Source organism: Solanum stenotomum, chromosome 12 (assembly GCF_019186545.1).
Source record: "Solanum stenotomum isolate F172 chromosome 12, ASM1918654v1, whole genome shotgun sequence".
NCBI classification, from domain to species: Eukaryota; Viridiplantae; Streptophyta; class Magnoliopsida; order Solanales; family Solanaceae; genus Solanum; species Solanum stenotomum.
This window is the reverse complement of record NC_064293.1, coordinates 36,094,609-36,155,556: the sequence shown is the minus strand read 5'-3', so window position 1 is coordinate 36,155,556 and position 60,948 is coordinate 36,094,609. Positions and strand designations below refer to the sequence as shown.

General features: G+C 33.0%; 6 protein-coding genes across 11 annotated transcripts; 3 read left to right on the top strand and 3 right to left on the bottom strand.

Moving 5' to 3' along the window:
* The first annotated feature begins 721 nt into the window (after positions 1 to 721).
* LOC125846641 (squamosa promoter-binding protein 1) lies at positions 722 to 3,586 on the top strand. Of its 3 annotated transcripts, none has more exons than XM_049526199.1 (3): positions 722 to 1,417; positions 1,512 to 1,806; positions 3,048 to 3,586. In XM_049526199.1, exons 1-3 carry the CDS (start codon positions 1,396 to 1,398, stop codon positions 3,139 to 3,141), a joined length of 411 nt encoding a protein of 136 aa, XP_049382156.1. In that variant the 5' UTR covers positions 722 to 1,395; the 3' UTR covers positions 3,142 to 3,586. The 3 variants fall into 3 exon arrangements, with proteins under 3 accessions (XP_049382156.1, XP_049382155.1, XP_049382154.1); XM_049526198.1 differs by having other exon boundaries at positions 725 to 1,417; positions 3,058 to 3,586; XM_049526197.1 differs by having other exon boundaries at positions 744 to 1,417; positions 3,152 to 3,586.
* A 1,791-nt stretch (positions 3,587 to 5,377) lies between these two features.
* On the bottom strand, positions 5,378 to 8,269 carry LOC125846630 (mitochondrial arginine transporter BAC1-like). 4 transcript variants are annotated; one of them, XR_007444378.1, is made up of 8 exons: positions 7,984 to 8,269; positions 7,366 to 7,455; positions 6,852 to 6,953; positions 6,397 to 6,669; positions 6,134 to 6,322; positions 5,907 to 6,005; positions 5,627 to 5,831; positions 5,378 to 5,505 (listed from the first exon to the last, which is right to left on the bottom strand). XR_007444378.1 is itself a non-coding variant. In XM_049526185.1 (8 exons), the coding sequence occupies exons 1-8, from the start codon at positions 8,074 to 8,076 to the stop codon at positions 5,694 to 5,696; spliced, it is 915 nt and encodes a 304-aa protein (XP_049382142.1). In that variant the 5' UTR covers positions 8,077 to 8,269; the 3' UTR covers positions 5,378 to 5,693. The 4 variants fall into 4 exon arrangements, 3 of the variants coding, with proteins under 3 accessions (XP_049382142.1, XP_049382141.1, XP_049382143.1); XM_049526185.1 differs by having other exon boundaries at positions 5,378 to 5,831; positions 6,397 to 6,495; positions 6,565 to 6,669; XM_049526184.1 differs by having other exon boundaries at positions 5,378 to 5,831.
* An 861-nt stretch (positions 8,270 to 9,130) lies between these two features.
* LOC125846622 (glyoxysomal processing protease, glyoxysomal) lies at positions 9,131 to 16,751 on the bottom strand. Its single transcript, XM_049526176.1, has 14 exons — positions 16,506 to 16,751; positions 16,350 to 16,396; positions 16,080 to 16,266; positions 15,704 to 15,751; positions 15,521 to 15,601; positions 14,810 to 14,953; positions 14,011 to 14,133; positions 13,752 to 13,855; positions 13,316 to 13,401; positions 13,139 to 13,233; positions 12,307 to 13,048; positions 10,454 to 10,640; positions 9,961 to 10,052; positions 9,131 to 9,777 (listed from the first exon to the last, which is right to left on the bottom strand). The coding sequence occupies exons 1-14, from the start codon at positions 16,569 to 16,571 to the stop codon at positions 9,512 to 9,514; spliced, it is 2,268 nt and encodes a 755-aa protein (XP_049382133.1). The 5' UTR covers positions 16,572 to 16,751; the 3' UTR covers positions 9,131 to 9,511.
* A 4,510-nt stretch (positions 16,752 to 21,261) lies between these two features.
* Positions 21,262 to 28,793, top strand: LOC125846628 (putative E3 ubiquitin-protein ligase RING1a). The gene is made up of 10 exons (XM_049526182.1): positions 21,262 to 21,505; positions 21,659 to 21,701; positions 25,515 to 25,573; positions 26,435 to 26,516; positions 26,605 to 26,725; positions 26,820 to 26,861; positions 27,195 to 27,695; positions 27,873 to 27,980; positions 28,084 to 28,296; positions 28,489 to 28,793. Exons 1-10 carry the CDS (start codon positions 21,382 to 21,384, stop codon positions 28,552 to 28,554), a joined length of 1,359 nt encoding a protein of 452 aa, XP_049382139.1. The 5' UTR covers positions 21,262 to 21,381; the 3' UTR covers positions 28,555 to 28,793.
* Positions 28,794 to 30,694: 1,901 nt separating this feature from the next.
* Positions 30,695 to 31,706, bottom strand: LOC125846643 (auxin-repressed 12.5 kDa protein-like). Its single transcript, XM_049526200.1, has 3 exons — positions 31,517 to 31,706; positions 31,110 to 31,338; positions 30,695 to 30,945 (listed from the first exon to the last, which is right to left on the bottom strand). Exons 1-3 carry the CDS (start codon positions 31,611 to 31,613, stop codon positions 30,900 to 30,902), a joined length of 372 nt encoding a protein of 123 aa, XP_049382157.1. The 5' UTR covers positions 31,614 to 31,706; the 3' UTR covers positions 30,695 to 30,899.
* Positions 31,707 to 41,264: 9,558 nt separating this feature from the next.
* On the top strand, positions 41,265 to 48,560 carry LOC125847804 (receptor-like protein 4). Its single transcript, XM_049527504.1, has 9 exons — positions 41,265 to 41,494; positions 42,825 to 43,883; positions 44,168 to 44,315; positions 45,910 to 45,981; positions 46,219 to 46,290; positions 46,941 to 47,012; positions 47,416 to 47,493; positions 47,887 to 48,068; positions 48,179 to 48,560. The coding sequence occupies exons 1-9, from the start codon at positions 41,422 to 41,424 to the stop codon at positions 48,298 to 48,300; spliced, it is 1,878 nt and encodes a 625-aa protein (XP_049383461.1). The 5' UTR covers positions 41,265 to 41,421; the 3' UTR covers positions 48,301 to 48,560.
* The last annotated feature ends 12,388 nt before the right edge of the window (positions 48,561 to 60,948 follow it).

Sequence of the window (60,948 nt, the reverse complement as noted above, 5' to 3'; positions counted from 1 at the left end):
ATACTAAACCATTAAGCTATAAAACAATACTACACACTTATGATTACCGACATATAATCATCAATTGCACTCAGGCTTTAGCTTCAATAATTGAATTTGGTACTTAATAATTCATATGGTTAATAGCTACAGAGTTGTCCTTGTATTAGTGCACTATCAATTTAATACCTAGGGCCTATAGCTATGATATCAAAAAGCTAGGTGCCCACAATTATTAAGACAAAAGTATATCCACCTCAAGAAGAAGAAAAAAAGGGAAATATGATATAAAACCATTTAACAAAGTCCATATCACAAAAATTAGACGGCAAAATCATACACGACTAGTTCATTGATTCACTGGACCATGCAATTCTTTACCGTTCATATTCAATAAATAAAAAATAATACACTATGTTTAGAGTACAAGACTCTCCTTGCTTGAAAAAGACTACCAAATAGGGGTTACTGAAGGCATTTGTTAATTCATTTTGAGTAATGTAACTGTGCAAGATAATGATGTTTTTTTTTTCCTTTTTGGTAACTAAGATAATGATGGGTTTAGTAGATGAATTTAGATATCTAGTGATAATGGAGCGCCAGTGCAACAATTGAGCACTCAAGAAGTGCAGCAAGCACTCTACTAGGCCGACATTGACAGCTGAGAGACCAACTTGCATCATAATAGTGCAAATTATTGCTTAGTTGGCTCCCTTCAGAATTTACTACATAAAGAACTACGGTAAACTATGTTAGATGGCTATTATGGGTATTAAACTCGAAATTTCCAGAAAAAGAAGTAACTACAACCAATTACAATGCATACCCTTATCGCAAGGGCAACAGAATAAACATGCCACTGTTTGACACCAACTCTTTTGATCCCCTCCAAAGCTAGAGGAAAAGAGTGAGTGAGTTCACCACAAACCACTGGCTTTGGTCTACGGTTGACACAACTCCTTGACTAATTGGTCAAAATATCTTGTGACCACCAACTAGCAAGCACCAAATTGGATGTTCTATCAGCTTCTCCACATCCTAAAACAGTGAATACTGAATGCTGAGAGGCTTGCTGACTGCCCAAAAAAAAACCTTGACAAAAAGTTAGTGGGGTAACTAACTAGGAGTAAATTCAATAGTAGACCTTGAAAGAAACTTTAGCAAAGTCATCATAAATGCTCTTCACGTCTCATGTACTATGTTATGGAATGGTCACATTTCTCTTTACATTAAAGCTAGTTCATGTTAAAAAGTTGAGGCCAGTAAGAGTAGTTTCAACTTTCAATATAATTCCACCTTCCCCCACACCCTTGCTGGCCCACTTCTGTACGGAACACCAATCAGAATCTTTAGTTCATCTCAACACCAAAGCATCTCCACTTAGTCACTTACTAGACTTCACATAGGAGGAAAAGTATGGAACTGGTGGTCCTCACACGTACTTACCTTTCTTTTCTTACCTTGGTTCAAGTTTCATACTCTTTCATCTGGCTTCCTCACTCTATTTTGGCCCAACTAGTTTCTCCTCACAGGGATGGAAACTAACAAATGGGAAGGGAAGAGAAGCATTAATGAAGCTGAAGAGGAAGAGGATGACCATGAAAGTGTTGAAGAGGACAGCAAAAGGAAAAGGGTATTGACTCTCTCTGGTAGGAAGCTAGCTGGTGAAGGGTCGGCACATCCTTCTTGCCAAGTCGATCAGTGCACTGCAAATATGGCAGATGCCAAGCCATACCATCGCCGCCACAAGGTGTGTGAGTTCCATTCAAAGTCTCCAATAGTACTTATTAGTGAACTCCAGCAGCGATTCTGTCAGCAATGTAGCAGGTAAGTAACCCCTATTTTCTGATAACTCTAATTTTATCTGTGCCTTCCGAGTTGTATAGTGGCAATATCTTGGAAACCAATTATGTGCACTCAACCAGTTTTTCTTAGATTAAAGTTACGAGGAACATTAATCAAAACATCAATTAGCCAATAAACAAAGAAGAAGGTAATCTAAGCTTGAGTGCTGATTCATTTTATGCAACATATTGGAATCCTAATATCAAGAACCAATACCAATAACATACGCAAGAACTAACACATGGAGACACGAAAGTACAACAGCAACAATCAATTTCATACAATATCCTATGCATATCATTTATTTAATCATAAACTGTGTGAAAGAGCAAAACTCAGCCTTTTAAATAGTGATATAACAATGAATCCAGGACACTACTGGATCTTCCAAATTAATCCATTGATATTTCTAGACTATAACTTTGAAATGTGGTTATTAAGACCATGGCTACATCCAATTAAGAGACAGTCAATAACCTCTAGGTTTCCTTGTTATGGAACAAAAGCCAAATCAAACAATGATGATGACTTCTTCTTAGAATTAGGGCCTGTTTGGATTGACTTAAAAAAAGTAGCTTTTAAATCAAAAATAAAAAGTCAAACTAAAATGACTTTTAAGTCAAAAAATAAAAAGTAGGGGGAGACCTACTTTTGGTTTTTGACTTATTTTAAGTCATTCTTGACCTTGCCAAACACTTCTCAACTTATTTTAAGTCATTTTTGACTTATTTTAACTTATTTTTTATATTTGCCAAACACTTCCAGAAGTCAAAAACTAACTTAAAAGTAAGTTTGACCAACTTTTAAGCCAATCCAAACACCCTCTTAGTCTCACTGTCCCAAGGGTTTCTTCAAGTTGAACAACAACATGTAAATAAATAATGATAACATGGAGAATAGTCCCTATGGTCTGTGATAGGGCTTCTTGATCGTGCCTTCTTTAGGTAGTAGAAGGTAAGCTGTACTCCAACTGAAATTGTATACAAAAGATTCTTTTGTTTCCTTTGAAGGGAGAGACAAATACTGGTAAGGGAAACAATTAACTTTTTCACATGCAAACAGAGATTATCCTTCAGACAATTTTTTATTCAAAATTCATCCAACTGACAACGAGGTATTCTAAATAAAATTCTACTTCCTATGAAAATATGTAGAGTATCTAATCAGCCAAGAAACTCTAGCTGCTGCCACATCCACAGCCATCTCATGTATTTTCTAATCAGCTGCTTTCAGATTCCCAAGTATAGGAGTATATCATTTTCTAATGAGCAGGGGCAACTCAGAGCTTTTAATGAGAATTTTCAATTGTTCGCATGATGAGGTGCAGATTTCATCTGTTAGCAGAGTTTGATGGTGCTAAAAGGAGTTGCCGAAGGCGTTTGGCAGGTCACAATGAGCGCCGCCGTAAAATTACAAATGACTCTCATGGAGAAAGTTTGGGCTGAAGCAGCATCAGCATCAATGGCAGCGAAATAACCTACTTTCTGAAGCAAATTACATAAACAAGATGTGGTTTAAGCATGTTCTCTATCTTCTGTCAATTCCAGGATTTGTAAGCAAATTGTTATCTGTGAACTTCAAGTATCTAGCTAATAGTACTTTCATTTCCCTTATGTAAAGGGAAGGACAAAAAGTATAAACCGCTGGCACTGTCTGGTAGTAATCGAAAAATGAAATATTTGTAGTATGAATACATATCACATGGTGCTCGAAAGTCTTACATGTTGACATTCCAACTCACTTTATGAGGTTTTTGTTTAAATTTTCCTCTTGTTGTAATAATTCCTGCACTTCCGTAACTTCTTTTTTTGTTTTGATAACCAAGAAATCCCCAAGGGAAAGTGGCGCACAATCCAAAACTTGGTGAATAATGGGTCCGCCATGTACTTTTCTCCATTTAATTACAGGCTTTTGTCTGCGACACGGTTCGAACTCATGACGTGCGCCTACACCCATCACAACTTGTGCTCTGACCACTAGACCAAAGCCTTTGGGCCCTGTATTTCCAGAAGTTAGGTTCTATGTTTTGAGATGCTTCTTGCCTTATGGGAACAGAACAACTCTCAATGGGTGTTGTAAACATAAATTCTATGAGATAAATAAGTATACATGCCCTGTTAAATTGAGGCATCTTTCAGAGTTTGACCTATCTCAGGTATGTTTGAGTTGGCAAAAATGTGTTTGATTGAGATCAATGTATGATCCAAGAGGTTATAGGCTAAAAGCGTAAGGGCTAATTTGGTATGAGGGTTGAGGGATAACTAATCTCGGGATTAATTTTAGGATGAGTTTATCCCTCATTCCCATGTTTGGTTGGGATAAAATTGCGGGATAACTTATCCTGTGAATTGTGATTAGTTATCCCGGGATTGTAGTGTTAATTTTTATCCCACATTAAAGGTGGGATATAAATCCTGGGATAACTTGTTTCCCAACCAAACAAGCCCTAAAAGTATTATGGTTTACAATTTTATTTAACTACCTCATCAAATATAAATGAGACTGCTAACATATCAAACCAAGGTGAGTGGAACTAAAACAATAAGAACAAACACCAAATGATCACGATTTCTTTTAAAACAGTAACAATCAAACTTCCAATTGGCCATCAATGGAAAAACAGAGAAACTTATAGGACAAGGCATGTACCAGATATCTTCAAAACTATGTTGACATCTTTTGGAGTTCTTCCCCTTATTAATATTTAGCCCCTAAAATGACTTGTGTCAGGCCCAAAAGACAGTGTGTCAGAGTATCACTCCTGCATAGATTTTGTATCACATGCTATACTAACATCTACCGAATGATATACCTGAAGGTGCCAAAAATATGCTGAAAGCTCACAGGGTGCAAGTTCTTCAAGAGCAAAACAAGTTGCCCTACATAAAAGAATTACTGCAGAGTCTTGTAATGTTGGTCTCCACTCAGTGCCTAAATGTTAACTTTATATCTAAGTACAAAATATTTACTTCTCTTTGCTGCTGCTTACTGGCACAAGATTGTCTAATATTTAAATTTAGGCACATATTAGCTGTATTTTCACATTCACACTGCAAAATCTTGAGGAAAGGAGTTAAATCTTCTAGATTTAAAAGCCTAGAAGATTTAACAGCCCAATCATTTCTTAAGATATTTATGCAGCGGAAGATCATTATTAGAGGAAACATGAACCAAGCTCCAGATATCAGATCTTTCCTTGCAGAAGGAAGGCTGATGATGACCAACAAAGTTGCTAAATGCTAGTTTGAATTACATTTGACAGCGATTAGAATATGCATAATACACCAATTCATGCAATGAGAAGGAGAATTACATTTTTTTAGAAATGGCAAATGTAATGAGGGAGAATTTCATTTAGTAATGCCATCTTTCATAACTGAAAATGTGCAAGACAATGCTGTTCTTTTTTTTTTCTTTCTTTTTTTATAAGTAAGATATAACTGTTCTAGACAGGTGTCTATCATCAAGTGGTCCCGCTCATGCAAAAGGCTATCAGTTGGTTCCTTCGATATTAATTCTCTAACCATAGGAAACTTCAATAATATCTGGCAGCTAATCATCTCAATGAAATCTTGAATATATCACCAATTTATGTTTGAACAATGATAACCACACAAATCCTAGCTAAGAAACTAATCTTTGAAGAGAGGAACACCACAGACAGAACCATAAATCTCAGAACTGCAGATGATAAATGAATGTCACTAAAAGACTGATAAAATAAATTAATATCACTAAAAGAAATCAGATGACAGACTAGTAGTAGTACAGCAATGTCATGACAAAAAAATCATGTGGTAACCTTGTCAAGAGCCACTAAAGCTTTAAACCAGCAGCAAGCAGAATAAATAAGCAGCATAAAAAAAAAATCATTGGTCACGCCTGATCCCCAACAACTTGGCAGACAGTTCCCATGCGACAATAGCCGCTGCATTAGCAGGAAAAGCTCTTACCAGTGTAGGACCTAATCCTGTATAGCATCCTCTAAGTCCAGATCTCTTGTAAATCTACCAAAATGAATTGAATCATGAACTTTCTAGTTTCTAGTATTTCAAATTTCTAAGTGAGATTATGATAAATACCAAATTTAGAACCGAGAAGGGATTTCTCGAATGGTTTTTCTCAGGGGCAGTTTGAATTATCGTCTTTGCGACATCCAATGGCAGAACAGCAGACCAGAACTGAAGAAAAATCAGAAGAATGAATGTAATTACATATGTTACTTCCATATTGAAAGTACAAACAGTATCTTAATCAAGAATAAGTAAGCAGAACCCAAAAGAAATTAACTCCAACCACTAATACTCACTGCTATACCACCAAGACCACCACTCATTAATCCAACTCCAACATCAATCAATTGGGTTGACTCAGATGAAGCACCTTTCAATTGTAGATGCATGAAATATCGTGCATATTCATAGGTACTAAAGAAGACAGCATTGCCCACAGATTCTCTCAGTAAGGTTGCGAGGCCTCCTCGAAACATGCCGGTAAGCTGGAGAGATTCTTTGTCAGTTTTGAAGGCACAGCTTAAGCCTAAATGGAAGCACAGATCAAGAAATTTCTCACCCCTTCTTGTTGAATTGTTTTAAGGGCACACTCACGGGGCCCGCTAAATCTGGTGGACTTCGCTACCATAAAATCAGTGCCCTGAACTTGCATCCTACACTGGAAAACAACATTACAAAGATGGTATTCCAAGTAAAGCAGGAAGTTAGGAACTCTAGCATCACTTACCTTCACCAGTTCTGACGGGCATAGTATGAAGCTGATAATAGCTCCACCAAAGGCTGCTGAAGGAACTATCGCATGAGGCTGGGGCTTACCACCATCTATTTCTCCCTTTAAAAGCAAAAAAGAGATGTTCATGAAATAGTAGTTAGTAGTTACCTGCATCATGTAGTTGCAAAAGCATCAAAACAGCAGATACTAGTTCATTGGTTGCACAAGCAACATATTTTCAACATATTAAAGTGCAATTAATTGAATTTATAAGCAGAATATGTATTAAAAACATAACAAACCTGAAGAAACCGTTTTGTTTGCGAATAAATGCCAAAAGAAAGTGAGCTTTCAAAGGCCATGCCAATGAAGGAAGATGTAGCGCCTCGATAAAGCCCTTTAACCTGTCAGATCAAACCTAGATCAGCACACCAGGACTCTGGGCGATGCCAACAAACAAGCTGTTTCCTCATATCAGTTTTCTTCATACAAGTTGGTTAACCAGAATTTTGTTGTGCATGCAGACACATGTACACACGTGTCTATGTATGTCTGTAAGTATGTGTGCGCAAACATGCATCTCCCAGGCATTATAAATATATAAAGCAGCATGTTACTTTTGAGAGGAAAAAAGGGATTATCCAACAATGAGTACTGGATTGCAAACAACTGAAAAATTCAACATATAATTTTGAGTGTCATGTTCTACAAGCAAAACATCCAAGTAAAGAGATCCGAACTTACTAGCTAAACAACATTTGAACAAACAGGATAGATAATGGTAGACAGGGATCTGGAAAAAGTTAAGAGTAATACTCCTTCCGTCTGTAATATCCTAGTAGCACAATGCAAACCATTCTTGTACTTCACTCCGCCTGCTTCAGTGTTGTACTTCTGAAGCTTCACCTGACAAATACATGCTAAAATATTTCAAAATTCATAGTTATTCAAAGCTGTTAAATTCGTTAAACTTCATCTCAATAGGGGCACACGCAGAACTGCAACCACTAACAACTGATCAAGTATAACCTATATGATATCCCACAATCTCAGGTATATCTTTTATATGAGTAAAACAAAATTAGAAGTTTATATGTGCACTATTAGCATATTCAGTATCAAGGATGAACAAATTGATTACAACGAGTGGAAATAAGAATAACGCAATCCACCAATATTGCCTAGCAAAGATGTGAGTATTTTTTTCTTAATTTCCCAAAATTTACAGAGAAATTGGAAAATGGAATAACGAAAACAGATTTCAATTAATTAAAAAAAAAAAGAAAAAAGAGAAACTATATATTCCGTCGAAGTAGCATTGAGAACTGAGAAGTGCCTACTGAAGGATTTTCCTCAATATAGGAAAACCTTATCCCAAATGCAATGAACGAGCAATGTTAAAAAGAAGATGGCAAATTGAAAACAGAAATGCACCTTCACAGTATCAAAAGGGTGGCCGGTGATAACAGTGGCAACTCCGGCCATGAGGCCTGCTACATAGTCCTTATAACCGGAACTTGCCTCCATCTCCTATTCTTCTTGCTTGCTCCAACTCAATTGTTAATTCTTTCTCCGAGCAGGCAGCAGCTAACATCGGAGGTATTTATCAGGAGACTGTTTAATACTTTCTGCTGGGGTTTAAGCTCCAATATTTTGTGGGACGAAGAGTTGCATTGATGTAACGCCGGCCCGTGCGTCGCCCAAATCATAAGAATATAACTTGTGTTTTAGGCTGGCACCCCTTTAAAAATAAATTGTAAGTAGTATATTTTTATGTAATAAATATCTCTAAAAATATGTCATTTCTTTGCTATTTAAAAAAGGGTAAAATTGGAAGAAAATTATTACTAATATCTTGTTCATTGTGTGAAACATTACTTATTTTGATGCAAAACGAAAACATAAAAACATCGCGTATTTTAAAATGAAGTATTATTCCCTCGAACTTTGCACTACATTTAAGATATATCTCATTCATTACTTATTTGTTTTGAACACGCCTTTAACAATAATGATTATTATGAATATTTAACCACAATATTCATATTAATTGTTGTATAATTTTAAGTCTTGAGAATTCAATTACTAATGTTGAGGTTAAATAGAAAAGAAATAATTATTTTTTCTTGAAATGTTAAAAGTGATAAGTAAAAGTGAACAAAGAGAGTAATAAATAAAGTATTTATTGTAATACTTATTTAATTTATGTATAGTGTTAATGGACTTGAAAAATTTGAAATGGGTTATTAATATCGAGGGTAATACAAGGGGAAAAATTGTTATTCTCTTGATATGCTATAGTGTGGACAGGTAAAAGTAAAAAAATTATTTTAAATATAGTGCACAAATGAAGTATTTCGACGGTGTTTGCCTGCCATGAAATTGGAGTAAGAGAACATTTGGACCTCCATATTAGAGATGCTCCAGTAAAAACAAGTTGAAATGCTCAAATCTCAATGATTTTTGCAGCTAATAGAATTTCTGTCTTTAGCTCAATTAATTATGTTTTCACTGGTTATATCCCAAGTTGCATAAATTCTCCCTTGTGGTAAACAACGTTTTGACATTCCTCAAAGACAAGTAGCAACAAAGTAGTATAAACTATCTCATAACCAAACGCAAGAACACCTCTCCACCAAAATTTGTACCCAAAAAAAGAAAGAATAAATCATCAAACATCATAGCGCAGTCGATGTTTATTATACAAGTCTGGCTATAATCTATTTCTATTATTCATCACAAGCTCATGTCTTTACCTCTTCACCCCTGGTTCCACATTCAGGCGACCAACATTTGTAACAACAAAGAATCATGGTATACAATACCAACTTTGGATGATGCTTCTCTGATATACACATGGCTCCAGTCTTTGGTGTATCTTTGTTGTCATGGTTGTTGAGGCATCAACAATGTCACACCTTGTTGCTATGTCTGACTTGTTTGTGAGACTAATGGGACACTGTCATAACTTACTTTGCACAAGTTTATTTGAAAGACCTTCAACCTTGCCAAGTTGAGTTGCACTCTTTAGCATGGCCTCCTGGTCAGCTATAAACTTAGCAAACTTAGAGCCCTTTGCATCATTGTTACTATCTCCTCGAGGAAGCATTGGTAGATGAAGAAGAGAGGGGCTTTGCTTAGAAGATAAAGGTGGAGTTAATGCCCACACAGAAGAAAGCTGTTCATCTGGTTTGTCAAGATATTCTAAGGGTGACAGATCCTGCATGTCTGCCAGAAAAAAACAGAAACCATCAGGCATTGGGTTTGTGCTTACCAAGCGTATCAGAAACAAAAAATATATCTCGATATTAAGTTGCAAAACTTATTAAGAGCATTGTGGATCAAAGGTTACTGAAGGTAAGTCCATTATTATCTAAGAACGGAAGTATCAGAAACAGTCTAATAAAGTGCCTTCAGCAAACTTGAAGATGGGCATTAAAGCTGCACATGGAATGCTGAAGTTCAAATGTGGAATGACTGTCCCTCCACCATGTCTAGCATTACTGCATCAAAAAATAAGACTATGAGACAAAGTTTCAACAAGAAATATTTCAATACTTCAACGGATGGTGAGAACTATTGAAAGACCATGACATGTGAAGATCAACATAAATGAGAGGACGAAATAATCTTCCAATATCAGATCATTTAAATTAGATGCCATATTTTTTTTGCCTGTATGCAAAGCATACAATTAGCACACATTTTTTGGTAAGTACAATTAACATACAATCAAACAGCAATATTTTTCTTCAAGGAATTTTCAAAGTGCTCCAGAATGCAATGAACCATAATATCATTTTATTGAACTTCAAGAACAATTACAACTTAAACATGCATAAGCTGGAAAAAAAAATGTCCACAATTTATAAGCATCCTCAGTAGTCATCCAAAAGTCAATTACCTTGTTACAAGGGCAATCATGTGTCCTTCTGAATTAACAACAGCCCCACCGCTACCACCAGGGTGTACAGCTGCTGTTGTTTCAAGCATTGCCGGAAAATGTCCTCCTAAACATGATTGATCAAGCTGAGGCATCTTCGCTTCAACTACTTTAGCTATTGCACCCACACAGGCAGATGGAAGGAAGTCTATATTATAGGAAAAAGAAAGATAAATTACAAAAGTAAAAAATAACTAAAGAAAGAAAGAAAGAATAATGTAGGTATGGAACATATGGCATATACTGTATATCATCATGCTCAAAATGAGAAGGCCTAATAAAATTATTTAAAAGGGCCTAGCAACATGATTTAGTACTGTTGGGTGCACAAAGAAAGACAAACAAACAACAACTACGCCTCAGTTTTGAACAAGTTGGAGTCAACTATATGAATCCTCACTATTCCATTTAAGCTCAACTCTTGTCACCATCACACACACAAAGATAATCAATTTCAGAAAATAATGTTCAGCAAAGTCTATGTAGCAAACAAGTTAACCTTATTAAAGAAAAAAGATGGAACACACACGTTTCAACAAACAATAACAGCATTTGCAACAAACAGCCTGGCTGCTACTAAAATATACTTGAACCCAGCTTGAGTAAGTGAGTTTAGCAGAAATTTCCTACTTCAAAATTCCATTTTTGAAAGCTGATCAATTTTACTTCCTTCCACATTAGATAATAATAACTTGACACTGAAGAATTTTGCCTCTTTTTTTCTTTATGAAGTAAAATGTCATGTCCCTGCGAGGACATCCGATAAGAAAAAATAAAGTAAGATGTCATTACAATAAAGGCAACTGGAAGGTGCCTAGTCATAAAAGCAAAAACCAGAAGGCTTTTGAAGAAAAAACATGTCAGCTTCCATTACAAAAAAACTAATACTAGTACCATGGAGCTAACAAAGTCCAAAAAACTGTCAATGCTATTAACAGGGGACTCCACTCACCAATTCCAGTTTGTGTATATGGCCATTCTTCTGGATGAAGTTCTACGTTAGTGCCTATGGCTTTTATAAGCCCAAGAAAGAAAAACGCCTTCTATTTTCTTCTACCTTTCTCCTTGTTCTACTAGCCCTGTTTGAGCCCCAAAACAGACTTCCTATTCTTAATTTGGCATGTCCAATTTATTTTTTTGATAACCGTGTGTGTCCTGGAAGCTTGTGTGCACCTTGCCTAATTCCACGGGATACCTACTACCTCCCAACAACATAGGTACCGGGTAACTCTTTCCACCAAGACTTGGACAGATGGAAAGAAATCACCTAGTAGGGAATTGAACCTGAGAGCTCATGGTTCTCAACTCACCTTCATTGACCACTAACATGGACTACAAATTAAAGTCAGTATCAATAAACAATCCCAAAGAACCCGTATTAACCTAAAAGATTAACCAGTTTTTCGCGCCCTCTTGCTGACCAAACTGGTTATTATTTCTCCATTAAAGGGATACCTCAAGTTCCCTTTGTGAAGGCTTCATCACAAAATTAGATGGTGACCACCTCATAACTACTCGATCAATCATTGTTTGATCATCATTTCGAGAAGAAGAAACATCATGCATCCAGCAGTAACAAGAATGTGAAACTGATATATATGACCCAATCCTGTAATTGATTTACAACGACACTACCAAACAAATTTTGAACACGAGAAAAGAGCTAGGAGAGAGAAATCCAAGATGAACAAAGTTCTTGTAGAGCATTCTGAAATTTCAGATTGCCATGATGCGTGTGTCCAAATAAAAGTAAAGGCCCAAAATTTTATTTAGACAAGAACGTATCCAGACACAGCTAGGTAAGCAATATTTACCACATCGTGGTCCAAATAGCCCATGTCCAAGAATGTATGCTTTTGATCCAGGTAACGGGCGCATGAAGTCCACAGTAATGGGACAGAGCTCATCTGGAACTAGCTGAAGTTGTAGTAGTGCAACATCCAGAGGTCCTCTGGATACATGAACTACCTCTGCATTTGTCCATAACCAAGGATCCATAAAATCCAAGCGAACACGAATGGTCCTACTGCTGGTGTTTGCCAAGTTAACTCTAAAGCTACCTTGCTCATTGTTAACAAGGAACTGTGGAGTTTTTAGTTCCTTTTGAATCAAATATTTATTCCTACGGTGAACGGTAAATTTCTCATCCCCTGGATGCTCAGATTGATTAGACGTGGTGACAACTACATCAGATTTAGTGTTATATCTAGAACCATTTGCAGATGTTTTCCCAAATCTCCACGGCTCTAGAAGATGAGCGTTTGTAAGAAGCAGACCCTTCTTGTTGAGCAAAACTCCAGAAGCCCATGCTCCATCATCAACAGTGATAAGACAGATAGATGTCATTGCCTTCTCAATCAAGGATGGGGGAACAGGACCTGTTAGGAGATGCTCTTGAGAATCATTGGTGGGTCCATCCCGAATATTATTGGAGTGTGATTTCTTTTCAACACTGATTAAGTTTCCATTATTAAAATGGATCTTTCTACCAGTTTGTTGCTCTTCTTGAAGCAGACTACCACAAGCAGATGTAATAGCTTCCCATGGAATCACCATCTGCCACCCAATGCTCCAATATCAAATTGAGGCAGTATATGTGAAGATAGATCTCAGCAAGAATATAGAGCTCAGTAATAAACGGTTTACCTGAATTTCAGCAGCAGTAGCCTTTTGTCTAAGTGGCCGAGACAGAACACCAATCAGCTCTGCATGTTCCCCTAACACTGGGCTACCTTCCATTCCTGAAACATGAAGCATCGTACCTAATAAAGTACCCAACAATGAAAGAATTAATTACTAAAGAAGCAAGGTAAAAGCTCAAACCAGGGAGACAACGGATGTCAGCAATCAGCAGTGCTTTATTCAGAGGACTAGGCGGGTAGCTGTTTGCGATGGATCCAACCGATATGCTGTATAACAACAACATAAAAAACAAATTAGAGCTTTCACAAGGAGATGTAACAAGAATTAAAGAGGACACTAATCCTTAGCATGATCAGAACTTGGGAGACAAATAATCATCCAACAACATCTCTATCAAGTCCAGAGAGATCCAGACCCTCGAGACTAAGCTTACTCAAGATAAGATGAGCTAAAACATCATTACCACTAGCAACAAGGACCACACCAGTGCTTTGATATTCAAGTCGATTAATGCATAAAAATTAGTAATCATACATTATGATGCTGACAACCGAGGATGGAAAAATTACAGAAAATTGTAATTCCAATATGTAGTAGAAAATATACCAAAAACTACCTATTGGAAAAGTGGCTGGGAGACAGGATGCCAAAAGGAGAACCCATGGCCAGAAGAAGATCACCTCTCCTACTCCAGGGAGAGACTTTTAATGGAGGTGGGTCCTGAAAGGAAATACCTAAGCCAGTCATTATCATCAAAAACCAACAAAATGGAGCTTTCAAAAATTACCAGCGAAAAAGCAAGCTCATTCAGCCAAATGCAATGCCATGCTTCATTCACAAGTTTGATGCCACTTAGTGCAGTAAAAGCATGAAACCTCATATGGATTTGAAGGAACTCTGAGAAGAGCAATTCTTGTAGTTGATGTTCCTATCACACTTGGAAGGCTGGACTGCACCTCCACCATTGGAGTTTGACTTGGGAAGGAAATTTGCTCAACCTGAAATTATCAGATGAGAGTTCCAGTTACATGATAATTAATCTACAAAATCAGTCTCAAAAGACCTTTGCCTATAAAAACTAGAAAATTAAGTATCTTTCTCAACAAAAGAAAAGGAGCCTAGAATTTCAATGCAAATATTGTTTGGACCATCCTAAAGAAAGAGCTAGATTAAGATGGACAGTCAAAGGAATAGAGTTCTTTTCTCATGCCATTTTGCACTTGACATCCTGAGTCTCAAATGAGCTCCTTTCCAATAACACTGTTAAATGCTTATACAAATATTAATATGTAACCATAATAGTGTACTGAGTTGAAGTTCAAAAAGTAAATTAATGTTTGGGAAAATTTCCCCAAGTCATTAGATATCAAAGAACGTCACTAACTACATTGTACAAAACCAAATTTTAACTTACTCTACCTGTATTCCAGACAGTTCATACAGTAATACAGATAACCTTTTTAATATAGATCAGATTCATCAAGAACACACCTAGATAATGGTTAGAGTATTGACAAGGCCCCATGAGTGGCTCAACCACATCTATTGATCTGGTTGTACCAATCATCTATAGATGTATAGAGATTACAGTTACATATTTACTCATTTACACAAAAAGGTGCAGAGATTTTTATGGTTACACATTACAAGTGCCAAAAGAAGGAAACAACATACCTGTCTGCGCTTAGTGTTAGTAAATGATTGATGAGCATTTCCATAGGCAGCTAGGGACCAACCAACCTCCCATCCATGTTCAATTGAACTAGAAGAACCTTCAATTAGGGACTGGACAGCAGCAGATGACACGGGGATGTCAACCTTCAGCAAAAATACCAGACAGACAGTATCAAAACCTTTTCACGCTTCATCAGTAATAACACAGTGACAAAGAAGAAGACCACCCATAAAAGTGAACAGTGAGCTCATGCCAAAAACTAGGATTGAGTGGTTCAAAACTAGGTACTCCCTCAATTCCATTTTATAAAATACTCTTTTCCTTTTTAGTCTATTCCAAAAAGAATGAACCTTTCCATTTGAAGAACTCTTTAACTTTAGACATACCATTTTACCCTTGACGGCATATGCTCTTATAGCTGTAGAAATGTCATGATGTGTTTAAGACCACCAGTTCTAAAAGTCCTTTTGGTATGTGTCAAAATCTTCTCTTGTTTTTTTAACTCCATACCTAGTCAAATAACGCCATATAATATGAAATATAGGGAGTATTGATTTATCATTACCGAGACAATGCAAGTTCACGGGCACAAAAAAAACAAATGACATCACACTAGAATTTAATAATGCAAATAAAAGTCCTATATAAGAAAAATAATGGGTTTTATGATAACCATCATTCAGATTACAAAATTTATCTCAATGTCCTACCACTCTTAGGAGTTCAGCAGGTAGCCAGTTCAAACCCTCCTTGCTAGACTCTTTGAGATCATCCGGCAGTTTTATTTCTCCCTGTGAACCATAGGCAAGGACATCCAATATCAATTTATTATCCACAAACCTAAACAGAAGTTATCCTACAGAGAAAAAAAATTGGTAGGTTCAAATAAATACCTCCCGCAGTATATCAATTTGAGCACCAGGAATCAGCTTGGGCTTATCCTGCAAGATGGTAAAACCAAAAATAAAAAAAAATACATGAAATAACACCAGGAAAATCTTCTATTTTCAACCATTCAAAAATTGTACATATCTAAATTGACAATCTCTTTATTCTTGACATTTTCATTTTGCACTTAATGACATGATCTTATTGGAATCGACATGTGATGTTAACGACAACTAGATAACTTCTAATATAGTATACATATATTTAATAAGTGTCTCAAAAGTGGTTCACTCTTTATTAAACTGCTTCTCCAATCAAAGATCATCATATAAAATGAGTATGAGGGAGAATTTATCACTGAAAGAAGACTAAGAATCCAACCTTTGATATGTCACTTCTATCCTGTTGTACCACAAATGGCTCAATAACAGAAGCCACAGTTAAAACCAAGACGTGACCTCCAATAGACTGCAACTTGCTTTCACCCTGAATCTGCTCAGACACCGAACCATTAACAAAGGAACTGGGCAAAAGCATCCCAGATGCTGATAGTGTCGTCTTCCCAGAACTACCCACAAAATTACACTCAATTTAACAACTTCCACTTCAGTACATAAAATAAACAACATACAGCTATGCAAAATTACTCACTTGTAAAGGTGAAAAGCATGTTTTCGCATCTTCAGGCCTTTTGGGTCCTTCAAGAACAGTAATTTAAAAAATCAAAACTAAATTGTAAGATAAGCAAAGTGATATAAAATCATATACATGTGTTATATGAATCTTGGCGTAGGAAAAGGGACGCACCGGGCCTTGAATTCTGACCATGACAGCATAATTGCGGGCAACATCAACGACTTCAGGAAGACCCATTAGAAGAAGAATTTTGGGGGTCTGCTAAGTCTACCCCTGCTGGGAGCTTAAAGAATCAGAATTGTGGCAAGAATTTGGAGAATCGAAGCATGGTTGCCGGAAGCTATGAGCTGACCAAGGCAACTGGATTGCGGTTCACGAAATTTTAGGACATCGAAATTTGAAACTATCGACTCGGAGTTCAATTAGTACGATAATGCTAAATTGTCAGAAAATTTGGCTAGAAATTTAAAAAATCTATAATATATTTTTTATTTTAAAATAAATTGATTTTTTGTCATTTTTTAATTAAAAAATATTAAAGTTAAAAAGGTAAAAATGTTCAAAAGAGTAAAATAACATAAGGTGAAATATGTTATTTTACCATTCTGGCTAAATTTCCTGGCAAAAAGTATTTTTCCTTTTTTATTTTGTATGTTGCTTAAGAAATTATAAATAAGTAATAATTTTATTAATTTACTCTTTAATTTTTTTTGGTTATTTTACAAATAAAAATGAACACTTTCAAAATAATTTATACAAAAATAATACAGAAAAATATTAATTAATATTTTTTTATTTTAATAAGGTGGATAACTAATATAAGACAACTATATTTAATATAATGATAGATTAATATAGGATGGAGGGAGTACTCTACTATCGGTCCTTTTTTTCGATTCTATTTTCTTTTTCTTTTTAATTTTTTGTTACTCTCTTACTTTTAATTATAACAATTATTAGGGATATCAAATTGTTAAATCACGCTATAAAAGTTTAGTAGGGGGTGATGGAGATGATGGTGAACATGGGCTTGGAAGTTTTTGTGAACCAGTTTACATGTTGTGATGTTCCTATAGAAGTCATTCAGCAGCATAGAGAGATGAAAAGGAACTTATACATGGTGTTTATTATCATAGAAAAGACTTGCTATGATTTTATAAAGATGTTTGGAGGCTAAATGTGTTTGTGTGGAGTATATTAGGAAGATCAAGGACATGTACGATAATGTCAAGACCTGTGTGAGAATAATGAGAAAACTTGAAACACTTTCAAGTTTTGATAGGGGTGCATTAGGGACCGGTCTTTAACCCATTTTTATTTGGTGATAAGTGCATTGAGGCGATAAATTCAAAATGAAGTATCATGATATTATTTGCAAATGGCATAGTTTGATTGACGAGATTCACGAGGAAGTAAAACGCTAAGCTGGAGATTTAGAAAAAAAAATCATAAGCGAAAAGGTTTAGTTGTGACCTTAGACAAAATACATGGAGTATAAATTTAGTGACGTAACACGTGAGACAGATATGAAAGTGAGGCTTAATACACAAATTATTTTAAAAAGAGAAAGTTTCAAGTATCTCAGGTCTATAATTCAAAGAAATTGAGAGATTGATGAGGATGTCACTCACCGTATTGATGCAAGGTGGATCGTATTTGGAGTCTTGTGTGATAAGGAGGTATGATTAAAACTCAAAGAAAAATTCTACAGAGTGATAGTTAGACCAACTATATTGTATGAAGCAGAGTGCTTGACCAATCAAGAATATCACGATAAAAGTTGAAGAAAAGGGAATATTGTGATGGATGTATGAGTATACTATGAGAAGTATGATTAGAACTGGGGATTACCCGAAACAAGGTGAGAGTATCTTTGATGAAGGACAAGATATGAAAAACGAGACTAAGTTGGTTTAGACATGTGAAGAGATGTTCGGATGCTCAGTGTAGAGGAGGTAGAGGTAGATCGAAGAAATCTTAGAAGAGATGATTAGATAGGACATGATGCAATTTCAACTTATTGAGGACATGACTTTAGTCTGAAAGTTGTGGAGGACACAAACGGTAGAATGTTAGTACTTAGTAGATAACAATGTGATATCTTGATATCCGTCCATACTAGTAGTTATAATATTATATTTGTAGCTTTTGGCCACTTTTTTTTGGACGGATTTGGACCATTTTTCCTCTTTTGGGTTGAGGGTCTATTGAATACAATCTCATTGTTTCTGAGGTAGAATGTAATGTCTACGTACACTTTGCCTTCCTTAAATTCTAGTTTGTGAAATTAGGCCAGGTATGTTGTTGTTGTTATCTTACTTTTAATCTGTTTATCTTATTTTGATTTAACATAAAATTTAAGAAAATAAATAATTGTTTTGAATTTTTTATGCTTATAAATTAAATATATTTGAAAATTTAATAGTAAAAGATTTCTAAAATATGAACGAGACAATCTGAAAAATAGTAAAGAAAAAAAAATTTAAAACAGAGTGAATATCTTGTTTGGATGTTTGTTATCATCTTGTATCATGAGTATTATTAGTTTAAATATAATATTTATTTTGATTATTTTTAAAATTTTATTATATTGTGTTGTATTATTAAGTTCATCATTAAATAATGATGAAAAATCTCATTTTGTGTAGATACCGATTTGATGTGATCGTATCATTACCTTCATTTTTAATTTTTATTTTCTCTTTACTTATTATTCAATAATTTTGTTTTATTTTTAATCCTATATTTTTTTTAAAGATAACTCTATCTTGTACTTTATCTTTTTTATAGGTTTATTTTTTAAATTATTTATGGTTTATATTATGTAAAAACAAAGAACAATACAATCGATTTAAATGTTATATTAATTAAAACAATACAATACAATACAATACAACACAACACAACACAATATAATACACCCCCCCCCTCCCCTTGGCTTGTTTGCATGCTATAATTTATTTTTTTTATATAAAGTATCATGTTATATTGCTGCATTATATTTTATTTTTATAAATACAACATTAAAAAAATATAATTAGATTTATTAGATAATAAACAAGACAAAATGAGAAGAAAAAAACAAAGATAACAATGCAAAGAAATTATATTTACCCCTCTATTTTGAGAAATTATTCATATTTACCCTCGATTTTATTTTCGAGTTATATCTACCCTTGTTATTATACTTTGGAGGTCATATTTCTTTTTCTCAAAATTATATTTTGTTCAAATATACCCTTCCCTAATAGACACAATGGTACAAACAAAGTATAGTGGTAGATTTGATAATTTCTTGAAGTACAGGGACAAATTTGCAGTCGTGGATAATTTTTTCTTATTTATATTTCATGGTATATTTATTCACATAAAATCATTGAGATGAAAAATAAATAATAAAAAGTTATATGAGCTATCTTTTATTAAATTAATAAAAAATATACCGATGAGCCGCCATGTAATAAACCGTGTGCCAAAAACATTTATACTATTTATTTTATTATGTCGTCTAGTAATAGTATTTTATTTTAATAAAAAGTTGTGTTCTTATACAAATATTGATGTTGTTTTTCTTTTTTATATAATTGAAGTTTAATTACTTTAATAGACCATCAAGGCAAGTAATTTCTATAATTTGCGTGAATAAATATGTGATGGAAGAAAAATTAGAAAATTATATTTAAGCTTCGATTTAAGCATAAATTTTGAAGTTGTTTGAAAATTTGAGTTTTTAAAATTGTGTTTACATGCATTTATTTGGAAAAAACTTGAAGTAATATGAGTAAAAAGTCAAATTCTCCCAAAAAAACTACTTGTATTAGTTTTTGGAACTTGAGTGCAAATTTTGAAGATATTTATGGGCAAGTTGGTATTTTAAGATAAATTTTAAAGATATGTATGACCAAACAAATATTTTAAAATAATTTTTAAAAATATGATTCAAAATCTATGATCAAATATGCTAGTAAGAGTGCAAATTTATTTATGTAGACTCTAGTTAAGGAAAAGTCAAATTTATCATTTTAGATTATATTTTGTTTGCCCTTTTAACTCTCTTAGGACAAAGGTCGTATATCTATCTCTTAGGACAAAAGTTATATATATTTAAACAAAATATAACTACGAGGGCGAATATAATTTAAAAGTATATCATTAAGGGTAAATTTAATTACAAAATATAACAGGGATAACTATTTTTTCAAAAAATATAGAGTAAATATGACCCTCTTTGTTGTTTTCTTTGTATTTTTTTTATTAGCATTCAATATTTTATCAAACTAATAAATGTGTGAGATATGTTTGTACATAGGGTGTGTTTGACATAGAGGAATTTTCCCTCACTGTTTTTTTAGATTCGATAAACATTATTCAAAAATGAAAAATATAAATTCTCTAGTTGAAATGGGGAAAAATAAACTTCTAAAAATGACATTCTACATTAATTGTATTTTTTCAATTAATATATATTTGTTAAATCACTTAATTGTAATTAAGTTGACTTAGTTTGATGTAAATAGTATATGCATCAATTTTTATCTTATTTTGGTGGCTATCAAAAGAACTTTAAGTTTTTACCAACATAGTACTTGGTAGTGTGAAGTTATTTATGGAGGACTCAATAAGACCTTTTTAGGAAAATTTCGAAATTCCAAAGAACAAAATTGTACTAATAGGAGCTTTTAATCAATAATCATAAACATTCGGATTTCCCAAATCCAAATTTCCACGTTTGTTTCTTGTCTTCTCCGCTTTACGGTGTGAACAATAGAGTAATAAGAAAATTTCTGAATAAAGAATAATGCACCTTGTGCTTCAACTCTTGTACCTTTCTCTTTCATAAGTCGTAATTGTAGTGAAATTGCCGAAAGGGGAATCCTGTACCATGTGCCTAAGCACTTGTACTTTTCTCCTTCATAAATAATACACTACATAAGCAGCGTGAAGAAAGCTATTTTCTTATTCACCTCTCTTCCCAGTCCACCACCATACACCAACGCCTCCGCCACCACCGTCGCTGGCGAGCTCACTTCTCAGCTTTGAATAGTCAATGCCTGCACAGAAGCGTCCGTACGAAACTTCTCCTACTCCTCCGCCACCGGACGAAAAGGACGATGATTCATTACAAGGTAATCAAAATCACGACGAAGAAGCCGATGACAGCGGCGGCGAAGGTGCGTGTATACATAGAGAATCCTTGTATATACATGTGTATAGATTTGTATGTTACATTTTATTTGTATATACACACAATTTTCAGCGGTGACTCGAGTTTCACTCAACATAACATGATGTTTGTGATTTTCTGCTCTGTGTTTGACTTTCAGATTCGGATGGAACTACTTGTTCGAGCGGCGGGGAGAAAGACGAGTAATGCGCTCTATCTCTATCTTTTTCCATTTGTATAGGTCTATGTATGTTCAGATGGAATAATGCATTATATATACATATGCACGATATGCATATGAGTATTTTTGTTGTTGTGATGAAGTCAATGGTGTGATTTGGACTGCGTGGAATGTTAGAAACGGTGTATAGCTTGAGATCCACTAGCTTTGTTTTGTAATTGAGTTTGTATTTCGCTTCTTATGAACATTGCTGTAGGAGCTCTGTGGCTTTGTCTTTCAGTGGTTTGATTTCTTCTTCTTTTTTCGAGTTTTGGGAGTAATTAGTAAGATTTGTCTGAAATAACAGAAGAACAGTCAGGAAATTTGAATTCTGATTAGCTCTATTTGATGCATCTGGTTTGCGCTTGCATGTGGCATGTCCAGATGCAGGTCAAATCTATAATTTGCTAGGGCAGGCCAACTTTGATTGAATATGATTATGAGGAATCATGCTGCTTGAGTTATTAGAAGATACTTTAGGTTTCAGTTATGAACTTGTATGAAGTTAGATTGTGTTTCTTGTATTTACTTTGACAATGTTTTGGCTGAGTCGATGAAACTTCTAAGTTTTATTGTTGCATCATACCAACAAAGATCACGAGTGTCAAAGCCTCGACGAAATCATTGAATTCAGAATTAGTCAAGATTGCGAAATTCATTCTTGTCGTTACTTGTTCATTTCCCACTTGACTTGGTAATAGTATTTCTTGACACATCGAGTTCTTCTAACACATGAACTCAACTTTTAGATCTGATTTTCCATAGGCTAGAACTGTCTTCAGCTTGTCCTAGTTCCATCTGTAATCTGCCCTTTACAAAATGCTCTTCCATGTCTCTTGAATCTTTAATTCACTCTCTTTCTTAGTTCATACATTTGTTGAAAGAATTTACTTTGTGATTCCTTATACATGAACTCAGAATATACAAACTCCTTCCATGAACATATAATTGACTGGACTCCGAAATGGCATATTTTCTTTGACCCAATCTATTAATATCTTTGTCATGGACCTCATGGTTGAATTGATAAAAGGCACATCCAAATAGTAAACATCCTATTGGATCTGGAGCCATTTCATGATAGAACTAGAAATAACTCTATTGGTTTGGGCAAAAGCAAGGCTCAGTTTTAGCGAGAGACATAGTGTTCGTTACATTCTTCTACACATACCTGATTAGGATTGCTTAGTGTAGATGAAAATTATTCCTCCAAAATAGAAACCTAGTTATGGCTGCGATGAATTGTTCTACAATTTGACCAAGTTGTTTTGTTCTAGAACCTTGATAAACTATTGAGTATCTAGCTCGTCATAGTTAATAATGAACCCTGAAAATGTAGTTTTAATTTCTCATGTTTTTTTCCAGATAAGTTTCTTTTGGCTGATCTTTTAAAGCCACATGCTTAACTATTATGTATGTGCACATTTTTAGCTTTTCTAGAGAAAATCTATTCATGTTCCTTACTTTTGATAGAAAAAGGCAAGACAAAACCAATAGGTATGAAATACACATAACAAAATTGCTCAACCACTTGTGTGTAGTCTATCCATTCTAAGAATATTGTCATCGACCTAGAACAGCATCAAGGCCCTATTTGGGCAGCTTTTTGGGTATGCTTTTTGGGGAGCTTTTGGAGTCATTTTTTGGAAAATTTCTGAGTAAAACAAATAAACTATTTTGAGAATTGTTGTCTAAGAAGTTTTCTTCTGTCCCAAAGCGCTCTTCAGAAAAGTGCCTCAAGTTATTTTTAATTTCTATAATACTTTTTGAAAAACATATCTGACAATTACATTACAAACTTTCCCAGAGGAAAACATCAATAAATAAAGAGCTCTCCTTAACACCAGCTAAAAGTTGAAGGTGCATTATTTCATATAAAATAGGGGAATCCTGGAGAGATGATCTAAGTTTTTACTTTTTCTTTGAGTTCTTTTTATACATAAATGTCTAAGTGGTGTCTTGTTAACGTGTAGTACATGCTTTTGGAGAGCTAATGAAGAAAAATGTTGCAGTTTTTTCTTTTAAAGGAAAGTGTGCATAATATTTTTTATGCTCCATGACATAACTGTCATTTAGACTTGAATAAGCGCGAGTAGTTAAGTTTCTCTTACTAGTAAATAACAACAGATACTAGAATAGCTGGTAACAGAAACATCAAAATGGTATGGGGAATTCATTCTAGTAGAAACAGTCAAGATGATTCTGTTATAGTCTTGCTCTATGTTTATTACCACAGCATGCCCTCAAATCAATAAAAGAGAGGTGAGGCTAGATTTGAGTCTTTTAGTGGAGACATTAGATGTTTCATTCAAGGTAAAGAAGTTCTAATGAAGTATATAAATACTTTTTCAGAAAATAGTGTGGAAAAAATTAAATTCTCTGAGAAAGATATAAAGGTTTGATTACAAGCGAATTCAAGTGCTTTATTGTTACACCAGGAAAGGAGTTAAACCTTTAAATATGTCCAGATAATTGTTTCTGTTTGATACATTAAGTATGGTTAATGTTAAAATAGTAGATATTGCTCCAGTAGATCCATACCATAAGTTGACTGTTATGCATTTAGTATCTAGATTGATTATCTGTGTGCCTAAACTAGTTGGAAGAGGCAACACATTAGTCTAGGTTTTCGTTGAATTGACAGTAATTACATATGCATACAGACATCCAGGGTAAACCTAGTCCTAAACTCCTAATCATGTTTTATTTGTGTTACCTATCAAAACAGTGTTTGTTTCTGGTTATAATTTACTTTTTAGTATATATGTGATGCTACTTGCTCCTAATTTCATGATATCATTGTCTTTTAAACGGTATATATCAAGATCTATAGTAGCCAGAATCAGGCCCTCCCTTTCATCTCGAGGATTTTTTGATACGTAAAATTCCTTCTGTTTTTTTTGAGAATTAATTCCTTTCAAGCTGATTTGACAAGATTTGTTGAGTTTGCAAAGGATTCTGATGGTAGAAGATTCTCTTATATTGTAGATTTAAGGATATAGTTATGACCTAATGTTCTTTGACTTCTTGACTATGTAACTTGAGTTTGGTTGCGCATCAGTATAAGTTGAAGTCTACATGAGCAACAAATTGTTGAGAAAACAAGATGGTATTATTCAAATTCAATATAAATTGTGGTTTTCTTTTCTCCTATTGGTAGTATATTGTTTAGCACTCAGCTGTTATTAATTTATTATTAGTATATGATAGTTTGCCGAACATCTAAGTGATTAATGCTAACACTAAATTGTCTTTGACACCTGCCGACTTTTCCTTCTTTTCTACTATCTTCCTTTTATGCCATCTCTCCAAGGAATAATTCTATCGGTAATAGATATAGTTTATCTTATTGAGAACTATTTTAATGCAGATATTTTTTTTTTGAGATGGTGACTAGCTTTATAGTGAAAATGCAAAACACTGTGTGGGACATATTTATAGTGTGTATGAAGCAAAAAGATATAAACTACCAAAGTATCTACTGTCTTGTAAAGATTCTAGAACTCCTAATAGAGACTCAGTATCTTCTATGCATTCTTGTTAACACCCAAAATAAAACAGTAGACAATAACTTAGTTTTATCTTTTGGATTGAGTTGCTCACTTGCTCGTCTTCAAAGCATCTTAAGTTTCTCTCCCTCCATATTATCCACCCATATGGAGGTTGGGAGCCTGGGACCATGTTCCATCTTCTTTTCTGAACTGTTGAACCTCCACTTCTGTGCCAAATGGACAGATTTTTTGAATATGGGGTATCCTGGATTTTGGTTATTGTGCTTACATTTGCTTGATTGCAGATTTATCACTGTGAGACTTTCAGAAATTCGCAAAGAAGTACAGTGTCCTATATGTTTAGGTATGGGTCTTTGCTCTTTCTTCACTGTTTTTATTATTTTATTTTATTAGAATTGGATATGCCTGAAGAGAATATGTCACAGCAAGATAGGTTAAGTGTCACACCACCTTAGTCATGTTGTACATGATTATGCTGCCTTCATTGTCCTGTGCGCATGTTAGAAGTTGGGAGTGAGAGAAGGTGAAGCCTCCTCTTAGCTAGAGTTATGTGTCAATTGTTATGACAGTATGCACCAGGATTACTAATGAATGCCCCCCAAGCCTGGTTTGAGATTCTAAGAAAATATCACGTTCAACTGTAAAAATTGCTCTTTTCATGTTAATTCTCTATATTTGTTATTTGGTGAAATGAGAAACATGGCTCATTGAGACTCTGTATTATCTAGTAAATGGGTTTCTTCTAGTAACCCCAATTTTCAGTCTCTCTACCTCTTGTGATCTCTGCTTGAAATTGTGCTGATTGGGACTTCTCTTTCTTGTCACTAACTGATATAGGTGAATTATTGTCTAGCTGTCTACATTTTCTATTGTTCAACTTATGATTGATATTTCTTCTTCTTTTTTCCCAACATTGAGATTTCCTATGAGGATTCGTTACATGTTTCTTTCCTATTGATTAAGGAATACATAGTTCCAATCTTGGAGCCACCAGGGGAAATATATTACTTATGTGAGAAAACAGAATTGGTATTGACACTTATTCACTAAGGAGAGCTTCATTAATTTCTGATGAACTGTTTGAGGAGCTGTATTTGACTATGATTTATATACGGGGGGATCTCCTCTAGAACATAGCGATAAGCTCTGTTTTTGTAATGTATGCCAATTGTTGCTTACCAGTTTACCTCTGTGAAACGTGCAGGCATCATACGAAAGACCAGAACAGTTATGGAATGTTTGCATCGATTTTGCAGAGAATGCATTGACAAGTCTATGCGAATGGGGTACCTACTAAACTTATATTTCATTAGTTGAGACTTGAGAAGTAACAAGTGTTTGCTTATCCAGTTAAGTATGTCAACTATATTTTAGGAACAATGAGTGTCCTGCTTGTCGTACCCACTGTGCTAGTCGCCGTTCTCTGAGAGATGATCCGAACTATGATGCTCTAATTGCATTTCTATATCCAGATATTGATAAATTTGAAGAGGAGGTACTATTATGCTTCACTCTTGAATGTCTCATGGCAAAGGTCTACCATTGACCTGTTTCATGGAAATGGACTTACTCTTTTGTGTATCACTCAGGAATTTGCTTTTCATGAAGAGGAGAAAGCTTTAAATAAGCAGGTAAGCCAATCCAAGTTCAGTGCCAATAATGTATTCCATACACATTATTGACTCCACTAGCAGATATTTTTAGTTCCTGTAAAATTATCAGTTCGTCCTAGTTATGTAAGTGCGGCTGATTCCACGTGCAATGTCAAAGAGAAGTGTGGAAATATATGACACGTTTCGCTCAATATTTATAAATGATGTTATATCTATAGCAAAGGGCAGATATGGGTCATTAGGTATTTTGTATTTTTTTGAACACATTGATCTGAGCTCCAATAGCCTTCTGAATGCTTCGAGTTTCCTTTTCCTTTTCACCATTTCATATTTTGCTTACTCTTTGAACAGATACAAGCTTCAATCGCACAGACGTCACAGCGACAATCCGAAGCACTGGGAAGGAAACGGTCTGCAAGAGCAGCAGCAGCAGCTTTTACTAGGAGATCTCAGGGAAACTATCGGAATTTAAGGGGAAGAAGAAATTATCAGGGTGCTGAACACCATATATCTGATGAGGAAGAAGATGGTAATCATGATGTTGGCAAGGATTCTTCCTCTGCTGATGAGCGCTCGATAGAAGTCAAACCAAAGCGGCAGAAAAAGAGGGCAGGACGGCCTTCTCAGGCCTCAGCAGCCAGTGACGAAAATGATGCAGAAACAAACCAAGAATCATTTGGTGCATGTAGTGGACTTATTCGCTGTTCAGAGATTCTTGCCTGGGGAAAAGGTGGCATGCGAAGTAACAACAGGCATGGGGGTCTTGGTGGAGGCATTGGCAAGGTCTCCAGGAACAGCAGAGTCTCGAAGCTAATTGCTTCTCTATCTCGTTCAGATGAATATGAAGGGAAGGTACAGCAAACCAACACTAGTACTGATTGAATGTTTTCCTTTTACTCTCTGCCTGTACATTTGTGATTATCCAATATTCACTATTGCTATTTGATTGTTGCTTTCTATGATTGAGGTATCAAGTAGATGGATTTTGTTTGGTTTGCAATGTTCTAAATGGATTTTTTTCCCTTTCAGTTGGATGCCAGACTTATGCTTGTTTCCTTTTCCGAGGAGGATATACCAAGTTTGCAACGACCTTACCTTAGCTGCCAGCCAACTATGGAAGTTAAACATTTAAGACAGGTAAGTCTACCAGCCTTATCCTTTTTCACACTTTTATAAACCTAAATTGCAAGTAGACAAATGTATGTCAGCATGCTTCATTTGAATGTATATCTATATGCAGTATGTAGCTCAGCAGACTTCCATAGAAGTCGGGGAAATTGACATAGTGCTGATAAAAGAGAAGAACCCCACTGACAACCCTTCAAGTTCTGATATCATGGCCATTTCCAAACCCATTGTTGGAGATCCGTCTAAAGCAGAAATCCAGACTGTGGAAGAGCATCAGACATTGGGGGAAATCCAAGAAACGTTTGGTTTGAACCAGCGTAATCTGGTAAGCTCCCTCTAAGACAACATCCACTATTCCAGAAACATGTCGACAATCTTATATTTGATAGTCTAACTGATGCATTATATCGATCTCTCTTTTAAACTACGCAGTGGTCCTGAATCCGCATTCTTCCATTAGTTCTCTTCTTTCCTTGGATTTATCTTTAGCATATCTAACTAGCTTGCTGTCTTTCAGATCCTGGCATACCGACGAAAAGCAAAGAATGGGACAGACCACGATGAAGGGAAGGTGACCATGTAATTTTGGCTATACAAAATATAATATAAGAAGTGTAATTTCAACTGGGGTGTGGAGTTCTCTGTAAATCCATATAGAAAGTAAGTAGCTCAGTAAGTTGTATCATACAGAAGTAGTTCATTATTCAGGAAAGGCAACCCACCCAGCTACAATGACTCAGCGTTTTACGTTTATTCACCTTGAAGTGATTTATGAACACATTAGTGTAATGGATTTATTTACACCTTGAAGTGGTTATGAACAACACATCAGAGTAGTGGATTTATTTACACCTTGAAGTGGTTATGAACACATCAGTGTAATGATTTATTTACTTCTTTATGGAGTCGTTTCATGTTGTATGATCCAAGTGATTGATATAGCGTTAACAAGCCAAGGTGTTGGCTTGATGCATCAACTTTTAAGAGAAGAATGGTGCTGCTTCTGTCACATTTGACTAGTCGCGCCATGTCTTGGTTATAGACTTATTCAACTAGCTACCATGTAAATTAACCTTCTGTTTCTTGCTTATAGGCAATTTCAATCCAGAAGTATCCGCTGATCTAATTCTACAAAATTATTCACATGCTTATTGGAACTCTTGTTTGGATATTTACCCTTAGCCAATGGATTGTGTTTACTCGAAAAATTGGCTTCTCATTAGCATACACCATATTTCATCTTGTGTACGTTGGAGATGACGAATTAATGTCTGTAGATCAGCGACTTTTCCTTTTCTAACCTTTGAGAAGGGAATAGATTTCCTTTCCATTACAGATTTCTTTTCCTTCCTCCATGAATAGTTTTAAGAGGAAAGTACAAGATAGTTTTAGGAGGAAGGTACAATTCGATTTTTTATTTAACTAATAAGAAAATGCTTATAAAATAAATATGTGACTTCTCTACTAGTTTGTGCACAAGATAATAGTGTAATTTTATAAATGCTTATAAAATAGAAACAATAATAACTAACGTGAAAAGAACTACTCCCTCCGTCCCTTTTTAGTTGTCCACTTTAGAAATGGCACACAGATTAAGGCAACAATGATTAGCACAGTGAAGTTACAATTTTACCCTTATGACAACTTTTCACTTCAAAATTACAACCACTTATTTGAATTAAAGTGAAATAAATTGGAGGGAAACAACATACACTTTTACAATTTTCAAGAAGTGTAAATAAGGGTATAATAGGAAAAAATTTGTTGTCCTTTCTTGATTTGTCAAAATGGACAACTAAATAGGGACAACCAAAAAAGGAAATATGGACAAGTAAATAGGGACGGAGGGAGTATATAACAAAGAAATAAAGTTCTTATTTTTTATTTTGACGTTTTGAATGTGAAGTTGTAACTTATAATCACTATGAAATATAAATTGAAGCTAAAAACAAATACACTAACTAGTAAGCTATTAATATTTATATATGGATAGAGTAGTAAATTATTGTAGGGTTACCATTTATCGAATAATCAAATATTAAAAATCAAACCAAACGATAACTCATCTTGTTTTATAAAACTATTAAAAAATCGTTAAGCCAAAATCAATAACACTTTTTCCAATTCAATTTATTGATCAATTCGATTTTTTACATTTTTTTCAATTCAATTTACCAATCGATTCGATTCTCACACGAAAATAATAAGGGTTCCGCAGCCGGCTTGAAAATGAATTACGCAAGTATAAAATATTGTTTGAGCAGATATCATATTTGGTAACTTAATAACGCATAGAATTGACATTGTTTAACCGGAGACAATTTCAAATTTATGATCGAGAGTACTCTGCTCTTTCACGCATTCAGTAATAAAATATATTTAAAACTAAATTATTTTCCATTATTAAAAAGGTAGGAGACTTATTTGATCCGATCTCTTATTTCTCAACACGTCATTTCAGTGACATTCAAGCCGGACCCACATATCTTATCCCTACCTAGAGTTGATGATGATAGATGATAATATGAGACGCTGCCAAGTTTCATTTAATTATTTTTAAATTTGAAACCAGATAAACATGAACTTGCAAAATGATAAATCACACTGGACCCCCATTACTAACAAACAAAAACATTACAATATTTATTTCAGATATTTAATAAAGCAAACAAATATCCAAACAGTATAGTAATAGTAGCAACTTCATTTGGAACTAGAAAGCCATTGCCGGCCATTAAAGCTAATAAGTTAGCTTGAAAACCGTAATTTACAATATAGTACTTACTTACTAGTACTACTTAATTATAACTTAATACCCAACAGAAAAAAACATATAACCACAAATATAGATAGCAAGCCCACAACTCGCAGAGAAAAAAACACTATTTACATAAAAGGTTTTCAACTGCTTTTGCCATCCAAAAACTCTCAGCACTTCTCATGATGCTTAGATCTGGTGTTCCCACTGTAGAGCCTGCCATTAAAAATTGACGATCATAACTAAGTTGCATAAATTTCCAAAGAGAATTGATTTTTTATCCCTTCGTAACTCAGTTGATTGACTATCGATAATTAAATCAAATGAAAAGGAAAAATCAATTTATGCGATCATGATCTGTATGTATGTGTGTAACATACCAGTCATAAACAGTAGGAGCGTTAGGATGAGAAGGCTTATCAAAGACTTCAGCACCAATTCTCCTGGTTGCTAAATTGCTCCCTGGGTTAAAAACACTCCTCCATACGTTCTCTTTCCGTACCGTCGGCGAAATGTTTGTCGGCGTCACCGGCGTACCTGGCGTCGGCGGACTTGCCGGCATCGACAGAGACCTCTGGTACTTGCTAGATCCTTCTCCTGATTCACCACCTATATACGACGAGATCAATTCCAATTCAGAAGTTTAAGTTAATACTGGATCTTCATCAATTATCTTTACATACATATATACAACTTTAATTTTACTTCATCAATTTTCCCCTAAATTTCATGCATACAACAGAAATGGATTTTACATCTATATTAATTTTGGGGAAATTAAGAGTACCAGTTTGAACAGTGAGGCTCTTTCTGAGTTTGCCTAGTCCTTTATCAGGGCTGGGACCAGCCATAACTTCATCCCAAAGTTTATCAATCAACACCATCTTCTCTCTCTTAGCTTACTATACACTACTCTGTGAAGTGTGAATGTTCAGTGGCAGCTCGGTACTATTTATAGAGTTTTTTTTTTGGCACTACAAAATATCTCTATGGATTAGTACTGTTTAATTTTATATCCTTTTTAGTAATAGTTTATCGGGTTAAATGGATAAAAAGAAATCACCTAATATTTTAACCATTATATTATACTCTATTAAGCTTATTTATATTTAAATTTTTACTTAATAATATAAATAATTTATTGAATATTTATCAAGTTTATTATTATAAATGTATTTTCTTCATTCTAATTTATGTGACATAATTTAACTTGACATGTATTTTGTACAAAAAGAAAAGAAAGATTTTTGTAAGTTGGGATTTGAAATATTTATTGATCATTTGTTAGCAGAAGCGTATTTAAAATTTTGAGATGATGAATGCACAATTACGAAAAGATTGATCTAAGATATAAATTTGATCGATTCGACATTTAGGATTTTATTACTAAAAGCAGTTAAAATTTTAATATTATAGATCCAAAATTAATTCTTATATATATTGAATTAATTAAAATGTCAAAAATGCTACCAATTACCATTTAGAGAAGTGTTATTTAATTTTAGAAAGAAAAATAAAACAAGATAAATATAAAATTTAAATTTCTAACCTCACGTAGAGAGGTGCACCCAATCATTATCACATAATGTAATACTCTAAGTATAGTATGGGTTCACGCATCTATATTTTACTTTATTTTTAAAAATATATGTAACACTACTATATATAATCTCGAGAGGGAAGCATGAATTCACGTAAATCTGATAATTCCCAAGATACGCCTCTACATTTATGTAACTATAAATCATTTACATATTAAAAATAAATAAGAATTTTTAAGTTAGTTATTTTCAATTATAAAAAGGCGAATTATTCTTTTAAAATGAGATTAAAAAAAATTGCCACATTTGGAAGAAAGGGGTATATATCTAACTGTTAATTTAATTGACAATTTCTGCCCGTAGCAAATTTTTGTGTCTGGCTAATCTACTAAAGGAAAAAGTGCCCACAGTTTTTTTGTTTTTGGGAAGTTCCATATTTTCATTCTATTTCTGTGGGCAACAAAATACTCAATTTGTCTCATTTTATGTGAGTTATTTTAATTTTGTATAAAATTTAAGATTTTTTTAAAAAAAAATTATGGTTTAAAATAAGTAATAGATATTTGTGTGACATAAATCATTTCATTAAGGATAAAATGAATACTTTAAAGTTAAATTGTTACTTAATATAAAAATAGACAATCCAACGATCTTGATCTCAAACTTGTGCTTGGTTGAAGTGTGTCACTATCTTATCTAAAAACTTAATTAAGTTGTTAAAGGACACATTTATTATATAATTGTATTCTCAATAATATAGACTTCACTACCAATAGAAATATAGAATATGTTAGACGTTAAAGCACACATTTATTATATAATTGTATTCTCAACAAGGACTTCACTACTCGTAGAAATATAGAATATGTTAGACGTTGTTCACTTGTATGTATAATAAATGAATGCATGAATGTAAACATGTTTGCTTTAAAAAAAAAGCTTAAGTCATCTACCGCCCCTTAAAATTGTTTGCATATTCCATTTAGACATTTTATGTAGGGTTAGTACCTATTAAACACCTAAATTGTTCAAAATGTGTACCTATTAAACACAAAATGCTAATATGGCAAAAAAAATGTTATTCACTTTCCTTTTGCGCGTGATGCAATCTGAAATCATATTTTATTTTAATTTTCAATAAAAATAAGATTTTTTTTTAAAAAAAAGCCCCGCACCCCTCTTTCAGTCGTCTTCTTCACCCTGCATCTTGTGTCTATTTTTTTAAGAAAATGGCCAATGACTTCCCAATCTATTACCGAATTTTCAACTACACACTTATACTTCACGGGGGTCCTGTTACCCCCCTGAGTTATTTTAAAGTGGAATTATTTCCTCCCTGAAATGTCTTTACCAGGCATGTGTCTTGTGGTGAAATACACGCACTTGACACGTGTATTTCACCATTTAATAATAATAATTTTTTAAAAAGTACTCCTCCCTCCTCTTCCTTTCTTCCCCAATCATTTTTTCAACCCTAACTATAATAAACGCTATTTTTTACCTCAATAAATTTCTATATCTCTAAAAATTTATAAACAAAAATTCAAGTCACCTTTTCTCTTCCCCATTCTTTATTCTTTCTCCCTCTAAAATTTTCATGATTAATTAATAATTTGAGTTTTTGATTTTGATTCTTTATGGGTTTTAGGAGAACATGTAGGATCCTTCTTTTAAAATGTTAATGAAATTGCTTTGTTTTAGTCTCTTTTAATAAGTTTAAAAATATTTATAAATATACAATTACTTCTCTTTGATTTTGTTACTCGTGAGTCCATGACTTTAAAATAAAACAAAATTAATAGGTATGTTTTTTAAAAATAAATTTAATTTGTTAAATATGTTCTAAATAAGTCTATTGAAAAATTATTTATTCATAAAATGCATTAGTTATTGATAATTTTTATACCAAACATCTATTGAAAAAGCTTCAACAACAATAATGGTTAAAAAAAATATAGTTATACAGATAAATAAGAAGAAAGAAAGAGAAAGAAAAAAGATAATTCGGAAAAAAAAGGAAATTAAAAAAAATAAAATAGGCAACTCACTCTCTCACTCTCTATGCTAACTCAGCACTTAAGGAGTTATTTATTTCATTTTAAAGTAGTTCAGGGGGTAATAGGACTCTTGCAAAAAATAGGTGTGTAGTTGGAAATCCGGTAATAGATTGAGACGTCATTTGGCCATTTTTTCATTTTTTTAAAATCAACTTATTGGATTTGCGAAAAGAAAGATAGATGGAAGAATTTGGGACATTCGACCAAAAACTTTAGCCGACGTCAACTCCATTTCCGAGCCTCTCTAAACAAACACCACCATTCAAATTAAAATATAAACTCATTTAATGTATAAAAAATAATATCCGAAAATTCGATAAAATTAATTTGGGTCTTCTTGATTTCTTTTTTACAGTCGATTTTGAAATGATTATCCATCAACAAACTCCGCTTCTTCATCACTCTAGTACGAGTCTCTCTCTATATCTTTCTCTCACGTATTATGTATGAATTTTTTATTTTTTATTTTTAAAAAAAACTAAATCTGTAATTAAGTTATTATGATGTTGAGTTTTGTCACTTTTGTGGTTTGGAAAAAGAAATGGTGCGGGGGAAAAGATGAAGAAGAAAGGAGGTGGGGTAGCGTAGCGTAGTGTGGGGCAGATGGCTGGGTAGAAAATGTTATTGAAATAAATTTTATTTTTTTATTTAAAATTATTCTTTTATAATTTTTGAGCCCACTTGACACATGTCATTTTTTCATTAATCATTTTGTCATGTCATCGAGAGTGTATCTTACACACTTTACCCTCTTTTTTGTTGATTATCGAAAAATATCTAATAAGAATAAATTTTATATAGATAAAAGTGTTCAACAAATAATAATTTTAATTGAGGTATCTAAATAAAATATACGGACAACTTTTAGGGACCATAGATAATTGGGTAAAGGGTCAAATATGTCCCTAAACTATTCGAAAAGCTCTAGATATACCCTCCGTTTAAAGTTTAGCTCACTAATGCCCTCGCTGTTCAACTTTTGGTCTAAATATGCCCTTATGGGCGTTAGTTGGCCTGCTGGACATATCCAGCTCATTTTTCATTTCTTTAAATGCCACATGGAATTGTCATGTCATTTTGACTTTACCACAAGCCATTTATATGAAAATTGAAAGGGATCAATTATGCCCCTAAAAAAATCGAGCCCATAAACACCTAATCCGACCCATAAATCAACCCCCTTTTTAAATAAATTGCCCGACCCATTTTCAACAATTTTGTTTAAATTTTTATTTTTTCGATAAATCCTGAAAATTAGTAATTGATTAATAAAAAATAGGAAAAATATAAAAAAATATATAAAATTAACGCGAAAAATTCACAAATAAATATTGTAACATTAAATTCAACAATTTCAACAATTTTTTTAAAATTTTATTTTTTTCGGTAAATCCCGAAAATGAGTAATTGATTAATAAAAAATATGAAAAAAATATAAAATTAACCCCAAAAAATCACAAACAAATATAGTAACCATAGATTCAAAAATTTCAAACAATTTTTTTTAATTTTTATTTTTTTTAATAAATTACTCATTTTCAAAATTTTCCCAAAAAAATAAAAATTAAAAATAATTGTTGAAATTTTTGAATTTAAGGCTACTATATTTATTTGTGATTTTTTGGCGTTAATTTTATATTTTTTTCATATTTTTTATTAATCAATTACTCATTTTCGGGATTTACCGAAAAAAATAAAAATTTTAAAAAATTATTGAAATTGTTGAATTTAAGGTTACAATATTTATTTGTGAATTTTTGGCATTAATTTAATATTTTTTTTTCATATTTTTCCTATTTTTTTTTAATCAATTACTAATTTTTGGGATTTACTGAAAAAAAATAAAAAGTTGAAAATGGGTCGGGTAGTTTATTTAAAAGAGGGGATTGATTTATGAATCGGATTAGGTGTTTATGGGTTCGAATTTTAGGGGTATAATTAATCCTTTTCCATTTTCATATAAATGTCATGTGGTAAAGTCAAAATGACATGACAATTTCATGTGGCATTTAAAGAAATGAAAAATGAGCTGGATATGTCCAGCAGGCCAACTAACGCCCATAAGGGCATATTTAGACCAAAAGTTGAACAGCGAGGGCATTAGTGAGCCAAACTTTAAACGGAGGGTATATCTAAACCTTTTTGAATAGTTTAGGGACATATTTGACCCTTTACCCTAGATAATTTATGCCTTTAAAAAAAAGAATGAGTGAAAAACAAGGATTACTATAAGCTTTAATGGAGCATTTTTAATTCCCTGGTGGATTGAGGCCCCGCCATAACACACCAACACCATCATTTGTTACTTTAAAAACGGAAATTACCCATTACCCTCTTTGAATAAATAGTGATTGATGCTAATTGCTAGACTTTGGGTAGATTGTTTTTTTTTAAAAAAAAATTCCCTCAAAAAAACAAGAATGAAATTATTGGTCAAGTTATCGAACAATTCACAGTATTTTATGTAGTTTTTCATAGTTTGCTAAAAAATATTATATTAATCTTTAAATTTATTTTAAAAAATTACGTAATACATTAGATGAGTAAGTAAAACTGTTTTTAGACATTTGTACTTAAAATATCTAATGTGTATGAGATTAATAAGGATTATCATAAATATTTTATTTTATATATTATAATATATTTTTACCATACAAATTTTGAATATAATAATTGATATGAAATTTACCAAGAGTGTTATAACGACCGTCGTTAAAAAATAAAAATATAACATAAAAAATTAATTCCTAACAAAATTAGTCTGTTGTAATAAAATATTTATTATAGCAAAAAACTATAAGTATAATGTTTGACCGTAGAATAGGAATCGAAGAAATGGATAAGGATGAAGACTAAACAAAAATATGTGGGACCAAGGAGGATGAGTAGGTCGTGGGTTGCTATCCAATGTCTAATTTTTATATTTACTGGTCCTAATTTTTTTATTTTTCTTTGTTTAATAAAAGGGAAGAGTAGAGAAATGGAAATAAAAAAGGACAAATTACTTAACTACACTCCTTTACTTATCTTAATATCCATTTATCTCTACTTATTTAAAAAATTTCAAAAATCCCTTATTTTACCTATGTATCCCGCATGTATTCCGTGCACAACGCTATGTATCCCGCTATGTGGAATGTATCAAACGTTATGTATCCCGTGAACAACGCTATGTATCCCGCATGTATCCTGTGCACAACGCTATGTATCCCGCTATGTGGAATGTATCAAACCTAATGTATCCCGTGCACAACGCTATGTATCTCGCTACGTGGAATGTATCAAACCTACTGTATCCCGTGCACAACGCTATGTATCCCGCAAATATCATTTTTAAGGGATTTTTGGTAAATAGAAAACTAGAAGGGATAAGATATTATTTAGTACTTATAATATGTGGTTCCTATAATTTATACAATAAAAAATGAAAAAAAAACTATATGAATATTAGGTACGTAAAGGAATTAATAAAGAAGTGGGCCTTTGAGCCCAACAACTGCTGACTCTTCGATCTGGACTAAATCTGAGCTACTTGGGCTTTAGGCCCATATTCTTTTCATTTCTGTTCGTCTGGAGTCCAGACTCTGGACAAAGAAAGCCGGACACCGAATATATGTTGGGCCAGAAGCCCAACAGGAAAGCATCAAGTCCATAAGGTCAATTCATGCACAAAAACCGTAGCAAGTATTACGTTAGGAAGCTTTAATAGTTCGGTTCCTACGTTGTAATTCCCTCTTCATTTCCACTTCCTCTAACCTCAATTTTATTTATTTTTGGGTTAAAGTAACTTAAAAGTTAACCATAATACTCCCTTCGTCCATTTTTATTTGTCATGTTGCACTTTTCGAAAGTCAATTTGACAAATTTTTAAAGTTAAATTAGATTATATTAATTCGATATTTTAAACAAAATTTAGATATTCAAAAACTATACGAAAAGTAATATAGATAGAGTTTTTTTGCATATCAATATGATGAAAAAATACATAGTAAAATATTAATCAAATTTCATATAGTTTGACTCTAAAAAAGAAAATAATGACAATTGAAAATGGACATAGGGAATAGTATATAGCATACGTTTTTCTTTTGGATATAAATAAAACATAAAGTCCTTTATTTCTTGAGTGTATCCTAAATTTTCACTGTTTTATCAGTATCTTTGTTCCTACAAGGACGGCCAAACAAATGACTCAAGTTATGACAAAATACAAAACCAAAGGCCACGCCAAGAATGTCCAATCATTCCTATTTGTTAGTTTTACTTTGTAATATCCAACACCACATTGGCATATCACAATGTTTCAACTGAGAAAATGACAACCAAGAAACTTACATCTAAAAAAATTCCAAACTTTGAAGTCAGTTTCAATGACAGATTAATTTCAGTTTTTTATAGCCAAGAAGTTTATTAAAATGAATACTAATACATCTATGACCATATATAAAAACATTTAGGAAAGAACTAAAAATGAACAAACACAAGCATTGTACTCTATCCATTGCCAGAGGGCAATGTGTATATAAGACCAGAGTTTGGTAACATATATAGTTGTTCATTAATTGAAAATCCATAATAAGCAGCTAGCAAGCATGACGAAGAAAACGTCTCCGATTCATCGCAGAGATTCTGTATCTGGCGATTCACTCTCCTTTGCAGGCCTAGTGTGTATGCAGGACGTTTGTGTGGTTCAGGCACATAGCAATATCCCCTCATCCAAAAAAGAAACAGAGTTTGAATTTGGTCATCATGTAACTCACAACATAACCACTGTTGATCAAAATAGTAACAATTGTCCTGCTGATATTTTGTTCTACAAGGGTCAGCTTTTACCACAGGCCATTCAATTACCACAGCAAAATCAAGCTCTCAAGCAATCCGATTCAGAAAAGGATTTTCCAACTGTCCGAAACAACAACAACAAGGCAACTGCAGGGGAATCGTTTGGTCAGAAAATTTTACGGCTTGCGAGCCCTTGCAGAGACTGTCACGCAACTGCAACAATTCCATCAACAAAACCACAAGCATTTATAGGATGATCAACCACAATATAGTGTCCACATGCACTTAATTTATTTATGATTGATAATAATGTCACATAGTGGTTTGATATTATCTTTTACTACTTATTAAAGATATCGTCGATAATAATGTCTACTTTGGATCACTACTAGTAATATATATGAAGTTAAAAGTTACGATAGCTGCGAAGGAAAACGATGTTCCAGAGTCACATGGCCTTCATTATGTAACTTGCAAGTCTTCACACTGATTTTCTGTAGATCAAAGTTACCAATATTAATATTATACCTAGCTAGCTAGAAATATTTCAGTGTGTTTTCACTCAAAAATGTTTTAATCCAATCCATTTAACCAACACTGTTTGGAACAAATTATAGTCTAGTTTGCATTTATAATAGTGGTGTTCGAGCCAGCTAGTATGCTTTTATAATAGTGACGTTTGAGCCAACTTACTCATATCTCGACTAATTTCACAGTACTTGTTATCTTTTATTAGTATAAATATAAAAAAAGATTTGTTTAATTTCCTCTAGAAATATATATAAAGGTAAAGATGGGAACATAATGCGATTTAGAGCTATAATTAAGGAATTTAATATAATCAAATTGGAGCTATTCATGGCAACTTGGCGCTTTTGATTACAATTAAAGGGTCTAAACTGCAATAGTCGAGGCATTATATTTCAAATTCTCAAATGTCAAATTTGTATTCTTTATTGTGGTCAATGATGTATTTGTTTCAAAATAACGGAGCCAAACTCACTTGTTAAATTTATATTTTATTTTCACGTTGGTAGCTTTTGTCTTCTAATAATTGACTAGAAGAATATGTATGAAAGCAGTAACTGAAGTGGAAAAAAATAAAATCGTTAGCATTGCCTAGCCATGTTGTGGCGCAGGTTCATGGTCATCCCATGCACTCGCATCACCTGCCTTTCTCCAATTTATCCTTAATTTACCATAAATCCATAATTTGTCTTTCTAAAAGGTAAATATTAGAGATTTTTGTTCTCATGGTATATATTCTCCTTTGATAAACAAAATTGTTAGTAACCCAAAAAAATAATACTCCTATGATCCAATTTATGTGAAATTTATATATTTATAAACTACGTAAAAAATATTATAAGTCACAATTGATAATTTAAAATATTTAAAAGATATATGAAAAATTTATGATCAAAGACATACTTATTTGAATCTCAAAATACAAAAAATGTCACATAAATAGAGACGAAAGGAGTAATTAAAATCAATAGTCGATTCACACATGCTTATTATTATTATTATTATTATTATTATTAAAACAAAGGTCTACCAACAACGTGATCTTAGAAATAAAAAAATAATATTAATATTTGATTATACAATCTTCTAATAATTACTACTTCTTACATGCAAACACTTATTCATTACATAGTAAGTAATATATATTACTAGGTAATAATTATCAAATCATTTTAGAAACAAATATTCATGTTAAAGTTCAAAAATGTTTTTACATGATCTTGTGGTTACTATATACTTCTAAATGCTTCATCATTATGGACAATATTTCAAATATTTATCTAATAAAGAATTTGAATTATATATATTGATAGTTCAATATTGTTTTTACATTATCTGTGTAACTCTAACATATTACCATAGATAATTTATCATTTATTCTAAGCTATCAATCACTGTCAATCGATCATAATGTTATTAAGTTAGTTACCTATTATTAACTTTTAATCGAATTTGATTGTGTGGATATTAATCGAAGCAATCCTTTTATAGTGAGTAATAATTGAAGCTTCACTGTAAGCAGTGGACTTGTAAGCATAGTAACAATGCCCATTCACGGGTCAATGTCAAATAAGAAAATTAAATAAAAATAATTAAATACTCGACTTTCCTTTACTATCTTTACCTGCACAGAACGTTTCCCATTATCACTCCACTGATTATTGTGTGATAATTAGTGCCCAGAAAACAACAAGGGAAGTACAAGATTTGAGTATGAAATCAATGAGTTTCTAGAAGAAAATAACAACAAATTGAAGCAAATCTAAGTAGCATTTGGAGCCGAAATGCTGAGATTCCACTGTTTTTTCTTGTTTCTTTGCTTCTGCGTGGGTCTTCAGCATGTCTGCTCTCGCCATGGTCAGCCCTTTTTTTCCTTTTGGTTGTAATGTGAAATGGTTCAACTAATTTTACTGGGTTTCTTTAGTAGTGATAACTTAGTTTTTTGGGATCTACTTGTTTTATTTGCTAGCAGTGAACTTTTTTATTAGCTATACTTTGCTTATGTAGATTTGTTTTTAGATGTAGTAATGGAATGATGTTTCTCATTAATTGGGATTTTGCAATGGACTTGCTTTGAGTTTGAATGATATTATGCTGATTTTAGCTAGTTCTGATGTTTTATTCCTGAGTTGAATACTGGGAAGTTCTTTTTATTATTTATTTGAGTAATGGATTTAGGGGCGAAGATTCGTACTACTAAAATTCGTACATATATGATAATCAATGTAGTTGGAATAATCGTATTGAATAGTTGCATTGATAGTTATCTTCACTCTCAAATTTGTTAACTGTTTTCTATTTTTGAAGCTCTAGTGATCCTTAAAAGAAGTTAAGGTAGTCTGTGGAGTGCTCGCAGAATGCAAGACAAGAAAATGAGTCTATAATTGCAGTTCAATCCCCCAAATCAGCTCGGATCAGTTGTGTGATTAGCTATATTGAATCGAATCTTCTATGTTCATCCCACTCTACTTCGACCTGTTCATTCCAATACTAGAACTTATGCCTTTTAAAGTCAACTTAAGGAGTCTTTGAATGTCGCGCTTATCCCTATGCGCATTACTGTTTTCTAAACGAGTAAAAAAAAAATTTGTAATGTTTTGTTGTTGCACACTTGCAGTTAGTTGTTTTAGGTCATGTTTTACTTTAGCTCTTTTTTGGTTAAGGGGTGGAACTTGGAAGTCGGGTTTGAGAGGGAGTGAGCATGCTTTTTCTGGTTGTGCTTTGATGAATCATAGGAGGAACAAATAAGTGTAGACTCAGAAATCTGCTGAGCCTCTTTAGGTCTACTTTTTGCCCGTTATCGATAAGTTTTAAAGCGCATCAAATTAATGTAACATTAGTGAAAAATAAACACTATTCCATCTCAAATATTCAAGTTGCTCCTGCTTCCTGTCAAGTGTAGAGTTTGATAAACTTGTCAAGTACCTCTAGGACTACATTTTTTTCAATAAAAAAAGCTTTCAAGTGCATTCAAGCGGTGTAACACTAGTGAAGGTTAAAGTTAGTTTACTGCTGATATTCAAGGTAGAGTCTACTGCTGATATTCGAGGTGGACTTGCTTCCTCTTTTGTGTACCTGTTCTGCTTTTCTGGATATCTAGTGCTTTTATTCCATCATATTCGAAAATTTAATTCTTGGCTATTACTCATTAGTCTCCTAGTTGTCATTTTGTGTTTACTCACCGCAGATCCATACGTAATGCGAATAAGCTGTGGAGCTCGACATGATGTTCATACTGCCCCTACAAAGACTCTCTGGTATAAGGATTTTGCATATACAGGAGGGATACCTTTCAATGGAACATCCCCAAGTTTCATTGCGCCTCAACTCACTACGCTGCGGTATTTCCCTTTATCGGAGGGACCTGAGAATTGTTACAATATCAAGAGAGTCCCCCATGGCCACTATTCAGTGAGGATATTCTTTGGAATGGTTGTAGAACCAAGCTTTGATAATGAACCACTATTTGATGTTTCTGTTGAAGGCACCTTGGTTTATACTTTGCCATCTGGTTGGAGCAATCATGACGATGAACAAGTATTTGTTGAAACACTTATTTTTCTTGATGATGGTACTGCCTCTCTTTGCTTCCACAGCACCGGTCATGGAGATCCAGCTATACTTGCAATTGAAATTCTCCAAGTAGATGACAGAGCATACTATTTTGGTCCTGACTTTGGTAAAGGGACAATTATCAGAACTGTCAAAAGACTCAGCTGTGGTGCTCAGGAATCAATGTTTGATGTTGACTACAGTGGTGATCATTGGGGTGGTGATCGGTTTTGGAGTTCAATCAAGACATTTGGCCAGAATTCTGATCGCTGCATTTCTACCAAAAACAGTACAAAGTCAACTTCCAAAGCACCAAACTTTTATCCAGGATCTATTTATCAAACTGCTCTTCTTAGCACTGACAATGAGCCAGAATTAACATACACAGTGGATGTCGATCCCAATAAAAAGTACTCTGTTTGGTTACACTTTGCGGAAATTGATCCTTCAGTTACATCTGCGGGACAGAGGGTCATGGACATTTCAATCAATGGTGACACTGTATTTCCAGAAGTCGACATTGTGAAGATGGCTGGGGGTGTTAACAGTGCTCTTGTGCTGAACACAACAGTTCCAATCAGTGGCAGGACCTTGACAATCACACTGCAGCCAAAAAATGGAACTCATGCTATAATTAGTGCTATTGAAATTTTTGAGGTTATAATAACTGAATCTAAAACATTACTTGATGAAGGTACATAAGTTTAAAAATTTACACTAACATTTCTTGGATGCTTGTTCAGAGTTTAAAGTGGGAAGAAAGATAAAAGTCAAAAGTTTGTACAAGTTTTACGCATGGTATAGGCGATAGCTTACTCGCTTTGTTATGCTATAGAAAATGGCCATAAGTAGTATCGTGTTCTTTTGTTGACTAATGAGTCCAGCTTGTGCCATTATCATTCTGCTGCTCTAATTATGGAAGATTGGAAGTTATCTGGACGATTATTGATACAATTTTATCCTTCTTAAATTCTGCAGTCAGGGGTTTGCAGTCGCTAAAGAATGCACTTGGACTTCCCCTTCGGCTTGGATGGAATGGTGATCCATGTGTGCCCCAACAACATCCCTGGAGTGGAGCAGATTGTCAGTTTGACAAAACTAGCAATAAATGGGTTATCGACGGGATGTACGTCAATGAGCTTACTCTTAGATATGCAAGTTTCTATCTATATGTATGTTTGTGTGGTCGGACATATGGTATATCCATGGGCATATTCAAAAATCACTTACATACACCATATATTTTACTTATAATCTTCAGTTAAGCTCCCAACCTCAATATAGGTTTTGGTTGACAAGTTTCTGGACAACTTGGTCTCCACTGTGTGTGAATTTTCTGATCAATCATGAATCAACCCAAGATAAATATCCTTTCCCCCCTCTCAAAAGGAAAACGGAAAAAATGGGCATCTTTGCAATCACTTTTCTCAATTAGAGAACCTTGCAGCTGTAAAACTTTTCATCCTATAAATATAAATATATATGCTCACGCACACATACTCAAACACCCGTTTGCTTTGTATTCTTTCCCTAAGTTCCACACCTCAATCTAACAGGGCCCGGGTGGTAAGTTGTTCAACAACTTGGCTTTCTCTGCTTTGTGTATTTCACTAATTAACACGGTTCATTACACATAAGTAGGGAAATCCAAGTTGAGTGTGAATGTGAAATGCGGAATGAGGTGGAATATTGGGACTTTGAAGAGCAAAGGCCAGGGACTAGGGGGAGGCCAGGAAGGAGGCTGTGAAAGGGGAAAGTGAGAAAGAATGGTGGCAGTGGTCAGAAAGGGAAGTTGCGGCAATGAGGGAAGGGTTGGGTTTATGAAAGAAGGGAATGAGGAAGAGGACTGGGCTGATTCGTTGTGGAGATCAAGGACACATTTCTCTAACTAGACCAGAAAGCCCATGTGGAACTGGGGAACAGGCAGTTAATTAGTTAGGAACTTCTGGTTGCATAATATCGATTGCCAAAGTAACCATCCCCATCTCTCGTCATGGTCAAAATTTGTTATTTGAGTGTCAAATAGTTTATGTATTGGGTCTTAAAATTAAACTTTAGTCTGTGATATAATGATAGTTGAAAGCTCTTTACTGTACATTTTTTAATTTCATAAAAAATGAGATAAATTGTTTGTTATTTACACCTTCAATGTTAAAATTCTCACAAATTCATATATTTCTGATCTCATTTCTTTGTACCACTAGGACAGTATAATTATGTATTTTGTCAGCAAGATGCCTTTCCTGATTGGAATCCTCAATTTTCAAAATCTGCATGTTAGCATGCCTACACTTTCATATTGTGTGGTTTTTTACTTGCAAGCTTTTTGTAATGAATTCTTTAGAGGAACTACATATCTGTCGCAGTAAATCCTGTTATTAGAATAGCAAAACATGGTGTCTCCATTTCTTCTGTTCTATAATGCATAACTTCTATAAGCTTGATTGGTTCATAGTGATTTATTTTTTTCTGAAAATGTGAATTATTGTTGTTGCTATTTGCTATATAAACATGTTTCCTCTTGTGATGTAACTGCTTCTGTCTGTTAATGTCCCCTTTAATCTTTACATTCTTCAGTGCTGGTTTTTTGACCAAATTTTATCATTTTCCTAAGGTCTATATTGCTTTTCTTGACTGCGGTCTGCAGGAATGCTTTGAATTTCGTTCACATAATCATCTTTAACTCTTTTTTCTTTTTCCAAATGTACCTGTAAGGTCAGTGGCTTGGACAACCAAGGTTTAAGAGGCTTCTTACCAAATGAAATTTCTCGATTGCGTCATCTTCAGAGCATGTAAGTTAGCTTGCAAATGCTTTTTGTTTTGGGGAATACGTGTTGCCTAAGGCAAATACACCTTATGAAGAAATACATGACACTTCCCAGAACTGCAACCTTCTCAAATCTTCTAAGCATCCCTCTTTTCTTAATGCTCCATTCTTGCATGTAGTAATGGAAACTGGAAACAACCATTTCTAAATATGATATACTTTGACCATGCTTTCCTTGTGTGCATTTTTTTTTTTTTAACAGAAATCTAAGTGGGAACAGCATTCATGGGGCTATTCCCCCAGCATTGGGAACGGTAACTAGTCTGGAGACATTGTGAGTAAAGCTTTCAGGAACTTCATGTGCTTTTCAAAATTAATTTAGATTTTTTCTGCCGGACAATCAAATTTGAAATTAAGCGGTTTCTAAACTATACTTTTTTGAGGAGTGTTGAGTCATACAACTGTCCTATTTCATTAATATCATAGCCCACTCTTCTTAAAAATTAGGTAGGAATAAGGAATAAGTAATGGAAGACTCTTGATTATAATAGCTTTATGGATTGTGAAATACAAGTCATATTGCCCATATGGATATGATGGTAGTATATATACAGATAAACTGTTCTTTGAAATTTGGATACATCTTTATGTTTTGGTTGAAATTCATAGACCTAAATAGAGTAGGACAATTTATAAAGGATAGAGGATAATGCTCATACTGAGAAACATAACAATTCCTTATGGGTAGAACTCTTATTTTAGCGGGGTGAAAAGAATGTTATATATTTATTGTGTATTAGAACAAACACTATTACCTTAGTTCAATTAAAGTGCTTCTCCAATTTCTCTGGACATCTCTTTTTAGTTAGAAATGATACAAGATGATCTCATTCCCTATTTTAGCAAAATAGTGAAGGATATTCCACTAGTAATAAAAAAGGTGGATCTCACCTGGTGAGTGTCTAACAAAGATTTGCATTACAGGGATCTCTCATACAATTTCTTCAATGGATCGATTCCTGAAAGCCTCGGGCAATTGACCTCATTACGGACGCTGTAAGATACTTTAGCTTTTGATCAGTTGAAGACAAAAGAATGATAGAACTATTTTTATTATTGTTTTGAGGGTAAAGAGTCTGGAAAATACTTCAATTTTGACTGAAATTGATGTTACGATACCAAATTTAATGGAGGACCTTTTATCCCTACACTATTTAATAGTGTATTTTAATGATATATATGTGCCCACGTGGACACGTTATTTTTTATAATGATGCAATATTTATGATTTCCACGTGGGCACATATATACCTTTAAAATACACTATTAAATAGTGCAGGGGTAAAAAGTCCTTTCAAAAGTTCGGTATCGTTATAGCAATTTCGGTCAAAGTTTGGATGTATTTCAGTCATTTTCCCCTTGTTTTGATAAAGAGAATTAAATTACTGTTTTGTTACAGGAATCTCAATGGCAACTCACTCTCTGGAAGGATTCCTGCTGCATTAGGTGGAAGGCTCTTGCACAGGGCTAAATTCAAGTATGTTTTCTGTAATCATCATATTATTTGGCCTGTGGCTTGTTCTTGGTGAAGCATCTTTTAATATTCTATCTTTTATAGTTGCTCTTGTTTTTCGATTTTGTGGTGCCAAATAATTATACTGCGTAGCATGATGATTCTTTATATGCCTTTAGAACATTGCTGTGCTTAGGAATTGTCTGACCATCTTCCGACTGCCGTTATCATGATTATGCTGTGTTGGCAAATTCCTTGGCCTCGACTAATTTCCTCTAGCATGTACCAATTTTATCCAAAATATGATGCCCTCAATCTGGAGTTGTATGTACGCTGAGAAATTTCAGAAGTTGCAAATTTCTGGCATGTTGTTTCTGTAGTTTATGACGATAAAATGCTTACAGTGGATGGTTCCAGTTTCACTGATAATGCAGGTCTTTGTGGTATTCCGGGATTACCAACTTGCGGAACACATCTCACAGTTGGAGAAAAAATTGGGATCGGATTAGGGGCGTGTGTATTTGTCCTGCTTATTGCTACCTGCATAACATGCTGGTGGAAGAGACGGCAGAATATCCTCCGTGTGCAAAGAATTGCTGGTAATATTCTCATTTCAAAACATTTTGTTGATGCTAGATTCCTGACTAATTCAACTGCCACCCTTGCTTATGGTTACTCTTCTTAAACCACAATCTATTTTTTTGTCCAGCGAGAGATGCTCCATATGCAAAGTCGAGAACTCAATTCAATCGAGATGTACAAATGGCAAGAAGCTATAGTCACGAACATACGCGAACAGCTGCTGAGAATGGACCTCCCTTGCTTACCTGACTGATTACTAACAAGACTGGCAGATGCTTTGTGACTGAAAAAATGTGTATATTGGGTGGGCATAGAAGATTAGTTGAAATGGTGTTTTGCATAAAATGTAGTATCTTATATACACAGAGATCTTGGAGGGAATAGAAAGAATGTTGTATATTACTCGCACTCTTTTTGTTGGTTTTGATTAAACCGGCACCATGTACCATGTAACTGTTAAATTGATGAATGCAAAGGTGAACAAGTTTTTCTAGTCCCACATTTTGCTGTAACGTACATTTTTAAGGGGCTGTTACAAATGAACTGTGCTTATTCATAGCATATTTACCAAGTTCCATATATCTAAATTCCCCAAACAGACCAAAGCTAATGTGAAAAAAAAAAATCATAATATCAAATCACGCTTCTTGTCTTCGTGATCGTCAAGAATCCTGCACTAATATGAAAATCAGATTTTTAAAAATTACTAGTATTACTATTTGTTCCGTTTCAATTTGTTTTTCCTACTTTCTGTTTTTAGTCTGATTAAAATTAAATATCCGTTCTAATTTATTTTTCTTACTTTTCTTTCTAATTCATTTTTTAAAAAATCTTTATTTTTTGTCAATTGTATAATTTTAATTTTTGAGACAAATTTAAAGCCATGAGATTAAAAATATTTTTATATCTATTTTATATTTTAAGATCATAAGATTCAATTATTTTATTAAACTTCGCATCAAGTCATAATAGGATAACCAAATTAAAACAAAGAGAGTACAACTTTTTCCTTTTTTGATAATTTTTTAACTTATGTTCTAGCCATAAAATTAAAGATATTTTGTTACACATCTTACCTGTTAGATGCTAAAATTCAAAAAAATAAAAATAATTAATATTATCATATTAAATCAAAATGAAATAGAGAAAATAATATACAAAAATCGTTTGTAGTATTTAAAGGTCAAAAAGAGGCACCGTGTGTGTGTGTGAGTTGTTGTGGTTATAAATGGTAGTTGTAGTGAAACAGGAAAACCAAAGCAACACTCAAAAACAGAGAAAAGGAAGAGATGTAGAGCACAGAGTGAGTGACCTCATGAAGAGCAGCAGCATTCAGAAAATCATAATCTCTGTGTGGTGTATTCTGAGTTGTTATGTCTGTCTGAGTTCTGAGTCCTGACCCACCGCCCCAAAAATCGAGTCAATATATTGACAAAGAGAAACCCACATTTGGCCCCTAAAACCCAACATATACTCTTCTGTCTCCTCAATTCAGACACCACCTACTCCACCTCCTGCCATCACCCTTTTTTTTCCCACTCATTTAAACCAAACGCTTTATTTAGGACCTCACTGTTAATTAGATTTGGTATAATTACATTGTCTGTATTATTTGATTGATTAGGTAATTGAAATGGGTAATTAGATTCTTCAATTCTCAAGGAGGCGATGTGAGTTACTGGTAATTACACCATGTAAGTCCACATAATTTTTTGTATTATCTATTTTTTATGTTTTACTTTTTTTTATATGACATAATTTGTTAGAATTCTAACTTTTAAATTAAAGTGGAATTCATTGTTGAGTAAGGTTATAGACTTACGTTTTTCTTTTATTTTAAATCATATTCATGTATGTTATATTGAAATTTGTTTTGGATTTAGAACTTATGTTATATTTTCAATTTCATTTATTTTAGTAAAACTGACTTGAGACTTCACATTGCAAGTCATTTATTTTAAAGTTAGACTTGATATATTATTTTTTTGTCAAATAATTTAATAATTTATGACATTTTATTTATAATATTGATTTTTTTTGTCAAACTTGCATTTCATGATGTTCTCATAGAAATCTTGTGCTTTTAGTTTTTTTGATAAATTCAATTGAAATATACTAATTTGAAAAATATAAATCAATTATTTTTTCATAATATTATTTAAGAACATATGTTTATTAATTAATATATTTTTAAAAACAATATATATCTTAAATGTTTAATTTAATAACATTTATAAAATTGTTATTTGTCTAATATAAATTTTTAAAAAATAATTTTAAATTTTAAAATTTGATATAATCTTAAGATTGTAATTGTGCAGCCAAACAGAACAAGTGTAATTACACTGTAATTATATTATGACAAACAAACAAGTCAGCGTAATTACTATGTTGTATAATAACTAGGCTGGTAATTATTACCCTAGTAAATATACTAATTCTAATTACCTAGTTGCTTTTCAAACGGACCCTTATTGTTCTCTTTATATATCTACTCCTTTCTTGACACCCATTCCTACCCAAATTAGTACAGCCATTATTTGCACAGTAATAGTACTACTAGTCTACTTCCTCAATTTTTATTTGGTTGTTAATGTTAATTTGATATGAAATTTAAGAAAATATATTTTAATATAAAATTTATAAAATATTTTATAATTTTAGATAGGGAATATGAAAAGGAAAAATTAAAAATTACCATAAGAAAGAGATATTTTTAAAAATAAATTAATAATAAAACAAATTAAATTGGCAAGAATATGTTGTTGTGACCGGAACAAAACATATTTTACGAAATGGTGAAAAGACTACACTTTGAAATGTCGCCATCAATGAACCTTTTAGTACTCCCTCAGTTCATTTTTAAAAATAAGGGATCATTTAGTTGTGAACAAGTTATTTTGAAATTAATTATTTTGATATAAATTGTTTTGTAATAAGTTATTTCACTATGTATATGTGAGAACATATTCCATCACTAAGGTATAAATGATGGGATAAATAATCTCACGATTGCCTAATACCTCCAACCAAATGCAGGATAAAATAATCCTGCATTTTATCTCTGAAACTATTATACCTTATACTTCACACCAAACGATTCCTAAGTATTTAATGCTAAGAATAGAACATGGAAAAATGTAATTATTATTTTTATATGTCAAAAGTGACAAATAAAAATGAAAATCAATTTTAAAAATAAGTGACAAGTAAAAATGAACAAAGAAAATATTTTTAACAAATATTAGAATGAATTCAATTTTATTAAGTACTCCTTTTTTCTCGATCGATCATAAAAAATATTTAATAATATTTTAATTTTAAACTACTCATTTTATTTTTAGTGAATATAATTTAAAGTCATACAGATATATATGACTTATTTTTTAATTTTTTTTTCTGTTAACTCATATAATTGAGACGAAGAGAACAGTATATTTGATTATTTGTGTTTTTAATGCCGTGTCATGGAACGGTGAGTCTGTGAACCATTAATAGCCTTTTCAGATAACAATACAATATACAGTATAGTTTTTAAGAGAACATATCAGTACCTTTATATCCACAGTATATTTTATATTATAAAAATAATAATAATTTGTGGAACTCTCGAAAAATCGCAATTGCAATCTTTTCGGCGTGCACCAAATAATCTGATTTCTATACCATAGCTAGCGAATCAATAAGCATCGTATTATATAAGTTCGATGTAATAAATTTATTTGATAGCTCGCTCACAAATTATAAAGAATCGTACTAGATAAATTTGATGCAATAAATTCATTTGAAAAAAATATTAATATGACTAATAAATTTGTTACCTCCATTATAAAACATCACAAGTAATCAATTTTTCACTTACTTTAGGAAACATTATCAGCTCAAACACTCTTACAAATATATAGTTCATTATTAATATTGCTAAATTTTATTTTATTTTAATTTTTCACTAGATGCTTGGTACATGAAAGAGTTCGACGATTTAAATTCGTAATATGTAGAGCTCTATTGAAAAAAAATATTTCATATCAAATTCGATATCTTTAATTAAAAAAAGAAATAATTGCATCTACTCCACCACCGTATTCGATTTGTACTAAATTGTTACTAGACGGGTGGGTAGCGTAGGGGCCCTTGATTATTATAGCGCGTTTTACACACATAACGACAAGTGATATTCCAGTGTATAAAAATATAATATATATATGTGTGTCAGCCTATTGAAAATGATGCAATAAATAAACAATTGAAAATATAAAGAGAAAAAAAAAGGATGGAGGCGCCGCTGAACAGGCGCCGTACAGGGAGGGGAATAGGGTGTAGGGACTATAGGATTATAGGGCTGATGTAAGACTCCACCATAGACAGACAGAGAATAGGACCCTAAATGGGAAAAGAATATCCATGTGATCATGGAAAAATAATCACATTGTTTTAATATAAATAATGATATTAGTTTAGTTAATATATCAAATTAAACATATTGATGTTATCACGAACCTTACATGAAGTGTCTAAAATGAATAAAATCTAGTCAGAGTGTCTAAGTGAAAGTTAGTGTCAACTTTAGAAGGTTACCAATGAATTAGGCCAATTTATTATTTGATCTATCAAACAAAATGTGTTACGATTGATGAAGCTGCTACTCACTTAATCGTGAATGTGAAAAAAAAATCGACACTTTAAGCACACAAGTAGAGAGATGGAATAACACGCCCTACTCATGTGTGTGACACGTCCTATCAGCCGGCGCCTCTCTTCCTCTCTTTTTTAATCTTAATTTATATATGCACTCCACCTACTTATACGACAAATCATATAAAACTCATGTATTATATATATATATATATATATAATATACTATTGTACTAACTCAGCTATGAGCTATATCGATATCAGCATAATATAAAAAAAAAAAAAATGTATATCCACAGTTGACAAATTCGTAGATTTAATTCTCTCACCTTCAGCTTCACACACTTTGGATATATCCACTAACTATATAGTGTGAATAAATAAGTCTCTCTATATCTAAGTACAGATATACGATCTATGTGTACTTTATTTTCTAAAAGCTTTATTTTATGGAAATTCATTGAATATATTTTTTTTAATTATTATTAAATAGTGGATTAACTGTTAATAATTATGATTTATTTTTAAATATTCAAAGACAAAGAGATTTAAAATGTATAATTTAATTAATAAATATTTAATATACTTAGTCAAACACTATAGAGACTATAATCAAAATATTCAACTCTTGAAAGATGAAAAGCGTTATTAACTCTAAAACAAACTAATAGCAATTAAAATGTTTTCGTTTTTCTAATAATGGCAATTGCTCTGCTAAAATAATTTCGTCTTTAAAATAGCTTAGTTTCAATTGGAAAAAAAAAAGTAACGTCAATCGTAGACTTGAATTTTCTAGAATCAAATCAATCCACGTGATTTTGATGCAAGTAATTTATACATCAGTCAATTTATTATAAGTGGAATTCAACTATAGGCTAAAAATTGGATTTAAAAAAATATTATCCCATGTTGTATTTTGACTTTAGGCTATTTCTTAATCTTATCAATACTAAGAAAGAGCCTTTTAAGAAACGTGGGTGGAAATAAAAAGATTAATTGAATCCAACCATAATTAGAACAAAGTTGCAAAACTTAATAGTTTTTTTCTTCAAATGACTTCACTTGTGACTTAAAACCCAAAAATAATATTAGAAAACGTGTATTAATTTAAATTATCATATTTGTAATTGAAAATTTAATTTTGTTAATAAAAAAGGATATATTTTATATTATAAATTAAAAATTGTCGCAAGCTAATTCGAAAATGAAAGAAATCTACCGAAAGCCCTTGGTACTTGTCTGATCAATTACACTGATAGATTCAATAGTTCACTGAAATTTATGTGAATGATCGTGACAGCTCTTCAAATCCTATTCAATCTGATTAGATATGTCACTGAAACAAAGTGATTCCATTCTATTTCTCTTTTCTTTTCGGATTTCGAGGATGGGCCGACCGATCCTAACATCGAGGAGCCGAAACAATTCCGAAGTAGCAAGACGAGTGAATGAAGGCGATGTAAGCAGTAGCGAATACTTTTTCCATGGCTCTGGCGGAAACGTTCCCTTTGTCAATATAGACTGAACTCGTTGTGAACCTTTTTGATTATTAGTAATAGCTCATGAAGTAGCCCTCTTTCTTTTGAAAAAAGAAGCTACATGCCCTTTTCCTTACAGTCAAGTGGCTTTTCGCTCCTCTCTTTGTTTCGATGAAAGCCTTAATACTCGCGTTCTACGAGTAACTAATTTTTCCTAAAAACTTGTCACCCACCTTTGTGAAAATTAGGAGTGTTTATTTTATCAAAATAATACTACTACTTAATTGAAGTTTGTAGCTTCTCATGGAAACATTTTAGAAACAATAGAGGAGGAAAAATTTCTCTTTTATAGGACCGACTTACCATACCAAAAGTCTATATTTATCATTCTATTCCTTCTTAATTGAACCCCATTATGTTTCTCATCATTAAATATACATAGCATGACATTAGAATTTTTAAAATATAAAATGTACAATTGTTTATTTGCAAAATAATTTATTCAAATAGCATTTGTTTAGCTATTACTTCACCTATTCTTAGTCTGATATTTCAAAACAACAGCGTATAACTTGGATTTTACGATGCTACCTAGTTTTTCTCCCTTTCGAAATACTACCTCTACTATATTTGATTTTTCTTATTTGTTTAAGTTTTGATAAATAAAATTAATTTTTGTTCTCCCCTAAATTTATAATTTAAGACAGCAATTAAATTTATAATTAAAAATTAATGACGTATTTACAAAGACAAAGTATTAGTTTTTTCTTTATTGTGAAAGATTTGATAATAGAATAATCCAATTAAGACAATGAGTAAGAATAGACAATTGCAAAGCATTAGTCTTTTGGTTGACTGTATTGGAAAAATAAGGGAAAAGGGTCAAAATATCCCCCAACTTTGATTTATTGTTTGACTTTGCCCTCGCCGTTAAAATGAAATTAATTTTACCTCTCCCGTTACTAATTTCACCAAAATTACCCCTCATTAGACGGAATCCCCAAAATTGATCCAAATTGACCCAACTACCCGATTTTTTTAAAAAAAAACCTATTCCCTAATTTTAACCCAATGACCCGACCCCCTCTAGGATAACCCGGTACCAATTAACCCAATTACCCATTCCCATTTATCCATGCTCTCTCTTTAGATAATCTCATTTTCTCCCAAATTTACCCATTAACTTCTCCTCTGATTTTCTATGGTGATCTTGCTCAACAAATCGATTTTTCGCCAATGAAAGGTAAGATTTTTGGATTGTAAGTTGTTTTGTCTACGGCGTCTCTCTTTCGTTCTTCCTGCATTTATCTTTCGTTCTACCCATTGTTCTTCTAGCATCTCTCTTTCATTCACCTCTGATTTTTCTTTTCAGAAAATGTCACAAAATAGTTATTCGTTTCAAAGAAAATGTTCTTGTGGTTTGGTGGTCAAAACACTGATTTCGAGTACTACATCTAATTCAGGAAGAAGATTTTTCCGATGTCCTCGTCCGGATGTAAGTATATGAACTGATTTATTCCTATTATTGATCTGATTTGGTATTTCTTCGTATGAACTGATTTCGTATTTCTTTGTATGAACCGATTTCGAGTATTCTTATGGCAGTTTTCTTCATGTGGATATTGGGAATGGGAAGACCAAGCTTTTCCTAAAGTAGTTTACTTACGTAATTTAGAGTCGTCGTTGAAAGATGTCAAGATGGAAATGAATAATTCGAAGATTGAAGTGGATAATTTAAAGATTGAAATGGAGAACTTGAAGATTGTTGTGGGAAATTTGAAGATAAAAGTAGGTTATTTGTCGAAAACAATTGCTACATTGGAGGCATCCAATGATTTGGTAGTGATAAAAGTTAGGACATTTCAAGACAAATATCACAAGATAAAGTACAAAGTTATGATTTCATGTTTTCTTTTTGTTGGATTTCTAGTTGCATTAACGACTAAGTGACTTCCTTTGTTAGTGTTTACTTTCAGCATCAGTTGTTAGTGCCTTTTGTGATTTTGGGTCCTTTTTTGTTCTTCATTTTGGTGTTGTAATGGAAGGACCTTTTTGTTCTTCATTTTGGTGTTGTAATGGAAGGACATAAGCACTGATATAATATGAAAAAATGTTTAGTAATTGAAGTAATGTTTAGTAGTTGAAGTAACACACATTAAAAAGTAATGTTCAAACTTGGCACCATTCTGGGAATGTATTTGCACCATTCTGGGAATGTATTTGCTTAATGTAACAAATGTTTTTGCTTCCTACTTAGACTGCACACATACCAAATTACATGCAATGCGTCTATAGCAACAAAGACTACTGGTCTCGTCATTATTGTCATACAACAACACAACTGCTTCAATTTTTCATTATCATCATAATCATAACAAGTGTAATGCAAAGTTGAATTCCCATACCAATGCTCATTTTGTCATGAGAACTCGAGTATAATTTTTGAGGGTCCAATACGAGTATAACATCATTTTTGGAGAGTTTGAGCAACATACTCTACAATTACCACTAACGAAACAAATAATCGGACTAGCAAAAGAAGCATTCAAGCATTGCCTTAATCAAATAACGAAACAAATATGGTCACAAGTCAATAGTAAGTGCCTATAGTTGAGTCCAAATCATGGGAAATGCAGCTGGAAATGTCTGCAAATGTCCATGTAGCTGCAAAAGAAGCATTTTAGTTCATGTAGCTGCAAATATGGGAAATACAATTGTTGCATCACAATGAGACTGCATTGAATAAATCAAAAACAGTACAAGAAAATTAAAATCTCACATTATATTGGCATTGCAAATATAGTGCTTAGGCAGCCCTCTACCCAAGATAATCATTCCTGTCTTCCTCAAACCAGCATGGACAACTTAAACTTTTTGACAAACAAATTCTTCATTATCCACATTCATATATTTACAGAACTTGAACAAAATTGCACATTTACAGAACTTGACCATTTATGATCTCTCCCTTACACATTTACAGAACACGATGAACACTTCATATATATATTGACAAAAAACTTATTTGAACATAGACAAGTTAGTTCAATACATACCCCAAAAGAAGTTAGTGTAAATACAAAAAGCTTTTAAACACAAACATGTTTTTGTATGACATTAGTATCTCAAAAACATGCAATAAAATAACAAAATATTGTCTTTATTACTGAACTTGTCATTGTTGTGCCTTGCCATTACCCTTTTTTGTCTTAAGTTTTTCCACTCTTGATTGCTCCAACATTCTTCCAGTAAGTCCCTTTGGTGCATACAAATCACTTGGTGCACTCGGACCATCTCCAAGGAAGTTGATTCTTCTTGATCCTGTAGGTCATGCCTGTTTCTGTCTTTGTTGGATTTTAGAATTCAACTCTAAAAAATCTTTTGGCTTCCATGGTATGTCATCCTCAACATCAAGACCAAAATCTTCATCTTGAGTAAGCTGTGGAGCTGTTAAGGGAAAGTCCTCAACATCCTCTTCATCAATTAGTATTCTATGCCTCTCCTTTCCTTGTTTCTTTTCCTTGTTGGATCGCATGTCCATCTGATTAAAAGACCACAGTGATATACTAAGCATCACTCTTGTAAAATAAGTTACTAAATTGTCCAACTTTCATACCTTTTCTTTTCTTAATTGCTCCAACATATTTTCAGTTTCAGGTGCATTCCCCTTCCATGTAGGCCCTTTTGGTGAAAAATCTTTTGACTTCCATGGCATGTCATCCTCAACATCAAGACCAAAATCTTCATCTTCATCTGATGCGCAATCTTGAGTAGGTTGTGTCTTATGCCTTTTATTTGTTTGCTTTTTTCCCTTGTCACATTGTTTATCCATCTAATATAAGAAAAAAATATGAATTTTTCCTTTTAGAAGTGAGACAATTACATTATTAATAAGTGAGACAATTACATAATGAAAATATGGATTACATAGCAATAAGTGAGACAATTACACAAAACTTAAGCATGACATTGTAAAGTAAGTGAACTAAAAAAGATGGATTTTACCTTTTTCTTCTTACTCTTAACTTTTTCCAGTATTAGAAGTGCCTTCTTCACTATTCTGATTAAACTGATAAAAAAAAAAAATCACAATTGATAAAATAACAGAAAAGTCACAATTACAGAAAAATCAGAATTACAATAATAATAACTAATTACATAACAAATGAAATGATTACCTTATGACAACCTCTTGCATTGTGTCCAAGAATCCCACAGTTTGAACAAGTCATTTTTCTCCCTTTTCTTGGTGCAACCCACTCAGTTTATCTCTTAAGTGCTTCATCTTTATCTCTTTTCCTATTCATTCTAGGTCTGCCAGCTAAGTTTACCAATTCTGGTGGTTCCATTGCCTGTTCAGCTTCAATTTTCTAGAACTTTTGACTAGGCATTGGTTGTAGCTTACAATGGTAAGTCAAAAGATATGCCTCCTTAGAGTACCACCAGCGAATCTCTTTCAATGGATGAAGACTCTTGTAAAAAAGACCCTTGATTGAATGGGTACATGGTATTCCAGTAAGATCCCATACCCTACAGGTGCATTTCTTAGCTGTCAAATTGACAATGTGTCTGTCATTTCCTTCACTTACCTCAAATCCATCATCTCCATTGAAATTTAATTCACACACATTAGCAATCTTCAAGAATTTATTGTACATTTCAATAGCTCTAGGACTCCAATCACAGTTTCAAGTCATCAGTTCATCTTCATTTTTGACAAACTTGGTCATAACATTGATTCTTATATCCTCAAGCATACTAATTATTGGCTTGTGTCTTGCTTCCAATATCCAAGAGTTAAATGACTCAATCAAATTGTTTTCCACCTTATTGTTTTTGCAAACAATGTCAAAAAATACTTTACACCAACTTTGTATTGGAAAATGCAACAGATGGTCTTTTGCTTCTTCAGACAGTTGACCTAATGTCTTCAAATAATCATCCAACTCCTCTTTGTAGGTGCTTCATGCACACCCCCACAATACCTTAGTCATCATTTCAGATCTCTTGCCTTTTTTTCTCTAGTTGGCCGCTGTGTGCCTCACACAAAATCTATGCATAACATTAGGTAAAATATTTTTAACAGCTTCAATTAATCCCTGTTTATCAGTACAAGACAAATGAAAATACATAAAAAAACAAATAAAGATATATAAGATACAATAAGAATGAATAAAGAAGCGACATACATGAGAATTTACCTTTTGCATATCAGACATGAATGTGATTCCTTCTCCACTGTTGATGTTTAGAGACTTCTGAAGTAATGTCAAGAACCACACCCAAGATGCCTTGCACTCTCTGTCCATAATAGCCCAAGCAATATGATAGAAATAGTTCATTGAGTCTTGACCAATAGTAGATAACAGTTGACCTTTAGCTTTACCCTTTAAAAATGTACCATCCAAGCCAATAAAAGGTCTCAACCCATTCTTATATCACTCATCAATGCATCAAAACAAATGTACATCCTCGAAAATTTTCTTTTTCCATCTTCTAATGCATTTCTTAAAACCTTAAGGACAACATCAATTCCTGGATTACTCTCTTTTAAAGCATTTGCATACCCAACAATTTTCTTATAATCATCACAAAAACTACCTTCCATGTCCTTCAAAATAATTCTTTTAGTTCTCTTACACTTTTCAAAATGAGCATTAATGTTGAAAGCAGTTTTTATATCAACTCTCATTTCCTTTATCTTGTATTTGGGATTAGCCTTCAACTTCTCCTTAAAGTAAAAGGCCATTGTAGTTGCACTGACCTTATAGTTACCACATGGATCCTTGCATTTATTATGCTCTCCTTTCAATGTTTTCACTCTAACACTGGCAACATGCTTTTCACCAGAAATTAGACATACAAAGTTGCATTTATCTTTGCAAACAACCCTAAGTCATTTTCTGTCACTTTTTTTAATGGTTAAGTTATAGCTATTTGCCAATGAATGCAAACTAATGTATTTTCTAGCTTCAGCTATTTCCTTAAATATCATTGACTTGTGTAAATCCTTGTAATCACACAAGCTACCATCAATTATTCTCCTCCTTTCTTGTGCAAGAACCTTCAATTCTTCAGAATTATAATCAGAGTTATCATTGAAAGTATCACTATCATTTTCAGTACCATCAGAAGCACAATCAGTAGATACATCATCAATAACTACCACAATCTCTAACATTTTAATTATATTCTCAACATCAACATCTAACTCACTATCATCAACAATAAATAAATTAATTACATCAAATTTATCATTTACAAAGGACAATAATGTTCTAATCCCATCATCACCTTCTATTTCATAGTATTTTTCAGAAGGGACAAATACTAGTAACTGTTGCACACCCACATAACCTAATATATGAATGTACTCATTAATAATATCTATATAAGATAAGAGATCAGAATCATAACCTTCCCATTTGTGAATAAGCTTCCTCTCATAGAGCAATTTAGGCTCTCTTATCCATTTCACACCATAGTGATATACTTGATCAACCAAAACCATTTTAGGCAACCTAAGACACACAAGAAACAACATTAACAACTTCCAAAAGCATGAATGAGACAAAATAACTAAGAAAAGAAAAGCAGAACACATAAAAATGCACACAATCAAGGGACACAAAGACAACATTAACAACTTCCAAAAACAGTAATAACATTAACAAAACTCCTAAAAGGCACACAAAGACAACAAGGGACCACATTCAATAAGAATAAACATTAACAATTAACAAACTGTAAATAAAACAAACAAATAACTAAGAAATTTGGAGAA

Bases quoted from the DNA above. Each gene is read 5' to 3' on its own strand.
- LOC125846643 (XM_049526200.1), bottom strand. From the start codon at position 31,613: ATGGTGTTGATTGATAAACTTTGGGATGAAGTTATGGCTGGTCCCAGC. The intron at 31,339-31,516 runs GTACTCTTAATT...CGTCGTATATAG, and splicing joins GAGCCTCACTGTTCAAACTG to GTGGTGAATCAGGAGAAGGA. The intron at 30,946-31,109 runs GTATGTTACACA...TTTTAATGGCAG, and splicing joins GCTCCTACTGTTTATGACTG to GCTCTACAGTGGGAACACCA.
- LOC125846628 (XM_049526182.1), top strand. From the start codon at position 21,382: ATGCCTGCACAGAAGCGTCCGTACGAAACTTCTCCTACTCCTCCGCCA. The intron at 21,506-21,658 runs GTGCGTGTATAC...TTTGACTTTCAG, and splicing joins CGATGACAGCGGCGGCGAAG to ATTCGGATGGAACTACTTGT. The intron at 26,517-26,604 runs GTACCTACTAAA...ACTATATTTTAG, and splicing joins GACAAGTCTATGCGAATGGG to GAACAATGAGTGTCCTGCTT.
- LOC125847804 (XM_049527504.1), top strand. From the start codon at position 41,422: ATGCTGAGATTCCACTGTTTTTTCTTGTTTCTTTGCTTCTGCGTGGGT. The intron at 43,884-44,167 runs GTACATAAGTTT...TAAATTCTGCAG, and splicing joins TAAAACATTACTTGATGAAG to TCAGGGGTTTGCAGTCGCTA. The intron at 45,982-46,218 runs GTAAGTTAGCTT...TTTTTTTAACAG, and splicing joins TTGCGTCATCTTCAGAGCAT to AAATCTAAGTGGGAACAGCA.
- LOC125846622 (XM_049526176.1), bottom strand. From the start codon at position 16,571: ATGGGTCTTCCTGAAGTCGTTGATGTTGCCCGCAATTATGCTGTCATG. The intron at 13,234-13,315 runs GTTTGAGCTTTT...TTCATGTTTCAG, and splicing joins TGACATCCGTTGTCTCCCTG to GAATGGAAGGTAGCCCAGTG. The intron at 13,049-13,138 runs GTAAACCGTTTA...ATTGGGTGGCAG, and splicing joins CTACTGCTGCTGAAATTCAG to ATGGTGATTCCATGGGAAGC.
- LOC125846630 (XM_049526184.1), bottom strand. From the start codon at position 8,076: ATGGAGGCAAGTTCCGGTTATAAGGACTATGTAGCAGGCCTCATGGCC. The intron at 6,323-6,396 runs GTGAGAAATTTC...GAATCTCTCCAG, and splicing joins AAACAATTCAACAAGAAGGG to CTTACCGGCATGTTTCGAGG. The intron at 6,006-6,133 runs GTGAGTATTAGT...ATTTTTCTTCAG, and splicing joins GTGGTCTTGGTGGTATAGCA to TTCTGGTCTGCTGTTCTGCC.
- LOC125846641 (XM_049526198.1), top strand. From the start codon at position 1,396: ATGGAACTGGTGGTCCTCACAC. The intron at 1,418-1,511 runs GTACTTACCTTT...TTCTCCTCACAG, and splicing joins GGAACTGGTGGTCCTCACAC to GGATGGAAACTAACAAATGG. The intron at 1,807-3,057 runs GTAAGTAACCCC...AGCTGCTTTCAG, and splicing joins TTCTGTCAGCAATGTAGCAG to ATTCCCAAGTATAGGAGTAT.